The sequence below is a fragment of the Schistocerca cancellata genome, chromosome 2 (genome assembly GCF_023864275.1).
Source record: "Schistocerca cancellata isolate TAMUIC-IGC-003103 chromosome 2, iqSchCanc2.1, whole genome shotgun sequence".
Classification (NCBI taxonomy): domain Eukaryota; kingdom Metazoa; phylum Arthropoda; class Insecta; order Orthoptera; family Acrididae; genus Schistocerca; species Schistocerca cancellata.
Window position 1 is genome coordinate 875300809 of NC_064627.1, and position 72089 is coordinate 875372897.

The window sequence follows — 72089 nt, forward strand, 5'->3', positions numbered from 1 at the left end:
GCCAGGAAAAGTAAAGGAAAGTTGTCTGCTTGGAACGCACCTCCCTTAAAGACACCATTTTGGAGACTACGTACAGTGCTGCTACCTATCGAAACTTCATTACATTATAGAAGTGGGAATATTACACGATGTCCCACAACAGATTCTGCATTTATAACTTAAATTGAAGAAAACAAGTGTCGCATTAATTACTGAACGCCTCTCACACCGTTTTGTGGCGTTAGAGGAAGCCTTGGGACAGTGCTTCAGTTGACCAACTTGGCCAACTAGTAACAACATAACAGCACCACACTCCACGGTCCTGCCATGAGCAAACAAGAGCTCACAAAAGTCTACCATACAGTATGAGTCTCAAGCAAAGAAGTAATTAAGGTACAGTTTATGCACTTATCCTCGTCATTGTCATATCGAGTGCTTCAGCACTGACATGGACATTAAAGTGATTCCTCGCAGATAGCATTGAACAATGAATTTTATCTGGAGTTACCACAGAAAAGAAGTGTGTTACACGAAGTATCATTTCCTCCTAGTCTTCAGTGAATCCATGAAGAACGTTTTTTATCTTTCCCCATAGAGGCCCAAAGGTTTTGAGCCTGGCATCGACCTTCCTCGTAGTGATTTTTAAAGAAAGTCTCGAACTACTTTGTGGAATGAATGTAACATCAGTCATGTTTGTACTGTGTCCATGTAACATCACAAGCGGCTAGTACACAAAAATTCTGGTAATGCTGAGTATAGGTGACGTGGCAAGCGGCGGTAACCGACTCAGTGCGACTGCGAGAAGCGGTGGCCGACCGGATGCGGCCGGTGAGCGGGATGGATTTCCCAAGTGGTCGCGTAGCGTGGGGACAGCACGGCTAAGGTCTTATACGAGCGGAAAGATAGAGGTCACTGTGTGCTGGAATATGGAGACAAAATGTATTAATAATAAGAAAAGTACTTAACAGGCCTTAAAGACGTGCTATGAGAAAAATACAGGGTAACTCAAAAGTCAGTTAACATTTGAAAATGCGATAGACCATGTAATTCTGTAGATAGAGATGTAAAACTTGACACACGTGCATGGAAAGACTTGGGGGTCTTTCCATACCCACGACTGCCAAATTACGGATACTGAAAATTTCTGAGACTGTCGTGGAACCCCACTAGACCACGAGAGAGTCACGGTGTGGTGTGGATTTAGGTCACCAATCGTGATCGGACCTTGTTTCTTCGGGGAAATGCGGGTTGCCGCTTTTCAAACTGCCAGCGTTACGGGTGCAAGGTGCCCCGATATGTAACAGAATTGCATCATCCTTAGCCTGTAAAAGCGGTGCCTTGTTTGTTTTAAATACTTTTCTATGGGAATTGTGGAAAGATTTCTCAACAAAAAAATTTAGTGAATAGTCGATAGTTATTTCATTCGAACTCTCCTTCTCCTAATCAGGATAGAGCCAACTTTCACTACATCAAGTGGAATTTTGTTCATGACTCGCAGTGAAACATGACTTTTTCCTTATTCGGAAAGGAAGAATATGATTTCGTCATCAGCGGTTTCGTAATTGGCTGCAACGGGTCTGCGAGAACCATCTCCTCACCAACAAAGTAAAGCGTGAGACCCGCACGTCTTTACGGAGACCGACTAGGCAAGGCATTTATTTATTAGCTAATTTGCTGATCATACGGGTTAACTGAGGACTGCCAGCTGCTCTTATGTGGGAGGAGAGTTTCAATGATTTGATGAATGCAGATAGGCATTAGTATGTCATCTGGTATACAGCAAGAGAGCGTAAACGAGAACTTGCATAAATATAAAGAAAATAATGTCGTTACTTCCGCACTTACAGATACTATGGAACATAATTTTGCGGAAGGAAGGAAGACTGATTCAGCGGTCTACCCTCTCCACAATGGCGAAGAAAGAACTGTGGTGGGAAGAGGAATAAGGGTTCTGATCGTTGTGACTCAAAGGATAGGCAACCATTTTTACAATAGGGTGGAATCCCCATCATGTACTTGCCACTAACATACGCTGAACAGTTTAAGGGATTACCAGGACAAGAAACATTCAGTCATCTACCCTCTTCACCGAAAACCATGTAACTCACCTGAATGTCCCTCATAACAACGGTCGTTTAAGCGGAGAAAATAAAATCACTGCAAGACTAAGAGGTTGGTATGGAATTACCAGTATGCGAGACCAACCGCTCGCCACGTGGCTGCACAAAAGACCATGAGTCCTTTCGCGGAGTTGCAAATTAGAAACTTAAGTCCACACTCGTATCACAAGAAACTGAAGAAGATATGCTGAAGGAGATACGGCAGCTTCAAGGATCAGAATCTTTACCCTGATATGGCCCACAGCTGGCCTCGCGCTCGTAACGGACAAAGGTCAGACGCCAAGCCCTACAATACTCACGAATTATCGAATTTACGAAACAAAACTTATGAGAAAGGAAAAGTGCATTATAACCAAACAAGTTGACATTCACTGAGTACACACATGCTTACCAACATCAGTTACGCGGCCTTAGGCCTCCACCATCGGGCAAGAACAGGGCAAAACTGACCGAGGTTTCACATCACCAAAGGATATTTGGGAACAATGGGTCGCGAGAGATGGCGCGCTCCTTAACCGGCCAGTAACAGGCCATGGGATTGAAGCGCAACACGATGCCGTTATGGCTAGCCGCTCGAACACCGAAAAAGGACTCTGATTCTTCAGAAGATGGTCAGTGTTTCGTCAGGGAGGCTACTTTGCTGCGTTAAAAGGGAGTGAGAAGTTAATCTCCAGTGTTGGTACTACAATTGGTGAGACTGGGAAGGGGGACCACTTTGGCTACTACATAGCGTTCAGAGTGGTCCCACATCCTCCCTACAGCAATGATTAATGACCACTCCAGCGAGACTGCTAAATTGGGTTCACAAATAACAAAAAATATCCTGCCCACATCCTCTCTCACTCACCAGCGTAGTAATCTTATGGAAAATTGTCTAGCCATAGACATAACACAGCAGTTATAAAATGATAAAAAGAACTTTAAAACGAATAAAATACGAAAAGTTAATGATAATGAAATGCACGTTTCTCCCCTGGCTGATAAATTCCTGATATATGGAAGGTGTGACTTTCGTTCCACCACCCCCCTCTCCCTGTCCCCCCATGTTGCTACACATGCGAAAGATCTAGTGAGCTCAGACTTTGGTGAGGATCGCGTGCTGAGATGCCACTTACGTCATGACGTCGCAAGTATACCGCGATCGTCCGCCCTCATTAGGAATGTTGGAAGACCTCATGTGACGGCACTTTCTCTCCATAACTACCGATATGCTGTACTGTGTCGTTCACAATATTGTCCCTCGACTACTGGTAATATTGAGGAATGACGATTGACATGCTGAGCCGTTTATTAAAAAGAACATTGTCCTTGCTTAAAATAAATTGTTACGCTAGTTATGGCTTTTGTATCGTATGAAACGCCATCTGTTGGTCAATATGTGCGCTTTTCTTCGTTAAAAAAGACAGAGAGAGAAATGTCATTTCATGTATTTGTGTTAGTTTCTACTCCTCTATCTACATTATTCTAGGAAGTATTGAATTTTCAAATGTTATCAAGTTGCAGCGGGGCGGGGTCAGTCGCCTGCGTTTTTGTTAACGCTATCGTTCAGTCCACCTACTTCGATAGGATTCTAGCCGATGTCCCTTCACTCTGTGGTAGCAGATACGTGCTAGGCAGTGTAAAGCAGCGTTGATGAAACCATCACCTAATTACCTACCACACAGAGGCTGCGTTACTCTAGTTGAAAGTAAGTTCCTGAAAGTTCATCATTAAAAAATCGGGCGTTCGGGATCTTCAGTCTACTTGCAGGAAAACATTTAAAATTGGATTAACTCTGCTTTTTATTCATACTGAAACATATGAAAAGGCTATAAGTCCGTATTTAATATGGTTGATGTTATCATTCAAAATTTATTGTCTGTAGAACAAATATTCACTCGAAAAGCAGCCAGAATTTTAATAAGTTCGACCACACTAATTTTCACGTTCTACCAGTCACAAACCCACAACTATTCGCGATTTAAACATTCGGTCGTTTCAGTGGTCTTCTTCGAAAGAGGTGCTCGACAAAATATTCCGTACAGAGAACGAAGCACGCCACGCGGAGTTGTTACTGCGACCAGAAGGCTCACACGCTCATGTCTCTCAAACTATTTAATTAGAAACACCAAACTTTCATTAAAATGTTCGAAACTACAGTCGCTTCAGTCACGACATGTTCGCACCGACATTAGCTCACTATTTCCTCATCTTACAGAGTATTTTTAAGGAGCAATCTGATATCATGTTATCCGTAGACCGTCTAGCAAGTGACTCATCTCGAGGTACCTGTATGCCCAATCCTCTTTTCGCACGGGAACAGCTTAATTATGATTGGCTGTTGATCTATACGACCAATTAGAATCTTCCTTCCAGATCATTCTCGCGGCAAATCTTGCCTTATTCAGTCATTAATTTTATAGTAATAAATGTCAGCAGTACTTCAATTTCTTGTATTTCGTTTAATCAGAATAAACGAAGTGCGAAATATTCTTCAAATAGATAAATAAACTTATACCGCCTCTAACTTCCATTCCGGCTACCTTTATTCAAAAGCAAGCACACACCGACTTATGTCACCTGAACCGCGGTTGCCTCATAACTTTCCCACGGTTCCTTTCTACAAGGTTTTACGTAAAATGGAACATTAAATTTTTGCGTATGTCCCACATACACTCTCTCAATCATTCTCACGCACTCACACGGCAAAATATAATCAAATAATAATTTTGACCGGTTTTTGCGTTAGGTAATGCACAGTGACTAAAGTTTGAAAAAGGAAACTCTAATTAATTGATTTTTATGCACTGATAACTTTGGCACAGCTTAAAATGATAGTGAAAGGCAATCTATTATTGTTCCTAACTTGGTTTTAAAAAACAAACGTAGGTTTTAGGGGTTCTAGGTAATTCTCTTTAACTCCAAAACTATGATAAAATCAAATATTAAATTTTGACACTATCATTCCTTTGATAACAGAAGGCTGTGTACCAGTTTGAACAATATCAGATAATAACTGAAATGGATTATTTAGATTCGTAGAGTGTATAAATCTTCGTATCGACTGAATGTTACGCTATGCAGATCTTACGGCAGACAGCGTCAGCTGTGCTGTGAACAAAGAGAAAAAAAATCCATAGCCATCCTGCAGACACGGTACTACACGGTTGCGTGCCTTACTCCAACGAATGTCATCTCGTAATAACTTGCTGCGTTACAAAATCTTTGCTCACGTGGTACATACACAATATGAATCGTGACAATGAGAGGAGTACATTAAAAATTTAATCATCATTGTTAAGGTTATTGTTCTTTATTTATATAGTTTATAAAAATTGTAACAAATGAATCAAATTAGCAATACGTACTTCCGATACATCGTAAGAAAACTGATAATTTCAGCAATTATGACATTATGTTTGTTTTAGAATCAAACAAAAATATGAGTAATTATACATCATTTATTAAGATTTATGCAAATTGTACCATAATTACAATTTCTTCACATAAAAATTTTGTGTGTGGTCAGTATGAGTTTTACACCCCACTGTCCAGTAAGTCCTTTTTCTAACCAACGATAATTCGATGTATGAAAATTTGTTCATGTTCCTTAGTTTGAATCTCAATCGGTTACAGCGCTGTTTATGGCGACGTATTCGTTTATTTAATCTTTCACTGTGGTCTGAGTGCTACGTGACCTAAGGTATCTTTCGTGGGACTTAACCTCTAGTGGTCTCAGGCTCAACACTTAAAAGTATTTCTGGACGTAAATTACTTTCGTGTGTGTATGCTCTGAACTTTGAGGTATGTTGGGACAGATATTTTCGTTCAGCTTACAATGACTGTTTCTTTTGTGACCAACATAAAAATTAATCAAGAAACTGAGTGTGTTGTAAATGGAATATGCCAACAGAAAAGAACAACGGTTGAGTGATATTTAACAGACATTTTATTAGCCTTAATACATAACCTACATGTCCTTGAAGTGCTAATATGATAGCCTGTTGTGGGCAATGAAAGACCTCTCTGTAGTCAATAACATATATTTATGACAACTTTCGCGTAATGTGCTACGTTTTATCCACTGTCTTACCCTGTGACTTCCAATAGCTGCGGCAACATATATATGTAACATGCAAGCCGGTCGAAAATGGTGAATATCACCAAACATTTACTACAGCAGTGTAGTCGTATGATGAAAGATATTCTGAGCAGGCCATGCCCAAGTTTAAACAGTTCAAAGCTTTTATTAACTGTGATACCACACAACAAGTGTAGGGACAATTTTAAGCTAAACCACATGTAAGATGGACCTACATATTTCGTAATTTGTTGTTTGATGGAATATACAATTGTTATGATTACAAATCAAAATCATTGTCAAAAGAGTAACAATACTCACAATAATTTAAGGAACTTGAACAGGATCAATTCATTTGTAAAAAAATTTAACAATATATGCCATTAAGAACTGGGCTTGAAACCAGGAATATATAAACTACTGGCCATTAAAATTGCTACACCACGAAGATGACTTGCTGTTGTTGTTGTTGTGGTCTTCAGTCCTGACACTGGTTTGATGCAGCTCTGCATGCTACTCTATCCTGTGCAAGCTTCTTCCTGTAGTGAAACAGAAGTGGATAGTTCCTGTGAATTATTATGAGTGGAGGTTACATTCAACAACCGATCTAGGTTAATAATTGGCTCCTTTTACCGACCTCCCGAATCCCGAATCAGCAGCATTAGTGGCAGAACAACTGAGAGAAAATCTGGAATACATTCCACATAAATTTTCTCAGCATGTTATAGTCTTAGGTGGAGATTTCAATTTACGAGATATAGACTGGGACATTCAGATGTTTAGAGCGGTTGGTAGGGACACAGCATCGAGTGACATTATACTGAGTGCACTATCCCAAAATCACCTCGAGCAATTAAACAGGGAACCGACTCGTTGAGATAACGTCTTGGACCTACTGATAACGAACAGACCCGAACTTTTCGACTCTGTAAGCGCAGAACAGGGAATCAGTTATCATAAGGCCGTTGCAGCATCCCTGAATATGGAAGTAAATAGGAATATTAAAAAAGGGAGGAAGATTTATCTGTTTAGCAAGAGTAATAGAAGGCAGATTTCAGACTACCTAACAGATAAAAACTAAAATTTCTATTCCGACATGGACAATGTTGAGTGTTTATGGAAAAAGTTCAAGGCAATCGTAAAATGTGTTTTAGACAGATACGTGCCGAGTAAAACTGTGAGGGACGGTAAAAACCCACCGTGGTTCAACAACAAAGTTAGGAAACTACTGAGAAAGCAAAGAGAGCTTCACTGCAAGTTTAAACGAAGCCAAAACCTCTCAGACAAACAGAAGCTAAACGATGCCAAAGTTAGCGTAAGGAAGGCTATGCGTGAAGCGTTCAGTGAATTCGAAAGTAAAATTCTATGTACCGACTTGACAGAAAATCCTAGGTAGTTCTAGTCTTACGTTAAATCAGTAAGTGGCTCGAAACAGCATATCCAGACACTCAGGGATAATGATGGCATTGAAACAGAGGATGACACGTGTAAAGCTGAAATACTAAACACCTTTTTCCAAAGCTGTTTCACAAAGAAAGACCGCACTGCAGTTCCTTCTCTAAATCCTTCTACAAACAAAAAAATGACTGTCATCGAAATAAGTGTTCAAGGAATAGAAAAGCAACTGGAATCACTCAACAGAGTGAAGTCCACTGGACCTAACGGGATACCCATTCGATTCTACACAGAGTACACGGAAGAGCTTGCCCCCATCTAACAGCCGTGTACGGCAAGTCTCTAGAGGAACGGAAGGTTCCAAATGGTTGAAAAAGAGCACGGATAGTCCCAGTCTTCAAGAAAGGTCCTCGAGCAGAAGCGCAAAACTATAGACCTATATCTCTGACGTCGATCTGTTGTAGAATCTTAGAACATGTTTTTTGCTCGAGTATCATGTCGTTTCCGGAAACCCAGAATTTGCTCTGTAGGAATCAACATGGATTCCGGAAACAGAGATCGTGTGAGACCCAACTCGCTTTATTTGTTCATGAGACCCAGAAAATATTAGGTACAGGCTCCCAGGTAGATGCTATTTTCCTTGACTTCCGGAAGGCGTTCGATACGGTTCTGCATTGTCGCCTGATAAACAAAGTAAGAGCCTACGGAATATCAGACCAGCTGTGTTTTTAACAAACGGAACACAACATGTTGTTCTCAATGGAGAGACGTCTACAGACGTTAAGGTAACCTCCGGCGTGCCACAGGGGTGAGTTGTGGGACCATTGATTTTCACAATATATGTATTTTGACCTAGTAGATAGTGTCGGAAGTTCCATGCGGCTTTTAGCGGATGAGAAGTTGCAGCATGAGAAAATTGCAGCGAAATGCAGGAAGATCTGCAGCGGATAGGCACTTGGTGCAGGGAGTGGCAACTGACCCTTGACATAGACAAATGTAATGTATTGCGAATACATAGAAATAATGATCCTTTATTGTATGATTATATTATAGCGGAACAAACACTGGTAGCAGTTACTTCCGAAAAATATCTGGGAGAATGGGTGCGGAACGATTTGAAGTGGAATGATCATATAAAATTAATTGTTGGTAAGGAGGGTACCAGGTTGAGATTAATTGGGAGAGTCCTTAGAAAATGTAGTCCATCAACAAAGAAGGTGACTTACAAAACACTTGTTCGAACTATACTTGAGTATTGCTCATCAGTGCGGGATCCGTACCAGGTCGCCTTGACAGAGGAGATAGAAGAGATCCAACAAAAAGCAGCGCGTTTCGTCACAGGGTTATTTGGTAAGCATGATAGCGTTACGGAGATGTTTAGCAAACTCAAGTGGCAGACTCTGCAAGAAAGGCTCTCTGCATCGCAGTGTAGCTTGATGTCCAGGTTTCGAAGAGTGCGTTTCTGGATGAGGTGTCGAATATATTCTTCCCGAGGAAATCACGACTGTAAAATTAGAGAGATTCGAGCGCGCACAGAGGCTTTCCAGCAGTCGTTCTTCCCTCGAACCATACGCGACTGGAAGAGGAAAGGGAGGTAATGACAGTGGCACGTAAAGTGCACTCCGCCACACACCGATGGGTGGCTTGCGGAGTATAAATGTAGATGTAGATGTACCTACTTCAGCCCATATTCTTCTGAATCTGCTTAGTGTATTCATCTATTGGTCTCCCTCTACGATTTTTACCCTCCACGCACCCCTCCAGTACGAAATTGGTGATCCATTGATGCCTCAGATCTTGTCCTACCAACCGACCCCTTCTCCTAGTCAAGTTGTGCCACAAACTCCTCTTCTCCCCAATTCAATTCAATACCTCCTCATTAGTTATGTGATCTACCCATCTAATCTTCAGAATTCTTCTGTAGCACATTTCGAAAGCTTCTATTCTCTTCTTGTCTAAACTATTTAGCGTCCATGTTTCAGATCCATACATGGCTACACTCCATACAAATACTTTCAGAAACGACTTCCTGACATTTAAATCAATACTCGATGTTAACAAATTTCTCTTCTTCAGAAACGCTTTCCTTGCCATTGCCAGTCTACATTTTATATCCCCTCTACATCGACCACCATCATTTATTTTGCTCCACAAATATCTAAACGCCTTTACTACCTTAAGTGTCTCATTTCCTAATCTAAATCCTCAGCATCACCCGACTTAATTCAACTGCATTCCATTATCCTCGTTTTGCTTTTGTTGCTGTTCATCATATATCCACCTTTCAAGGCACTGTCCATTCCGTTCAATTGCTCTTCCAGGTCCTTTGCCGTCTCTGATAGAATTACAAGTCATGGGCGAACCTCAAAGTTTTTACTTCTTCACCATAGATTTCAATACCTACTCTGAATTTTTCTTTTGTTTTCTTTATTGCTTGCTCAATATACAGGTAGAATAACATCGAGGAGAGGCTACGACACGGTCTCACTCCCTTCCCAAACACTGCTTCCCTTTCTTGACCCTCGACTCTTATAACTGCCATGTGGTTTCTGTACGAATTGTAAATAGCCTTCCGCTCCTTGTATTTTACCACCGACACCTTCAGAATTTGAAAGAGAATATTCCAGTCAACATTGTCAAAACCTTTTTTAAGTTTACAAAAGCTAGAACCGTAGATTTGCCTTTCCTTAATCTATTTTCTAAGATAAGTCGTAAGGTCAGTATTGCCTTATGTGTTCCAACATTTCTATGGAATCCAAACCGATCTTTCCCAAGGTCGGCTTCTACCAGTTTTTCCAATCGTCTGTAAGGAATTCGTGTTAGCACTTTGCAGCTGTGACTTATGAAACTGATAGTTCGGTAATTTTCAAATCTGTCAACACCTGCTTTCTTTGGGATTGGAATTATTATTTCTTCTTGAAGTCAGACGGTATTTCGCCTGTCTCACACATCTTGGTCAACAGATGGTAGAGTTTTGTTAGGACTGGCTCTCCCAAGGCTGTCAGTAGTTCTAATGCAATGTTGACTACTCCCAGGGCCGTGTTTCGACTTAGGTCTTTCTGTGCTCTGTCAAACTCTTCACGCAGTATCATATCTCCCATTTCATCTTCATCTACATCCTCTTCCTTTTCCATAATATTGTCCTCAAGTACATCGCCCTTGTATAGACCCTCTGTATACTCCTTTCACCTTTCTGTTTTTTCTTCTTTGCTTAGAACAGGGTTTCCATCTGAGCTCTTGTTATTCATACAAGTGGTTCTCTTTTCTTCAGAGGTCTCTTTAATTTTCCTGTAGGCAGTATTTATCTTACCCCTCGTGAGATAAGCCTCTACATCCTTTCATTTGTCCTCTAGCCATCCCTGCTTAGCGATTTTGCACTTCCTGTCGATCTCATTTTTGAGAGGTTTGTATTCCTTTTTGCCTGCTTCACTTACTGCATTTAAGTATTTTCTCTTTTCATCAATTAAATTCAATATCTCTTCTGTTACCCAAGGATTTCTACTAGCCTTCGCCTTTTTACTTATTTGATCCTCTTGTAACTTCCACCTCACTTATCGACCTTCATGACAGTGAAAAATTACACCGCATGTACCTAATGGAAATTTGGAAAAAGCAATCGGCACCGAAGTTAATTTGTCGGTAAAGAGGGAGGAAAGAGTTACATCTAAATGAAAGGAAAAATGCAAATGAAACTGGTCGAAATTAATTTTGAAAAGGGGTAAAGTTAATAAAGAAAGTGTATGTGCGGCGGTTACGTTAACAATTAACTAGCGGTAATTAGATATTTGAGATTTGGGGGAAATTACGGTCGCCAGTCCTAAGGACAATTAATATAGTAACTGAAAACGAAAGGTTATTACACATATAATTAGCTCTAGAAGCGTGGCAACTGAAGGTTGACACGTGTAGTGTGAAAACTGAAAGTTTGTCAGAAGTAATAAATTTCGCTACACTCTGACTTAATTTTGCAAAAGAATTAATAAACCCGGAAAATCGAAAGTTAATTTAGTGACTGAAATTAATAATGAGCTTCGTTTCTAAAGCACATCGAAATTCAGTAAAATACAGTTAGTCTTGGACTACCTCAACAATCATTTCAAAAGCTACTTGAATCTAAGCAATTTAGAAATAAGGGATTTAACTTTGAACTTGAATTAAATGATTCTGAACAATTAACAATAGTAAAATTTAGTACGTACCAAGCTGAGCTGCAGTCACAGGTAACCTAAAATACGGTAACAAAACTCGCACTCTCAATTTGTGCCTGTGTAATGTAAATATTGTAGCCAGCTATGAATACCTTAACTGAACTTTGAAATTAAAGCAGTGAAATAGAATGTTGTTGGCGTTTGAATTTCAACGACACTCGGGTTCATTCCGGAAAAGGGAGGGACCCTGCTTGGTAATGCAATTGGGACAGTGAGCAACAAAGTTTCATGCTACGTTGCTGTAATTTTGTGATGCAACAATTTTAAAAGCTGAGGTCTGCCATACAGTTCTAAAACTTTACGTGCTTCCAGTCTTCCTTGTTGGTTGATTGAAGGTTTGAAGCCGTCGATCGAGCAGGTTACGACAGTCACTCATTGTCGACCGTCGCTGTTGCAGAAGCTGGATGTTGGCGCGCCTTCCTCCGAAACGGTCACCAGGCGAAACGCGCTCTTGATGTGCTCCAGCTAATGCTTCCCGTCCGCGACACCGTGTCAGAAACTATCATAGCAAGTCGAGCGCAATTACATGCCGCCAACCCCGAAAGCGCGGCAACTCGCGGGAGCGTCACAGAACACACCTGCTCCACTGCACTACCCCAGCCAGACTCCGCCTCTGCCCGCGCTCCACGCGACAGAGTTAACACTACCAAAGGTCCTGAACACTTTGGTTCTCCACACGACCTATCGATGTATTCGTTCGATAGCATAGTTTTCCCTAGGCCAGACCCAGTGTATAAATAGAAATAATATTCACAAAACAAACCAACATAAATGCATAAATAAATATATACAAACAGTAAAACAATTACAATATATAAAGACACAGAAATGTCATATATTCAGGTAATAAAATAAGGATAAAAATTTGCAGTGCAAAAGATGGAAATACGAGGATATGCACTCTGCTGCCTTCACTATTTCGATTCCTCAAAGCTTCCACTGTATTTCTTTCCCTATTCCTGTCAATTGTTCCCTTATGCTCTCCCTGAAACTCTGTACAACCTCTGGTTTAGTCAGTTTATCCAGGTCCCCTCTCCTTAAATGCCTTTTTGAAGTTTCTTCAGTTTTAATCTACAGTTCATAACCAATAGATTGTGGTCAGAGTCCACATCTGCCCCTGGAAATGTCTTACAATTTAAAATATTGTTCCTAAATCTCTGTTTTACCATTATATAATCTATCTGAAACCTTCTAGAATCTCCAGGGTTCTTCCATGTATATTACCTTCTTCCAAGTTTCTTCAACCAAGTGTTAGCTATGATTAGGTTATGCTCTGTGCAAAATTCTACCAGGAGGCTTCCTCTTTCATTTCTTAGCCTCAATCCATATTCACCTACTACGTTTCCTTCTCTTCCTTTTCCTAATGTCGAATTCCAGTCACCCATGACTATTAAATTTACGTCTCCCTTCACTATCTAAAAATTTTCTTTTATCTCATCATACGTTTCATCAATTTCTTCAGCATCTGCAGAGCTAGTTGGCATATAAACTTGTACTACTGTAGTAGGCGTGGGCTTAGTGTCTATCTTGGCCAAAATAATGGGTTCACTATGCTGTTTGTAGTATCTTACCCGCACTCCTATTTTTTTATTCATTATTAAACCTACTCCTGCATTACCCCTATTTGATTTTGTATTTATAATCCCGTAATCACCTGACCAAAAGTCTAGTTCCTCCTCCCACCGAACTTCACTAATTCGCACTATATCTAACTTTAACATATCCATTTCCCTTTTCAAATTTTCTAACCTACCTGCCCGATTAAGGAATCTGACATTCCACGCTCCGATCCGTAGGACGCCAGTTTTCTTTCTCCTGATAACGACGTCCTCTTGAGTAGTCCCCGCCCGGAGATCCGAATGGGGGACTATTTTACCTCCGTAATATTTTACCCAAGAGGACGCCATCAACATTTAATCATACAGGAAAGCTGCATGTCCTCCGGAAAAATTACGGCTGTAGTTTTCCCTTGCTTTCAGCCGTTCGCAGTACCACAACAGCATGGCCGTTTTGGTTAGTGTTACAGGGCCAGATCAGTCAATCTACATCTACATCTACATTTATACTCCGCAAGCCACCCAACGGTGTGTGGCGGAGGGCACTTTACGTGCCACTGTCATTATCTCCCTTTCCTGTTCCAGTCGCGTATGGTTCGCGGGAAGAACGACTGTCTGAAAGCCTCTGTGCGCGCTCTAATCTCTCTAATTTTACATTCGTGATCTCCTCGGGAGGTATAAGTAGGGGGAAGCAATATATTCGATACCTCATCCAGAAACGCACCCTCTCGAAACCTGGCGAGCAAGCTACACCGCGATGCAGAGCGCCTCTCTTGCAGAGTCTGCCACTTGAGTTTGTTAAACATCTCCGTAACGCTATCACGGTTACCAAATAACCCTGTGACGAAACGCGCCGCTCTTCTTTGGATCTTCTCTATCTCCTCCGTCAACCCGATCTGGTACGGATCCCACACTGATGAGCAATACTCAAGTATAGGTCGAACGAGTGTTTTGTAAGCCACCTCCTTTGTTGATGGACTACGTTTTCTAAGGACTCTCCCAATGAATCTCAACCTGGTACCCGCCTTACCAACAATTAATTTTATATGATCATTCCACTTCAAATCGTACCGCACGCATACTCCCAGATATTTTACAGAAGTAACTGCTACCAGTGTTTGTTCCGCTATCATAGAATCATACAATAAAGGATCCTTCTTTCTATGTATTCGCAATACATTACATTTGTCTATGTTAAGGGTCAGTTGCCACTCCCTGCACCAAGTGCCTATCCGCTGCAGATCTTCCTGCATTTCGCTACAATTTTCTAATGCTGCAACTTCTCTGTATACTACATCATCCAGACCGTTGCCGATGCAACTACTGAAAAGGCTGCTGCCCCTCTCCACTAACCACACGTACCACACGTTTTTCTGTCCTCTCAACAGATACCCCTCCGTTCTGGTTGCACATACTGTACGGCTATCTGTATCGTTGAGGCACGCAAGCCTCCCCACCAACGGCGAGGTCCATGGTTCATGGAGACGCGAAATTTCACCGACAAGGAGATGATGTTGTGATATGCAACAGGTTAGCTTTTCAGTGCATTTACACAAGTGGTGACACCTACAACGTGCTGACATGTGGAAAGTTTCCAACCGATTTCTTATACACAAACAGCAGTTGACCGGCGTTTCCTGCTGAAACGTTGCTGTGATGCCTCGTGTAAGGAGGAGAAATGCGTACCATCACGTTTCTGACTTTGATAAAGGTGGGATTGTAGCCTATCGCGTTTGCGGTTTATCGAATAGCGAAATTGCTGCTCGTGTTGGTCGAGATCCAATGTCTGTTTGCAGAATATGGAATCGGTGGGTTCAGGAGAGTAAGACGGAACGCCGTGCTGCATCCCAACGGCCTCGTATCACTAGCAGTCGAGAGGACAGGCATCTTATCCGCATGACTGTAACGGATCGTGCAGCCACGTCTAGATCCCTGAGTCAATAGATGGGGATGTTTGCAAGACAACAATCATTTGCACGAACAGATCGACGACGTTTGCCTCAGTTGGAATAGCAGTTCGGAGACCATGGTTGCGGTTATCCTTGACGCTGCATCACAGACAAGAGCGCCAGCAATGGTGTACTCAACGACCAACCTCGGTGCACGAATGGCAAAAGGTCATTCATTAGGATGAATCCAGCTTCTGTTTCCAACATAATGATGGTCGCATCCGTTTTCGCGACATCGCGGTAAACGCACATTGGAAGCGTGTAGTCGTCATCGTCATACTGGCGTATCAACCGGGGTGATGGTATGGGGTGCCATTAGTTACACGCTTCGGTCACCTCTTGTTCACATTGACGGCACTTCGAACAGTGGACGTTATATTTCAGATGTGTTACGACCCGTGGCTCTACCCTTCATTCTATTCCTGCGAAACCCTACATTCCAGCAGGATAATGCACGACCATATGGTGCAGGTCCTGTACGCGCCCTTCTGGATACAGAAAATGTTGAATTGCTGCCCTGGCGAGCACATTCTCCAGATCTCTCTCCAACTGAAAACTCCTGGTCAATGGTGGCCGAACAACTGGCTCGTCACAATACGCCAGTCACTATTCTAGATAAACTGTGGTATCGCGTTGAAACTGCATGGGCAGCTGTACCTGTACACGCCATCCAAGCTCTGGTTGAATCAATGCCCAGTCGTATGAAGGCCGTTATTACAGCCAGAGGTGTTTGTTCTGGGTACTGATTTCTCAGGATCTATGCTCCCAAGTTGCGTAAAAATGTAATCACATGTCAGTTATAGTATAATATATTTGTCCAATGAATACCCGTTTATCATCTGCATTTCTTCTTGGTGTAGCAATTTTAATGGCCAGTAGTGTATTCCTCAAATACAACTAAGGAGTCATAACAACAAGGTGTGGCTACAAGCTGTTTCTAAATTGAGTTTTACTAGTAAAATAAATGACAAATGACTGCCCTTTAAATGTACTAACAATCCACAAGCGTGGATAACACGTTAAACAAATGGATAATGCCCATTCAAAACACAGAAAGGACAACAAGTTACGCAAGAGATTGTGGCTGTCGGAGAACCCTTAATAATCTTTAAACCGTAATAAAATACCTTAAGCAATAAAGTACACAATGCCCCAAAATACAAGAAAAGCTGAGAACTCATACAATTTAAATGTGCCTCCCAGCTGGAACATACCTACAGAAAAATTGACAATGACCCTTAAATAAAGACACAATGTCCAAAAATACAGGATAAGTGGCAAATACAGCAGTCACCTATCACAGCCCGAAGGCAACAAGAAGGCAGGTTTTTATAATGAGTGGAGTTGGCTGATGACTGTGGATTAAAAGGAAAAACTCAACAGTTCATACCTATAAGTAAAGGGCTTAAGACTTAGCACACTCCAGAACTAGCAATATGGGTGCAAAGTTTAATCGAGTATTTCAGGAGCAGATATAGTGACAAGGGCCGCGCGGAGTGGCCGCGCGGTTTGAGGCGCCATGTCTCGGACTGTGCGACCCCTCCCGCCAGAAGCCCGAGTCCTCCCCTCGGGCATGGGTGTGTGTGTTTTGTTCCTAGCATAAGTTAGTTTAAGTTAGTACAAGTAGTGTGTATGTCTATGGACCGATGACCTCGGTAGCTTGGTCCCTTAGGAATTCACACACACTTTTTTAGTGCCAAGCTCCTTTCGGCTAGCGGAACACGCTTCAATGCTTATGTGCATGGTGAATTCACAATAGTGAACAGATCAAGATTTCAGGATTAACTGGCGACACTGCGCCGTGGCATGTATCAAACGATCAGATTTACTTAACTTGAGCCAACACGAGGCAGCTGGTAATGCCAGATTCCAGATTGCGGGCCAACCTAAAAGTCGAGCGACGACGGAAGTGTCGCCGCAGCAGGAGGAAAACACGTCTCTGCTCTGGGTGCAGGAAACAGGAACGCATCGCCGCTGCCAGAACTACCATGCCAACGCACATCAGAAGGACAGTAATCTTCCCTTATCTGCTCAAATAAGACTAGTGCAGACTCATCTATCAAAGGGGGCTTTGCCTTCGACGAGGACTATCTTAAATTTCAATTCCATCAACTCGGTTTGTAACAGAGAATGCTAGTACATTTGCATGGAATATGGCCTCGAGCAACAAATTATCATCAGTTACACTGCCCGATGACCACGCTCACAGTCACTCGGACGCACGAAAATATGACAAGTCCAATTACATATTGACACAAACGTGGCCTTACGATAACAAGCACAAATGAAAAACAAAACTTAGTACCACACAGGTGTGAACGAGTCGTGACTTCCAGGTTCCAAGCAGGGGTGTTATTGCCTCCAATCCACACAGGCGGTCATCGAGGTGACGTAAAATTTAAGCTTGCGGAGATGGCCGGGAACTTGCTGACCAGGTTGCACTCGGCGTCCGCTACCCTTATCGCAACTCGCCGCTATCAATCCCTAATCCAGCCGGCAAAGCTTGCCTCCGACCGATTTAGCCACTCGCGGCGTCTCGAGGCCCATACCTCAAAGCTACACATTCTTCTTCTAATGTTTTTCTTTCCCCTATTCCTGTCAATTGTTCCCTTATGCTCTCCCTGAAACTCTGTACATCCTCCGGTTTAGTCAGTTTATCCAGGTCCCCTCTCCTTAAATAGGGGACTATTTTACCCCCGGAATATTTTAACCAAGAGGACGCCATCATCATTTAACCATACTGTAAGGCTGCATGCCCTCGGGAAAAATTACGGCTGTAGTTTCCCCTTGCTTTCATCCGTTCGCACTACCAGCACAGCAAGGCCGTTTTGGTTAGTGTTGCAAGGCCAGATCAGTCAATCATCCAGACTGTTACCTCTGCAGCTGCTGAGAAGGCTGCTGCCCCTCTTCAGGAACCACACGTTTGTCTGTCCTCTCAACAGATACCCCTCCGTTCTGGTTGCACCTACGGTACGGCTATCTGTATCGCTGAGGCACGCAAGCCTCCCTACCAACGCCAAGGTCCATGGTTCATGTGGGGGGGGGGGGGGGGGAGGAATTCTATTTCATTGAAATTGAAGGTATGTGTTGCTCTAGTGGCGTAATAACACTTCCAATACCAGGTGAGCCAGAAAAACTCTGCTTCCTTACCAACGATTCCAGGTCTTGTTTTTAATACATATAATTTGAGATTACAATGTATGCTTTCAGATGACAGCATTTGGTGTGAATACAGAAGTGAAAAACAAGATTGGTAGCCTATTATTACGATTGTTTCAAATGGTTCAAATGGCTCTGAGTCCTATGGGACTTAACTTCTGACGCCATCAGTGCCCTAGAACTTAGGACTACTTAAACCTAACTAACCTAAGGACATCTCACATATCCATGCACGAGGCAGAAGTCGAACTTGTGACCGTAGCAGTCCCGCGGTTCCGGACTGCAGCGCCTAGAACCGCACGGCCATCGCGGCCAGCTATTATTACGATTCAAAGTGAGATTTAATGTACCAGTGACTATCTGATTCCACGAGATAATCATCACCAATGAAGCAGGCTGTAGGTGTAATAATATCCAAAGCGCAGAAAAAGAGACGCCTTTGATTATTCAGCCAGTATTACAACAACTTAACCATCTAATCATCACTGTTCATACTGTTTTAGAGAAAATGTCATAAGAATATTACAAATTAGTGATTCACACCGACTGCACACCAAGTAGGGAACACGAGGAATGATTAATGCAATACGTGTGAATGAAGTAGCAGTTGCGATTAGAGACGAATAGTCGGCAAGTAGCGATATCCTTTTATATGCCTGTGATGACAGATACACATAAATATTATGATGCTTTGAGGTATTCACTGATTTTTAGTAAGGGGCTGGTAAGTTTTATTTTCAAATATCGCAGTACAACCACATAAAGCATTCATCCCTACCAAAGAAAATAATCATTTATGGACTTTTATGCATGATAACAAGAACAATCATTTTAATGGGATAACACGATGCAAACAACTGGACAATAATTTTAATGTCGGTATGAACAATAAGATGAAAAGTGGATGACTGCTTTTCTAATCATTAAAGCAAACTGACTGAGATCAGCGAATTTTGTTAATCTTAAAGATTATATGCATTATATGCATAAGACGGTGATTATGCCCTATTTGTGAATAGTCCACGCTACCTGGATGAAAACTCACGGCGCATTCGCCTATGTGAGCACGTACGGTCGTCCTGATTTATTCATAACCGTCATATGTAACCCAACATGGCAAGAAGTAGTCGAAGAATTATTACCAGTGGAGGCTGCTATTGATAGATATGATACAGTTGCCAAATGTTTTTGGTCAACACTAGAAGCTACAATCATTATAACTAAGGGAAAATTATGTGGAGAAATTCTATTTTTATGTGTTCGGTTGAATGGCAAACGAGTGGCTTACCATTAGCACGTATTTTACTTTTTTAAATGACAAATCGAGGCTTGATAAAATTGATAACATCGTCAACGCAGAATTACCTGATTCAACCACTGATAAGCCACTAGAAAAAGCTGTTCTGAAAAATATTATACACCGTCGGTGGGGCTCTAACAGTCCTCAATGTACTTGCATGAAAGATGGACAATGCACGAAAATGTTCCAACCTAGGATTCACAAGGGGACCGTACAGAACGAAAACCGATATACTCTGTACCGATGAAGAGCGTCAGGTCGGACGGCAGTGATAAAGCTACGAAATGGCTGTTACGTTAATGTCGATGATAGATGGGTAATCCCCTTATTTGACAAGTTTTTCTACATTGTTTAATGAGCATATAAAAATGGAGACTTGCAGTTCAGTGGATGCTATAAAATATATCTGTAAATACATTGGCAAAGGCAGTAATCAAACTAGTTTCGTCTTCAGAAACAAATCCCATAGTTGAAGTAAACACACAACACTCGGCCGTTATGTCAGCAGCAACGAAGGTGAGATGAGTTTTCCGCTGCTCGAAAAAACATCCCACCGAATGGACCGACTGACACATCTGGGCCGGAACATTGTTAGGGCATTGGTAATTAGTGGTTCACCTAAAGGAGAAAGTGTTTTGATTCCACAAATCTCATTTACCCTGACGGATTTGCGTTTTCATTGCAAATCTCGCTAAAAACCATAAATGAGGTTCATGCGCACACTCAATGTCGCTCGTCTGCTTTTAGATAAAAATGTATGTTTCTTATGGACAGCTTTATGTGACGTGCTCAGGTGTATCCAACACACAAAGGCTATAGATGCTTGTGAAAGAAGACAAGTCTAAAAAAATTGTTTATTCAACTGAGTTGAGCTAGGATTCTGCAATAAATAGTTACAAAGAGAGACAAATTTTAGTATTTTTCACAATAACTTAACTAATATTCGACATGTGAAAATAAAATGGTTCAACTAGCTTTAAGCACTATGGGACTTAACATCTGAGGTAATCGGTCCCCTAGAACGTAGAACTACTTAAACCTAATAACCTAAGGACAATGTGGCAGAGGTAAGATACAGGGAGTGAAATGCTATTTACAATTTGTACAGAAACCAGATGGCAGTTACAAGAGGGGAACGGCATGAAAAGGAAGCAGTGGTTGGGAAGGGAGTGAGACAGTGTTGTAGTCTCTCCCCGATGTTGTTTAACCTGAATATTGAGCAAGCAGTGAAGGAAACAAAAGAAAAATTCGGAGTAGGTATTAAAATCACTGGAGAAGAAACTGTAATTCTGTCAGAGACAGCAAAGGATTTGGAACAGCAGTTGAACAGAATGGATAGTGTCTTGAAAGGAGGATATGAGATGAACATCAACAAAAGCAAAACAAGGATAATGGAATGTAGTCGAATTATGTCGGGTGATGCTGAGGAAATTAGATTAGCAAATGAGACACTTACAGTAGTAAAGGAGTTTTGCTATTTGGGGAGCAAATTAACTGATGGTGGTCTAAGTAGAGAGGATATAAAATGTAGACTGGCAATGGCAAGGAAAGTGTTTCTGAAGAAGAGAAATTTGTTAACATCGAGTATAGATTTAAGTGTCAGGAAGTCGTTTCTGAAAGTATTTGTGTGCTGTATATGGAAGTGAAACATGGACGATAAATAGTTTGGATAAGAAGAGAATAGAAGCTTTCGAAATGTGGTGCTACAGAAAAATGCTCAAGATTAGATGGGTGGATCACGTACCTAATGAGGAGGTATTGAATAGAATTGGGGAGAAGAGGATTTTGTGGCACAACTTGACCAGAAGAAGGGATCGGTTGGTAGGACATGTTCTGAGGCATCATGGGATCACCAATGTAGTACTGGAGGGGAGCGTGGAGGGTAAAAATCGTAGAGGGAGACCAAGAGAAGAATACACTAAGCAGATTCAGAAGGGTGTAAGTTGCAGTAGGTACTGGGGAATGATGGTGCTTGCACAGCATAGAGTAGCATGGAGGGCTGCATCAAACTAGTCTCAGACCACAACAACGACAACAGTGGCCTGTGAGTGGTTGATTCATTTAATTCTTCGTTAGCAACCTTATCAACTTTGTTAAGCCTCAGTTTGTCTTTTAACAAAGTAAAATACGTGCAAATGGTAAAACACACGTTTGCCATTCAATGGAACACATAAAACATAGAATTTCCACACGTAATTTTCCCTTAGTTATAAATGATTTTGACTTCTTTGCTTTTGATCCAAAACCTTTGGCAACTGTATCATGTCTATCAATAGCAGCCTGCCCTGGTAATAATTCTTCGACTACTTCTTGCCATGTTGGGTTACATATCACGGTTATGAATAAATCAGGATGACTGTGGGTGCCCACATAGGCGAATTTGCCGTGAGTATTCTCATCCAGATAGCGTAGACTATTCACATATAAATAGGGCGTAATCACCAACTTATGCATTTTATTAGGATTTACACTAACTTCATTTTCCACAGCATCCTTAAGATTAATATAATTCTCTGCTCTCACTCATGTTGCTTTAATGATATGAACAGCAGTCATCAACTTTCCGTCTTAACATTCGTACTGACATTAAAATGATTGGACAGTTGTTTGCATCTCGTTATCCTATCAGAATGATTGTTCCTGTTATCACATGCATAAAAGTCCATAAATGACTCTTTTTCGTTTGGTAGGGATAAATTCTTTATGTGGCTGAATTGAGATATTTGAAACTAAAACTTACCAGCCCCTTACTAAAAATCAGTGAGTACCGCAAAGCATCATAATATTTATGTATATCTGTCATCACAGATATACATAGCGATGTCGCTACTTGCGGACTATTCCTAATTAATCGAGACTGCTACTTCATTCACCAGTGTTGCATTAACCATCCCTCGTGTTCCGTACTTGGTGTGCAGTCGGTGTGGATCACTAATTTGTAGTATTCTTCTGCCATTTTCTCTAAAACAGTATGAACAGTGATGATTAGATGGTTAAGTTCATGCAACTTTCGCTGAATATTCAAAAGGGTCTCATCTTATGGGTCTTTGATATTATTATATCCACAGCCTGCTTCATTGATGATGATTATCTGGTGGAAGCAAAGAGTCTGTTATACATTAAATCTCATTTTGAATAGTAAAAATAGGATACGAATCTGGTTTTTCACTTCTGTTCTCACACCAAATGCAGTCGTATCAAAGCATGCATTGTATTCTCTAATTATATTTTAAAAAGTCCTTGAATCGTTACATTTGTACGGAAACAGAGTCTTTCTGGCTCACCTAAGACAGGAAGTGTGATTTTGCCACTAGAGCAACACATACCAGTCGCACCTTAATCCAATTTCAATGAAATCGAATGCGAACGTTTCTGATCCATTCTTCCCAAGATGATTCATCGATCACTAACATTTTTCGTAAATGGATCACGATGAAAAGCAGCATTCTCCATAAGATGAATAGTCGTTGATGAAAATTTTGAACTAATGGATCACAATGAAAATCATCCGCACTAGTAGCCACCCATCTTCCACATGAAAAGGCACGAAGACTCTCTGTTTGTCGTACAGCATTTAAATGACGCCGTCTGTGTGAGTCCCCAAGAGTCTCGAAGGCTTGAAGAGACGCCTGACCCTCAACTTCTATGGCGGGCTTGTAACTGCTCCACTGTCGCTCCATCTAAGGACCACCGATTCTCACATTACTCTGAGGTTTTTCGCATTCTAGTGCGAGTAACTATCGCAGCTAGAGCTCTGATTGTTATATACGCTAAAATAGGCTTACGAGTATGTGTTAGAGGCACACTGTAATAGTTTGAAATATGGTTCTCTACCTTAACGTCGGATTTTATTTTGTATCACCACAAAAATTCTCCAGCTATGCCAGTGGTGTAGCAACTCCAAAATCATAATGCTACCTTCTAAAGTAGCCTGCGATCTTACTCATGGTTCACGCTACCCCCATATCAAATTTAATCGTTAGAGACGTGAAAACGTAAAATACATAGTTACATTCGCATTTAATAATATTGGTATTAGGTTCGAACTATGGATTAAGCCCATTGAGCATTGTATTGATTACGCTGAATCACACCAAGCATTTTCAGAATCTGTAATCCCTGATTTAGTGAAACTCTGCTTTGATATAATAAAATTCATGACCCAGCCAAACAGTTTATAATGCGGTCTGACTTCGATAACGAAAAGGAAATTAAATAAATAGCTCACGCTTAAACAAATCGTACAACTTAATTATTAGCAGGAATAGTAAAAATAAATATTAAATGACTCATAGAACCTACCAAAATTACTTAAGTGTATTTCAGACTAAATTATTGTCGATCACTGTGCAATTGTGATCGAGATAGGTTTTTGTAATTGCAATAGTCAGATACGGAAGGCGAATAACTGCTGTACAGTTTGAAATATATGAAAATGCACGGCCTATTAAATACTACTGGACAAATCGATGTTACGCTCTTTGTAAATTAGGTTTTGGAACACGGATATATACACTACAGCTACAGAACTTCCTCATCCAGACACCGTCGTTAAGACCCACCTTCACAGTAGGACTTACACAAAGACGGGGGTGTTTACTACGATAAACTGGGAGAAACCGTTGACCAACTAAGACAATTCGCTTTCTTTGTGATGTAGTTTAGCGGATGAAAGGTGGCACCTTGCAACTCCTGAGCTCGAAATGGGGGTAGACAAAGCACACACAAAGAATATCTGTTAGTATTCACTTAATGACTTATGAAAGTGAAATTGTGAGATAGCATATGCAATAGGATCATATACTTGATCCAAAATCAAGCAAGTGGCGGAGACAACCCACTTGGTTCCCAAATACACGTACATATTAATCGAATATCAAAGCAGTCACAAAGACTTAAATATCTAAACACGACATCAAGGAACTCACAGAACAAGCTAACCTGAAGGAGAAAGTGACTAAACTGACTGTATAATGTTACGTAGCCAGCTTCAGGCTTTCACATAGATATGGACCGTTGCAAACACTAAGTGCATGAATAGTGAATGCATCACTAGTTAGCACACGACGTTAATGAAAAATTGCTGTGGATTATGAACGCTATTTAAATGAATGAATAGGAAACCTTGTACATAAGCAACCACATCGAATAACCGCAAATAAATAAAACGCACAGACCAATACCGCGACCGTGCTTTCGCATCCAGTCACAGTCAAATCACTGCCGTAACAAGTGTTCGCCAACGGGTGTGTATTTCAAAGCTACTTGCAAGAGTGATCTCTTTACCGACAGCACTCTGCTTGGACGACCGGTTGGAAGATCGTTACTGATAGCTTCTGTCGCACGTCTCAGACGTCTCAAAAAATCTCAGCTTCTAATATCGATACCGGTTATAGAAACTTCTTTACAAAATACCAGCAGAGATAAGTTAGTGAGTTATTAAGGAAAATTAGTGACTAATGGAAAGAAGCCTTTTAAACACAATTTTCCAAGTGACGTAATAAAATTGTTGGGACACTGCACACATGTTCAGGAGTAGTTGTGTTTCATCTCCGTCCAGCCATTGCCTAGTAGGATTCTTGTTCTTCGTCAGTTCAGGATACTGGAGAGTTCATTCCTCCAGCATTATCATCGTTATTTTGATGTGCTATCCTTTGTCCATTCAGAGGGTTAGTCGGTCGCTACGAGTCTTGATATCGCAGCAATGTCCTGCTCTTTACGTTGTATGCTCTCGAATCCTTAATGTGAAAGTGCTCCTCTACATCTATATCTACATCTACATGTATACTCTGCAAGTCACATTTAAGTGCCTCTCAGAGGATTCAGGGAACCACCTTCACAATATTTCTCTGTTATTGTAATGTCGTACAGCGCTCAAAAGAACAAACACATATACCGTTTGATGCGATCTCTGATTGCCTTATTTTATAATGGTGATCCTTTCTGCCTGTGTAGGTAGGAATCAATAGAATACACACATCAAAATAAGTTTTGCATCACTCCAGTTCCCAGAACCCCTGAAAAAAAATGAAATGAGCGTTTGACGTCATCGGCCGGGAGGTCCCTTACTGGGCAGGTTCGACCGCCTCGGTGGAAGTCTTATTACATTCGACGCCATATAAGGCAACATGAGAGCCGGATGGGGATGAAATGCTGATGAAGACAACACAATACCTATTCCCTGAGACTAGAAAATCCCCGACCCAGCCGGAAATCAAACCCGGGCCCCGTAGAACGGCAGTCCGTCACGCTTGCCATTCAGCTATCGGGGCGGAAGAACTCCTGAAGATTGACGTTGACTGTGGATACTGTATCACAGACACAATCCCTTTGACGTCACTAAACCCGTCCAAACATGTGAACAACCATGCATGAGCAGCGCCTATAGACGGAGGGGGTCCGACAACCGATCGGTTCCGGCCATTCCACCAGGAAGGAGGTAGGTACACATCTCACGTTGTCTGTAGTTCAACCACGCCAAGACGGTCAATACCGCTGTTCGATCGCGTCCGTATTGTTACTTTGTGCCAGGAAGGGCTCTCAACAAGGGAAGATTCCAGGCGTCTCGGAGTGAATAAACCGATGTTGTTCGGACATGGAGGACATACAGAGAGACAGTAACTGTTGATGACATGCCTCGCTCAAGCCGCCCAAGGGCTACTACTACAGTGGGTGATGCTACCTATGGATTATGGCTCGGACGAAACCATACAGCAGCGTCACCATTTTGAATAATCTTTTTCGTGCAGGAGCAGGACGTCCTGTTACAACTCAAACTGTGCGCATTAGGCAGCATGATGCTCCCGGCGTTCATGGCGAGGTCCATCTTCGCAACGAAGGGACCATGCAGCACGGTACACGTGGGCCCAACAACATGCCGAATGGGGCACTCAGAATTGGCATCAAGTTCTTTCTCCGATGAGTGTAGCATTTGCCTTCAACCAGACAATCGTCGGAGACGTGTTTGGAGGCAACCCAGTCAGGCTGAACGCCTTAGACACACTGTTCATCGAGTGCAGCAAGGAGGAGGTTCCCTCCTGTTTTGGGGTGGCGTTATGTGGGCCGACGTACGCCGTTGGTGGTCATTGAAGGCGACTGTGCGATACGTAAATGCCATCATCCGACCAACAGTGGAAGCATATCGGCAGCACATTAGCGAGGCGTTCGTCTTCATGGAAGACAATTCGTGCCCCCATCTTGCACAACTTGTGAATGATTTCCTCCAGGGTAATGACATCGCTCGACTAGAGCGGCCAGCATGTTCTCCATGAAACCTATAGAACATGCCTGGGATAGATTGAAAAGGGGTGTTTATGGACGAAGTGACGCATCCACCACTCTGAGGGATCTGCACCGAATCGTCGTTGAGAAATGGGACAATCTGGACCAACAGTGCCTTGATGAACTTGTGGATACTATGCCACGACGAATACAGGCATATATCAATGCAAGTGGACGTGATACTGGGCATTAGAGGTACCGGTGTGTACAGCAGTCTGGACCAACATCTCTGAAGGTCTCTCTGTGTGGTGGTACAAGATGTAATGTGTTGTTTCCATGAGCAATAAAAAGGACGGAATTTATGATTATGTTGATCTCTAATCCAGTTGTCTGTACAAGTTCTGGAACTCTTGGAATCAAGGTGATGCAAAACATTTCTGATGTTTGTATTTTCGCATTCGGAGGAGAAAGATGGTGACTCAAATTTCCTGAGAAGATTCCGTCGCAAAGGAAAAGCTTTGGTCTTAATGATGTCCACCCGAAATCCTGTATCATTTCAGTGACACTCTCTTCCCTGTTGCGCAATAGTACAAAACGTGGTGCCATTTTTTGAACTTTCTCAGTGTAATTCATCAATGCTATCTGGTAAGGATCCCACACTGTGCAGCAGTATTCTAAAAGAGGATCGACAAGCGTAGTCTCTTTAATAGATCTATTACATTCACCTGCCATTAAAACTCAGTCTTTAGTTACTCTCCCCCACAAGATTTTCTATATGTTTCACCCAATCTGTTAAACTTCGGTAACACCAAAAATCAGTCAGATCTAAATGCCTCACATACGACTAAATACCTAGGAATTACAATCACGAACAACTTACGTTCATGATTGTCATTTCTAGGTATTTAGTTGGATGTGCGGCATTAAGATTTGACTGATATTTCGTGTATCCAAAGTTTAACAGATTCCTTTTAGCACCCATGTGGATAACCTTACGCTTTTCTTTATTTAGGTTAAATTACGAATTCTGTATGAGGTTCCTAACAGCAGGCTTCATCTCCCATAAACTAGTTGTGTTTATGGAAAGTAAGTCGTGAAAGGAAATGACCGAGGATCGAATTCTGATCTGGCGCATAAGTTTAAATTGCCAATGAATTATGGTTACTGCTGCTATAAACTATCTCATGTTTTGGGAGACGGTGGAACTGACTTTTTCGATGACTTTCACATTATTAATATTTGATATCCAAATTGCATAGAGCGATATACAGATCGAATTAATTTGATTTGAAGATAGCGTATTGCTTCGTTTTTATCAAATGTTATCAGATGGTGATTGCCAATACGTGAACTACATGTGGATGTTTTATTTCTTAAGAATTACGTTTGGCTGTGCTGGCAATTTCACAGACAAACAGCAGATCAGGGCGGACCGAGGGGTTCCATTAAGTTAACACACGTTGTAAAAGGTGATGCCAAAGCCAAGTAGTACAGCATCCGCCGAAGGCTGTCTTGTTTACCGGGCAGAACGAGGGGACGTCTGACGGAAGCCGACACAATACAGACAGCGGGCAACGCCGTGACCGTCCGGAAGGCCGCAGAGGAGTCACGACCGCTGCTATTGCATCCCTAAAACATTTTACTGTGACGGGCGCGTTGTAGGGTACAGTAAAGGTCCCAGAGGGCGGAAAACAAAGAGCCATGGGCGGAGAATGCAGAGAAGACGGCGCCAGTCAGCCAATAGGCGAGCAATATACTCGTGGATGTTGTGCAGGCTGCGAGACAATTACGGACATTCATGGCTCTGTGTTCTTGTCAGAATACAGCAGGCGAGATGTGAGGATACTATAAATGTGAGACTGCAACTTTCTTGTCCCAAAAATACCTGTAGGTGGCCCCTCATGTACATAAAGCAGATAGGAGTCTTAGGAGCGTAGTAGAAAACAACATGCTGTAACACAATAACGCGCTCCTTTGAGTCGCCGATAGGAAAGATATAAAACAAATTTATTTCTTTAGCTCTCGGTCTGTGGACGTGAAAGTGCAGGAATTTCATTGCTCAGCGTTTCTGGAAAAATAAGTGGGAGGACGCTCCAGGAATATTGAAACTTCTCATTCAGTGACTGCTTGTGTGAGGCTAAGATTGACTTCTGAAGAAGGGGAAAATGTTACGAAATACGAGGGGAGGAACTAAGATGATTTAGTGCGCTACTAGTGAGAGAATCGCTTCGAACTCTGTTCGCAGATTCCGGTGTTAGAAGTAGTCATTTTACTTCGCAGCTCCTACTGGAGCGTGATAAAAAGTTTGCTTTAGGTAGTTTTTCAGGATTCGCAGGCATCGTACGACACAGTGGCCACTGACACCATCGGCTTCAGCTTGTATCCATCACAATCTACTTAGTTAACGTCAGAGCGTTAATGAGGAGGAGGTAGACGCCCTACTCACCGAGTGAGATGGAGCAGTGGTTAGCACACTGGACTCTCATTCGGGAAGACGACGGTTCAACCTCGCGTCCGACCATCCTGATTTAGGTGTTGCCTGATTTCCCTAAATCGTTTCAGGCGATGATTCCAGCCGGCCGCTGTGGCAGAGCGGTTCTAGGCGCTTCAGTCAGGAACCGTGCGACTGCCACGTTCACAGGTTCGAATCTTGCCTCGGACATGGATGTGTGTGACGTCCTTAGGCTAGTTAAGTTCAAGTAGTTCTAAGTTCTAGATGACTGATGACCTCAGTTGTTAAGTCCCATAATGCTCAAAGACATTTTTTGAGCAATGGCTCCTTTGAAAAGGCACGGCAGACTTCCTTCCCCATCCTTCCCTTATCCGATGGGACGGACGACCTCGCCGTTTGGTCCCCTACACCAAATCAACCAACCAGCGCCCTTCTGGCAGCGTACTTCCTTTTTCAGTCATCAGTCTTCTGACTAGTTTGATGCAGCCCACCACTAATTTTCTCCTCTGCAATCCTCTTTATCTCTGAGCAGCACTTGCAACATACGTCTTGAGTTATTTGCTGGAGCTCAAATTTTGGCACTCACTCTCGTCAGATCTCGGAAACCAATCAGTGTGCTAATAATGTAGTAGCCTGTCTATCGGTTCCTTGCTCTGAATCTCCTCCAACTTTTCTTACTTGTAACTGTTTCATATTCTTGTGATAATTTCTCAGTGAAAAGAATGTTATTAAACAAGTTCGTGTTATATTTCACTGTAACTACAGCACTCGTTTTGCGTGAGAACTTAAAATAAACAGTGGCACGTACGGAAACATTGATTTCATTACATGCGTTTCTCATGTGGTCACAGAGTTTAATTATAGTGTCTGTACTCCACCACTGTTTTGAGGTCTGTAAGCCCATTATTTAGCATTAAAAAATTCTTGAGTAACGAATTATAGTTCACAGATATCATTAGGAACTTAAATACAGATACAGGTAAATTACCTAAAGAAGTAGTAAAATTTTGGCCAACCCCTGCCAGGATCATGACATCACTATCACTTTGTGATGTACTCAGTAATATAAACTTGCGCCTTTTAATTTACAGGAATATATTTAATAAGTTTGGCCTAACATAATGCTTTTAGTGCAAAGAGGATGTCAGAGTATTTAATATTACAATTATATTAATTTATAATCACATTTCTAGAGCCGTAAATCCGCGTTAGTCATAGAACTTCTGCTGGTGTGAATTAAAGAATCCATATAGGTGATATTTCAGATTTCTCTCGTTTGTGTTAATTTTGCTCCACATTCTAACGCACTGTCTGCGTTGATGCAGCACCGAAACTATTTTGCATGATTTTAATAATATTCTACATACATGTGCGAGAGGTGTTTTGAATACGTGTTTGAACGAGGACTAGGAGTCAGACGAGGGCAGCTAGGGAGTAATTTAAGTTAACGGAAATTTCGTACATGGAGCGAGATCAAGATAGCGAATTATCAGGTATCTGAGACGAGCAGATGTTTCCCACGGAACGAACAGTTCAAAGTCCACCTGTGCTTCATACTCAAGACATGGAGAATTTCTCGTGAGAGGGTGCAATCGGATATGACAGCGAGAACGACAAACACGTCACCACGGTCACTTCACGGCACGAGGGTGCAGTTAAAAGTATCGGAGATTAGCGGGTAGAAGGGAGCAGCAGGGCAGTTTCACCATTGAAGATGCATTCTCAGTTAAGTTCCATAGTTCCAACTCCCAGTAGAAAAGCTAATCGAAGTAACTGAGAACTTATTTTATTGCAATGTTTACAAAATCTGGAGCAGAAGAATGAGGTATCAAATGAATATCTGAAGCAAAAATTTGAAAGATGTAAAAAGATTAGTAACGGAAGCAAAAGGTGAGGTTATGGAAACCAAGAAAGTAGTGCCATCAGCTAAATAAATGGCAAAGACGTAGAAAAACACAGAAAGTAAGGAATATGCAATTACAACACCTTCCAGTCCTGAAAAAGGAATTGGACAAAGCAAGCAAGAGGCGGAAAGAACAAGAAACATAAAAGGTAGAAATCTGAAGAAGATTGGACAGTACCGATGCTGATAATGTCATGGAATTAGACTAAGCAACAGTACTGATAGAAAAACGCAAGGAGAAGTCAGTCTCACGAGGAATACGGAAGAGACGTCAGGATCCTGGGAATTCAAATATAATTTCAACCAGGGAAAGTGAGAGAACTCAGTCATGGGTCCAGTCGAGTATAGCACAGGAAAGGAGAATTAGTAACGGGAGTGGTTTTCATGAGCAGATCGCACAACGTTCACGTTTGGAAACGCATGACAACCCACGAAATAACAGTGCTCCACTCATGAGGACGCATGCAGAGGACGTGAAAGAGTTTGCCGGAAGGGAAAGTAGAAGAAGAGAGTCAGCAACGTACGGGGGACCTGTAGCATGATACAGAGCTGGCAGAACGTATGCTCCGGAGGAGGAAACATTTGGTTTTAAGCACTTCCTTTCCGTACGGAGATTCAAAACGTGTTTGGACAACGGCAAATCCATTCACCCCAAGGTGCGCATATATTGCTATTTAGTTTATCATTAGCGCCATCATTGCCGTTGCAACACAAGCTAGACTTCTTGTGTAAACGTTCAGGAGCTCCGGCAGTCCGAATGAGTGAGATCGCACAAACGTGTAGTTCATATTGGGAATTTAAAGATGCTTTCCTTGGGATGAATTGGTCCGAGGGAGCTCAAGAGCTCATCAACAAGAAATTGCGATGAACTAGGACTTAGAATCGTCAGAACAGAAGTGTCCTTTCAACCACTTTGACTAACTTTTTCGCAAGGAACAGTACTTGGACACGCCATATAGCATAAGCCAAGTCATACGAGTTTGCAACATAAAATTGCCTATCAGGCATCAAAAAGTAGTGGGTAGTAGCTGTGACGAAGACATAGCAGCATTCGAAAGCATGTTACAGGATATAAAGTTTGCTTTCAATGACAATCGGGCAAAGGAAAACAGGAGGGAAGCGGAAAGCAATAGAAATAATTCTAATAATATTCGCGGACCGCCTCGATGGGAGAATAACAGAAGAAACAACAGGAACAGACCGCCAGACATGGGTGAGCAATTCAGATGTTCTCAAGAAACAGAGGCGCTGAAAAGTACACTATGTGATCAAAAGTGTCCGGACAACCTCAAAAACATATGTTTTTCATATTAGGTGCATTGTGCTGCCACCTAATGCCACCTACCACCACTTACTCAATATCGGCGACCTCAGTAGTCATTAGACATCGTGAGAGAGCAAAATGGGACGCTACACGTAACTCACGCACTTCGAACGTGGTTAGGTGATTGGATGTCACTTGTGTCATCCGTCTGTCTGTTCGTGAGATTTCCACACTCCTAAACATTCCTAGGTCCACTGTTTCCGATGTGATAGTGAAATTGAAACGTGAAGGGACACGACTGGATCATGATGCACAGCAAGTACTATTAAAGTTAGGCGGGAACTGAGAAAGCTTGGATTTCATGGTCGAGCGGCTGCTCATACGCCACAAATCACGCTGGTAAATGCCAAAAGACGCCTCCCTTGCTGAAAGGGGCGTAAACATTCGACGATTGAACAGTGGAAAATCGTTGTGTGGAGTGAAGAATCACGGTACACAATGTGGCGATACGATGGCAGGGTGTAGGTATGGCGAATGCCCGGTTAGTGTCATCTGCCAGCGTGTGTAATGCCAAAAGTAAAATTCTGTGGCGGTGGTGTTATGGTGTGGTCGTGTTTTTCATGGAGGGGGCTTGAACCACTTATTGTTTTGCGTTGCTCTATCACAGCACAGACCTACATTGATGTTTAGGTCACCTTTTTGCTTCCCACTGTTGAAGAGTAATTCGGGGATGGCGATTGCATCATTCAACACGATCGAGCACCTGTTCATTATGCACGGCCTGTGGTGCAGTGGTTACAAGGCAATAACATCCCTGTAATGGACTGGACTGGACAGAGTCCTGACCTGAATCCTATAGAACACCTTTGGGATGTTTTGAATCGCCGACTTCGTGCCAGGCCTCACCGACCATAATCGATACCTCTCCTCAGGTCAGCACTACGGGAAGAATGGGCTGCCACTCCCCAAGAAACCTTCCAGCACCTGATTGAGCGTATGCCTGTGAGAGTGTAAGCTGTCATCAAGGTTAAGGGTGCTCCAACACGATACTGAATTCCATCATTACTGAAGGAGGGCGCCACGAAGTCGTAAGTCGTTTTCAGCCAGGTGTCCGGATACTTCTGATCACATAGTGTATTTGAAACTGAACAGTTACCCATAATTTATAGCAACATGGCGGCAATCTAATGAAATGGTGCAGCAAGTGGAAACCACGGAGATTAGGCCACCAGATGCTCGCGGCAGAGTTCACTCAGCAAATCAGAATAAACAATGACAAATGTCAGCCGAGTGGAGCGGTCGCTCTGTTTGAGGCGCCATGTCGTGGATTGCGCATCCGCTCACGCCGGAGTTCCGAGTCCTCCCTCGGGCAAGTGTGTGTGTGTTGTTCTTAGCATACGTTAGTTTAAGTAGTGTGTAAGTCTAACGACTGATGACCTCAGCAGTTTGGTCCCTTTTGAATTCACACTACTTTGAACAGTTTGAACAAATGTTAGAAGCGGGATCAGTCACTAGAACACCCCTACAACATGTAACAGAGCAGAACGATGTTGTAGATTCTGTAAATATGTCACAGGTGGAGCAGCAAAGAACACACGAAAGTGATTGGGGAGATACACAATATGAGGACGACAGTACTAATGAAACGGAACGAGTTTCAAATAATGATGGAGATCAGAGATTAAGCATTTATACGTTAATCCATACTTTAGAGAAGGAGAAAAATGAGGGAAAACAGGACGGTGGAGACTGGGTGCCTATTCCAGTCAATGAATAAGACGTAGACGAAGAATCATATTTAGGACTTGGAAAGAAAATTTTGAGTTTGTTAAGAGGAATTCAGAAACTCTAGCTGGGCCAAAGGTCATGGAAAAACTATGTCAGAGCAGAAGAGGCTGGAAAGAAGTGAACTGAAATCATGGAGTTGAAACCACAGAAATATTAAGCGTGAAAAATGAATTCATAAACAAACTACGAAGGAAACGGGTGAGGCATGTGATTGAACAGAAGATTAAGGAAATAATGAAGGTACATCATGACATAGAGTATCAACACAAGCAAGAATTACATGGTATTTTACAAGGTAATTTCAAGATATTCTTGCCTAAGCCAGGCACAAGAAGAAATCTCTAATATAATTTCGAAGTCAATGACCATCAGAAGTTTTGCATAACACGGTATGCAATACCACTTCTACACAGAAAGAAGGTTTGTGAAGAACTGAACAAGATGCTGAATGAAGGAATAATCGACCAAGCAACAACACTTTGCAACAACCCATGGGATATTGTGGTAAAGAATCAATCCACCCAGTACTGGAGTCTCGGCTTATCAACACTACAACTATACCAGACATGTCAGAGAAGCTGTAGCCTTATTACAAAAGTTTTATCGAATTTTATTGTTTATGCCGATTGATTTATGAGAAAGTTTCTGGCAGATAGCGCTCCAATAGCCAAACAAGGTTGTTGTTATTTTATTACTGTTACATAATTAATTTCAAAATACGTGACAATCACGCCACTGCGCAAAGCATTCGACAGCAATGACTTAATCCAGGTGGGTCTTATGCAAAGGGTTATATCGCGGTACTGGAAAACCGACAACCACGAGATCGGACGAGAGTTTTGGTGGACTACCCTCCGAGAGGAACGACATATAAAATTTGTCAAAAATTTGACAAACAAGCTGTAATCCAACACCGGGCGGCAGCTATGAAGAGTAAGGAAAGAGGACACCACAAAGCAAGAGTCAGACTATTCCACTAATGACAGAAGGTGTTGATATATTCTCATCATTTCTCGAACAAACAAAAAGTGGTGTGTCACAAATGGTTTTCGGTCTATGAAGGACCCATGCGGATCCGCAGAATTGCGCACGAGAACGCTCTGGAACTGGAATCGACGAAAACAGAAAAATCAGTTGGTGCCTACCATATCAGCAATGTTTAGCCATTCACAGAATAAGAAGGAGTTTGTGTGCGGAAAAACCAAATGCAGAATTCAGATGCAAGCAGGAGGTGATCAGCCTTGAAAAACGGAGCAAAAGTTTATCTTACATTTTCTTTGATAAGTATCATTTAGCTCACGAGGAAAATACTTGGTTGGATTTAGGAGCCAAAGGACAGATTAGTAATTCATAGGTGTAGTGATTGTTAGGTCAGACTATTGTGAAATTTTCTTCTGTCATGGTTGTTATTTATGCAGTAATTACTATAGCCAATACCGCTAAAAATATGGTAGAGTGGTAGAAGGTGTCAAGCCGTTGTAAAAGAAGTAAACCTTTACTGCATGAGGCCAGTAACATGTTTTTATTTAAGGAACAGAAATGGTGCTTCCACGATGAATGTGAAGATCAGAAAAGAAAGCAGATGTCAATAAAGAGGAGGTAGTTGGCTATCTTTTCTGATATCTGTGATATTTACAGTAATTCTGTCTAAAGTTTCTCCCATGCCACTTACGAATAATTCAGAGATGAGGGTTTGTTTGTTTGTCTTTCTGTTTTCTCTGTTGCGTGTTTGCTTATGGCAAAATCGCCAACCATCTGAGAGAAGGACTATGTGAAGAGTAATAACGGAAATGTACGATACAAAAATTCAATCGACAGGTATTTAGATGGAGTAGATAAATTGATGTATATAGAAAAGCAAGATTGGGAGGAAGTCATTTGATCCAGCTTCTTGTCTAAAGGTGAGAGAAACTGTATTGGGTTAAAATTACGTTGGGGAATGCTAGCATATACGATTATACCAGCATGACAATGATGACGGTTTAAGGCATGTTAAATTACTGTAAACGCTAACATAGTATATTAGACCGTATACGTAAGTTATTACACACAACTAAAGGTCCTCTTCGTTACCTATTTCTATTATTACAAGTAGTAAATAAATAAGAATTTCATGAATCTTTTGGGTGATTTTACGCCACTTAGCCAAGGAATTCAGCTTTTTCTTTTTTTTTCTTAAAAAAAGCAGTGAAGGATAATAAGCTCTTATATACACAAGGAAGTTTCATAAATAATTTCCTGATGAATACTTTCAGTTAAGGTTAATCAAACTAACTGCTGATGTACTATGTATGCAGAAAGTGTTTTATTTTCTTTAAATTCTTCATTTCCAATCATAATAATTATACAAGAATAGCCCACCACCTTATTGATTAGTGGGTCCTAATATTCTGCTATGTTATTTATAATTGCAGCTACTACATATTAATTTGCAAGGCTACAGACAGTATTACTTGTGTTAATGGGCAGACTATTTCTAATGTTAACATTACTTTCTAATAACTACTGGTATTTATGTTAACTGCCTGCAGCGTTACATGTGCCAGTGTTAGTATAAACCTACTTGAGTGCCTGGCTCATCGATCTAAGCCCGATGAGCGTGCCCCTGGCACAAAGCAGGCAAGGAGTTTATTCTCGTTGCAGGTTCGTAGTCTACTATCCTATTCTATTCTACTAAACTACTAACTAATCTACGTCATATCCGGTGCAAGTGTCAAAGCTGTGAAATAGATCACCCCAGTCCCCCTAGCCCTGCACGCGGCGGATTCCAACTGTTTAGTCGACCTATCCACGAACAGGCGGTACGGGATCGGAGTGCTGGACGCGATTGGTGATTAGCAACTAGTCACGAAAATCCCTAAAGAATATTGTCAATATTCTCTGCCTCGTGATGTCTTGGTGTTGTGTGCTGTCCTTAGGTTAGTTAGGTTTAAGTAGTTCTAAGTTCTAGGGGACTTATGACCACAGCAGTTGAGTCCCATAGTGCTCAGAGCCATTCGAACCATTTGAATATTGTCAATACATTTCGTGATACCTCGTTGGCTAATGTATTCAGTGTTTGGAAGGTCTCTTCTTGTCTCAGTAGGTCGTAAGTATTGTTACTCGGCAGTTGTTGTCGTAGTGCGGCTCCTACATCATCGAAAAGGGGGCACTCGTAAACCACATGGACAGGAGTACCCTCCGATGCGCCACAGTCACACGCGGGCGTCACCCTCTTCCCAAACCGACATAGATATGTCGGATAGGGGCCATGACCAGTGAGGAAGTGGAACAATCCCCGAGTCGGCTCAAAACATTTCATTCCCATTCTCTCCCTTACATTTGGTAAGAACAGAAAAGTCCTTCTGCCAGTTTCGTTCATCTCCCATACCTCCTGCAATAGATCGTCACCCCTCCTCCTTATCTCACCCTTATCCCTAACAGGTGTTCCCACAATTTCTTCTATTTTAGTGATGTTGTCTTTCTTAGCCCAGTACCATGCGGCCCTGCTCTCTTATTTTGATGTCCAGAGGACAGAGCCCCATTACGACTAACAGGGCTCCCCCTGAGGATGTTCTATAAGCTCCCACAGATCTTATTAACATTTTCCTTTGTACCCTTCTCACTGTCATGGCGGGCACTACCCTCGTAAGCCTGTGTGCCCAGACTCTCGAGCCGTAACCCACTATTGACATTAATATGCTGTTATGATATAATTTTATCAGATGAGGGGAAGGTGAAATCTTTTGTGTCCAATGGAAATGTGGTTATTTAATACTTGTAAAGCTATCTGTGTTACATTATCAATGTGCCTTCCGAAGTTCCACCTTTCGTCGACGATGATTCCCAAGTAACGTGTCTCCCTTCGAAGAACCGGTGTGTCCTCGATTCTCACGGTTGGATTTCTAACCAGCTGTCCTTTTAGTGAGAGGTAAGTTGATTTAGTGGGTGATATGGTCATCTTAGTATTATAGCACCACAGTTGTAGTTTTTCCATAGCCCTCTCCATCTTTGGTTCTATATCCTCGCGACTTCGGTCGCCGACCAATAGGAGGAGGTCATCAGCGTAGGCTATCACCTCTAGCACCTTTTCGCTCTGTTGCATGCTGTCCAGAAGTGGCTTCATGTGGATGTTCCAGAAAAGGGGACCCAACACGGAGCCTTGGGGGCATCCCTTCGTAATAGTTTTTCCGACTTTTCCGCTAGGGGATGATAGCCGAAAGTGTTTGTAAGTATTTAATGTTTAAATAAAAGTAATATGTGGATGGCCCAGCAGACGACACAGGAATGGTGAGCGGGTCTCACTTATGCTCGCGAAACAGGAGGAAAATCATAGTAGAATGGCCAGCAACTACAAAACCCAAAGTACGGTCTGACTGACCCACTTCCTGCAGCACAACACAACAGAGGCAGGAAGCGTACATCGCAAGGAGTCAGAGGCGTCTCTTTGTCTGGCGTAGAGGAACGTGTCGTCCCTAGACCGCCTCCCTCATGGCCAGCCAACAGAGGGGACTGCGACTTAGTCACCTAGGCAGACGCTGACGGAAGGGTAGGAGGTACGAAATTAGCAGACGCCACAGTTTGGAAGTTAACAAAAGTGACTCTACAAACGGCAGAAGAAGTCAAACAAAGACACGAAAATGGAGCTCAACTTAATTACAGTATTCCTTAGGAAGTTACCTATGAAATTGTCATATATATATATATATATATATATATATATACTTTGGCCAATGTCCTTCAATATTTGTTTTTTTTATCTTAATCAATGTTAACCCTAACTTTTGTGCCATACCATGCACTGCGGTGTCAAGCAGCATTCGCAGTTAACCCATTCCAATACCACATGCAATAGTTATTTCCCTGTGCCAAATGCTTATGAATTCTTCCTCGTATAACTACGCTCTTTAATAGTACATGCAGGATGCAAGAACCCATAGTGCTTCTGGATAAATGGGCTAAAAACAACGCCAGCCAGGCCAAGAATCCCAGAGTGGAGTCCTACATTCCAGACGGAAGATGTGTCTATACACTAATGCAGCGTCATACTGAGTGTCTGACTCTTCAGTAATGAGCTTAGATTGTGTCCATGCCAGCCGTCACTAACGGATGAATTGCGATGGAGAGCGACAGCAATAGTGAAGGATTTCTCCTCGTCATGAAACAGGGGCAATGTCACGCCTTCTAGCGAAGCAACTTGGCTTTCGCGCCACACACAAGAGATGGAATGAATCAGTGAACCCAAAATAAGTGTATTAACCTTGTGTCTCCAAAAGTACGGAAAAAGGCGTTGTCCTGTGTGTCATGTGCCATCTCAAATTCAGTGTGGGAAAAGAGTTTTGTGAATTAAATTTATTTTATTTTCGTGAAGGTTCTTTCTTCTTCAGCAAGACTGTTCTGAAACACCCGGTAAAGTTAATCTTTATGTTCATATCATTTATTTGTTTTAATGCTACGTATTTTACGTCTATATCATTTATTTGTTTTGACGCTATGTAATTCAATTGTTTGTCAATATTTCGGAATATCATTTACTTGCAAAAGTATCATTGTGTGACATTGTAATTTTATGTATATAAGAATTGTTGTAAAAGCGAGAATCTCAAAATACTACTTTTGGACATCTTTATACACTACTAGAGTATTTATGATACACTTCTCGTGTTTACTTTTACAAAAAAAGATTGTTTCAATGCTGTAATTTAAAATGTGCTCTTTTTTGTAATTGATTACTTATCTCATTTGTTCAAATTTAATTTCAAGTAAACGTCTTGGAATGGAAATGATAAATGTATGTGAGTGGAAATCACGTCAAATTTTGGTTACTTTGTAAACAAACGTTAAGAGGACACCACCATATTGCTAGAGAAGTGCGTGTGTGTGTGTTTGAAGTTTACGGGCGCTAAACAGCGTGGTCATCAGCGCCCAAACGCATAAAAACAGGAACACATGCAGTGAAGGGACTAAGACAAACAGCGAACAAGGAGAACGGCTGAAACACACAGACCTGACGCAGTTCCAAATCCTCACACACAGAGGCAAAACGAGAGGAGAAGGGACACACTAAAAAGGAAAGGAAACACAAGGAAAAGAGAACAGAAACCGAAGGGAAACAAGGAGGTAATCGTGACTGGCTGACCTCTTACCTAAAACCTGGGTGAGCCAGTCACCCAGCAGCACATTAAAACCCTCTCCCTAAAATCCGAGGCAACAAATTGGTCAGGACACAAAACCGTAAGACCTTAACTACAGTCGTTGCGTCATCTTGTAAAATAGAGGGCAAATCCGGTGGCAAGGAAACCACCGCCCTCTGGTCAGAGAACAAAAAACAGTCAAGTAAAATGTGGCGGACAGTAATCTGGATGCCACAAGAACTGCAGATTGGGGGGTCCTCCCGCCGGAGTAAAAAACCATGCGTTAAGGGACTGTGCCCGATGCGGAGGCGAGTGAGGAGAACCTCATCCCGCCTGCATGACTAGTAGGACGTACGCCATGGCCGCGTGGTAGCCTTGACCAGACGCAGCTTATTGTCACCGACTGCCATCCACTCCTCTTCCCACTGACGCATAACACGAAAACGCAGGAGGGAGGTAACAGCATGGAGGGGGACGGCACATTCAACAACGTGAGGGAGGGAACATGCATCTTTGGCAGCCACATCCGCCAGTTCGTTTCCCCTAATACCCACGTGCCCCGGCACCCAGCAGAAGGACACCTCCTTCCCCTACCGTTGCAGGTGGAGGAGGGCATCATGGATGTTCTGGACGACCGTATCCGCTGGGTACAAGTGTTGCATGGTCTGAAGGGCACTCAGGGAGTCAGAACAGATGAGGAACTTAAGACAGGGAACACACCTCATCTGCTCCAATGCCCGCAAGATCGCAAACAATTCGGCATCAAAGATGGTAAACGCCGCAGGAAGCCGTAACTTGACGACTCGATCAGGGAAAACAACAGCACAACCAACAGAGTCCCCCTGTTTAGAGCCATCCGTAAATACTGGTACATGGTCGGGATGCTGGTTTAAAATATCATAAAATAAGGAGATAAAAACAAACGCAGGAGTGCAACTCCTCCGGTACTCCGACAAGTCTGAAAGGACGCTGGGCCTCTGGAGCAACCAGGGAGGCAGGCGAGTAAAACCTTGTCGTTGGGTGGCCACACGCTCCACACCAAGGGACTCAAGCAAATGCTTAGCACGAATCCCAAATGGTCTCGTTGCCCTGGGACGACTGGAAAAGAGACGTTCCATAGGCGGTCGGGTAACGGTAGGGTACGCAGGGGAGGTAGGAGAGGCAAGGAATTGACACACCCGTCGCACCATGAGGAGTTTCCGCCGGATGGCGAGTGGCGGTTCCCCTGCCTCAGCACACAGGCTGGGGATGGGACTGGTACGGAAGGCACCAGTGGCCAGTCTGATACTCTCATGGTGTACTGTATCAAGAATCTTCAGATATGAAGGCCTTGCTGACCCATAGACGGTGCAACCATAGTCAAGACGCGATCGGACGAAGGCCCTATAGAACTGCAGCAGACGCGCCCAATCTGCTCCCCATGAACGATGGCTCCGACACTTCAAAATATTCAGTGCCTTCAGGGCCCGCACCTTGAGGTCTTTAAGGTGAGGCAACCACGACAACCTGGTATCAAAAGTGAGGCCCAGGAACCGCACAGTGTCGCTAAAAGGAAGAATGGTGTCCCTCAGACGCAATTCAGGGGAGATAAAAAGACGTCGAGAACGATTAAAATGAACACACACACATTTGTCTGCAGAAAAGGTAAAACCTGTCTTCGCAGTCCATGCCTCTAATCGCTGTATCGTAAGCTGCAAATGCCGACTAGCAGTGACAAGATTGGAGGAAGAACAGAAAACAGCAAAATCGTCCACAAACAAGGAGCATTGGACAGGACTCCGGATAGTGGACGTGATACTGTTAATGGCGACGGCAAAGAGGGTGACACTTAAAACGCTTCCCTGAGGAACACCATTCTCCTGCACATACAAATCAGATAGCACATTACCAACCCTATAACGAAAGAGGCGGTGGGAAAGAAAGGACCGAATGAAGATGGGGAGACGGCCACGAAAGCCCCACTCATGGAGTTGATTGAGGATATGGCGGCGCCACGTAGTGTCATACGCCTTATGAATGTCAAAGAAGACACCAAGACAATGCTGGTTACGTAGGAAGGCCTGCTGGATGGCCGCCTCAAGCAGGGTCAAGTTGTCGATAGTGGAACGACATCGCCGAAAGCCACACTAAGAGGGGCTAAGGAGCTGCCTGGTCTCGAGCAGCCAAACCAGGCGACGGGTGACCATGCGTTCCAACGTCTTCCCAACACAGCTCGTCAAAGCAATACTTCGATAACTGCTGGGATGCGTTCGGTCCTTCCCCGGTTTGAGGAGAGGAATCAAAACCGCCTCCCTCCACGAGTCAGGGTATGTGCCAGAGAACCATATCATATTAAAACAACTCAGGAGAACTTCCTTGGATGGCAGCAACAAGTGCTGCAGCATGCTGTACCGGATTTGATCATGACCAGGCGCAGTATCATGAGCCACAGACAGCGCCGAATCCAGTTCCCACATTGTGAAGGGGCAGTTGTAGGGTTCAGAATTTGGAGACCGGAAGTCCAAGTGACCCCTCTCGATGGCAGTGCGGTAGCGGCAGAAAACTGGATCACAGTTAACAGTAGCGGTAGATTCCGCAAAATGCATGGCCAGTGTCTGGGCAATGTCTCTCGGCGCCGTGAGGAGACTTCCCTGATGCAGCAATGCCGTGACAGGGAGCTGGCCGAGTTTCCCGGAAATCCTCCTGATGGCTTCCCATACTTTCGTAGAATTAGTGGAACGGGAGATGGAGTTAAAGAACGATTGCCATGACCGTCGTTTGCTCTCTTTAATCACTCGCCGCGCTTTGGCCCTTGCCACCCGAAAGGCCGCAAGATTGTCAGCTGAGGGACGGCACTTGAAGCGGCGCAGAGCTGCACGGCGGGCTCGGATGGCTGAGCGGCACTCAGTGGTCCACCAAGGGACGGGACGCCTCTTGGGATGACCGGACGACCGTGGGATTGACAATTCAGCAGCATGGGAGATCACGGCTGTAACATGGTCTACCCATTCGTGGACGCTGGCACGGTGTTCCAAAACAGCCAGTTGGCTGAAAAGTGTCCAGTCAGCTCTGCAGAGGTGCCACCGGGGCGGCACTGGTAATGCCATAGCCTCAGGCAGGAGGCGAATCCAAAGGGGGAAGTGGTCACTAGAATGGAGGTCTGCAGCAATCTCCCACAGAGCAGAATCCACGAGTGCTGGAGAGCAAAAGGAAAGGTCAATAGCTGATGACGACCCAGAAGCAGTACAGAGATGAGTGGGAGCACCAGAGTTGAGGATGCACAGTTCTTCAGACATCATGAGGTTTTCCAGAATGCGACCCCTGGGGCAAGTAGTCGAAGAGCCCCATAAGACATTATGAGCATTGAAGTCCCCCAGAAGAAGAAATGGGCGGGGGAGTTGGCTAATAAGGTCTGTGAGAGGCTCAGAGTCTATCGCATCCCGAGGTGGTAAGTAAAGTGAACAGACTGTGAGCCTCCGACCCACAAGAAGGTCAACTGCAACTGCTTGCAAGTCTGTAACGAGAGGGAGCTCACATGAGGGGTGCATGTCACGGACAAAAACCGCAACACCACCCTTTGCCCTTTCCCCCGTCAGATCATCTTTCCGATATACGGAATAGCCCCGTAAAGAATGAGCATCAGCGGCCTGAAAATGTGTCTCTTGGAGACATAAGCACAAATGGCAATCTCGAACAAGGAGTTGTAATTCGGCCACATGCGTCCTGAACCCATTCAGGTTCCACTGTAATATGGGAGCCAATGATCAGGGTGGCTGAACTTTCACCCTGCCTCTGTGTTTTGGAGGAGAGCCCGTACTGGCCGGAGATTCATTCCTGGGGCGAGAAGCTCGCCCCCGGTCGACATCAATGTCCATCAGCTCCGATGACGACACACGCGAGATGTCAGACAGTACGATGGCCTCGTCATCGGACCGACCCTGACCAGTCTCCTCAGGTGGCAAAACCTTCACCATCGGCGTCTTTGTCTTGGGGGGCTTAGAAGGCAGAGCCTTGGCAGCAGGTGGAGCTGTACCCGCCTGGGCAGAAGGCGCCATATGGGAAGAGGCAGGAAGTACCCCAATGTCAGCAACCACGGTCTTGTCCGACGTTGCGGGGAGAGCCGCAGGTTTCAAAACAACCGCAGCAGCACAAGTGCACTGGCAAGCGCAGGTGTTAGTGCTAACACTAGCAACCTCCACTTGCGTAGCAACATTGGCCATTTGTACCGGTTTTTTCAGAGCGGAAGCGAAAGGTGTCGTAAACACAGGAGGTTGCAGGGCCTTAAAGAGCTTCCTGGCCTCACCATAGGGGATGCGATCTCCTGGATCTTCCGTTCGTCGAGATAGGTGGGGCAGACCCGGCTCCAGACAGGGTGACTCCCAGAGCAATTCACGCACTTCACAGGCGATGAACAATCGGCTCCTTCATGGGCAGGCTGACCACATTTACCACAAGTGACTATCCCATTGCACCCCAACGTAGTATGCCCAAAGCGCTGACATTTAAAACAGCGCATTGGGTTGGGGAAATATGGCCTTACTGGCAAACGTAAGAACCCCGCGTTAACATGCTCTGGGAGTCGTGGGCAACTGAACGTGAGAATAAACGAGTCGGATTTGACTAGGTTCCCATCGGCTCATTTCATAATATGCTGCACGTCAACAATACCTTCATCAGCCCATTCAGATCTTAACTCGTCTGTGGGGATATCCACCAATTCCCTACATGTCACAACACCCTTACTGTAGTTCAGAGTGGAGTGGAGCTCGGTCTCGATAGCGTACTCACCGAGACAGGTTGCTTTCCGAAGAGAAGTGACTTGACGGGAACTAGATGTCTCAACTAACAGAGTCCCATTGCGCAGTCGCTTCACAGATTTAAGTGTTCCTGCAATTCCCTCAAGACCCTTGTGGATGTAAAAGGGAGAAACCCTCTCAAAGCTACCCTCCTTCCGTTTAATAATCAAAAACACATTCTGATTATCAGCATGTGCTCTGTTACGACAGTCTGATAAATCTCGATCAACAATAGGCGCTGGAGGACTCGCAGCACGAAGACGCTTCTTCGATGGGGTGTGTTTTCCTACAAGTGGCCCACCCAAGCCACTGGTAGGGGGAAATATAGAGGTCGAAGGGTCCATTGCGATCCCACGAGCAGCTAGGGAACTAAAGGTCCGCTCAGACAGAGCCCCGCGTGCCTGAGTAAGCCTTATACAACTGGGGTGTGGCAGGTGCCCCAGAGGTTGCCAGCTTGCGACTGTTCCACCTCAACAGCCATGCATCTCATAGGCGCGGAGCACACTGGAAGATTGAGGGGTTTTTATAGAGGTTGTCCTTCCTCGCAATCCAGGCGGTCAAGCCAAGATTACCATTCCCCGCAGCACACAACATTCCATCGCCGCGCCATACGGTGGTCGCTGAAGCATGTCCGGGGGTTACGGTGACAGGAGACTGGCGGCGCTGACCAGTCCCCAGTTCAGGACCCCGGGGTCGCCAAGCCCGTACCCAGCAAATGAATGCTGAGCCCCTGGGGGGACCATATTGCTAGAGAAGACTGAACATATGATATTGCAACTAAATACCCTCTTTCACGAATTAAGGTCACTGTGTTTTTCATTGAAAGAGTTGGTACGAGCTTATTACATGATTGTTTAAATTCTTTAGTTGTTGCCATCTTAAATCTGAACTATATATGGCTTTGGAACTTGATGGGTGACAATTACTGAATCAAAAGAAGAAAAAAAAGTAAACCAGTTACAAAGTAGGCTACGGTGAACACACTCTTTATTCAACATGTAAACGTCACTACAAATATTAGGATTTAGGTTATGGCATGTTCGATACGCCTGCCATCATTGGGGATGTTGTGCCACATACGAATAGCGAAACTCTGCACGACCCGCTGAAGTGTCGGAACATCAGTGCTGTCCATGACCTCCGGAATGGCTGTTTTCAGCTCAACAATGGTTTTGGGATTTTTGCTGTACAGCTTGCCTTTAATATAGCCCCACAAACAGGAGTAGCATGTGCTCAGATTGTGGAATAAGGCGGCCAATCGAGGCCCATACCAGTGGCCTCAGGACACTCTAGAGCCAGAACGCGGTCCCCAAAGTGCCCCCGCAGGACATCACTCTCCTGCTTCGATGAGGTCGATCTCCGTCTTGCATGAATCACATCTTACCGAAATCATGGTGACTTTGGATAAGGGGGATGAAATCATCCTCCAAGACCTCCACGTACCGCTCGGTAGTCACCGAGCCATCAAGGAACATCGCATCGATTATTCCGTGACTGGACATTGCACACCACACAGTCAACCGTCAAGGATGAAGAGATTTCTCGATCGCGAATTGCGGATTCTCAGTCCCCCAAAAGCGCCAGTTTTTCTTATCGAAGAAACCCACTCAAATGAAAGTGGGCTTCGTCGCTAAAGCAAACAACAATGCGCATACTAGTTCCCATCATGCCCCGCGGCCAACCGTGCAGTTCGAACGTCCTAACGTAAACCGTTCAGACGTCATGACGATTTTATTTAATATAACTCAGTACCTGTCATCCTGTACATAGGTGCCTTCTGAGCATCGAACAGAAAGTAAGTTTGAATTTTGGTGGTTTCCATAAGTATGAGTGCGATAGTAAACACTATGCTTTCACTTGTAGGTCGGCAATGCATCCCTTCCCAACAGCAGTAGTCAATTTTGTTTCCACGTACCCAACTGAAAGGGATACTCAAAATCTCCTGCTGTCTGTAACACACTGAAGTCTGTCACAGACATCGCCAAATTTCTATCGTAAATTGGATGTAGTGAAAGATGGCGAAAACGATGGTTGCGTCGACTTCCACATTATCGATATTTGACATGAAAATTATATAGAGCGATAATTAATTTGAATTCAACATATCATGTCCCGTTATTTTTATTGAAGATTATCCAGAGGTGACTGCCAATACACGAAGTACTTCTAAGCGTTTTATTTCTTGAGAATTTCTTTTGGCTGTGAAGACATTTTCGCAGACAGACAGCAGATCAAAACGACCCAAAGGGAGGGTGAAGGGTCGCCCGTCGCGAGCCGACACAATGCGGACAGCAGGTAACGCCCTAGTCACGGAATTCTGTACTAGCTCACCGCTTCTCCAACGTTCCTGAAATGTTTCCCTGTGTGAGGGCGATGTAAAGTACAGTAAAGATCCCGGAGAGCGGAAAACAATGAAAGTTGGGTGGAGAATTCAGAGAACACGTAGCCAGTCTGCCGAGAGGAGAGCACTATACCAGTGGACACTACGCAGGCTCTGCGAAAGATACAGGTACTTATGTCTGTATGGTCAAGGCGGGACACAGTAGGAGAGACGTGAAGATTCTATAAATGTCAGACTGCAACTTTCTTGTCCTAAAAATACCTTTACGTGTCCCCCTCATATACATGTAAAGCAGATAGTAGTCTTAGGAGTGTCATAGGAGACAACATGTTGTAACACAGTAACGTGCTCCTTTGAGGCACCGACAAGGCAGTGGAATAACAAATTACTTTCCTTAGCTCAATGCCTCTGGGCACGAAATTGCGAGAATTGCATTGGTCAGCCTGGTCTGCTGATAAGTGGGAGGAAGCTCCAACAGAACTGACACCTGTCATTGGACAGCTGCTCGTGACGGACTAGGATAGGGTCTGGAAGAAGCAGTAAATATTACCAGGGAAGACAGGAGGAGCTGAGTTGTCTTTGTCCGCTAGTAGTGAGAAAATCACTTCGAACTCTGCAAGCTGAATTCGGTGTGAGATGTAATCATTTCAATTTGCAGCTCCAGCTGGGGCGTGATGTAAATTTGCTTTAGGTAGTTTTCTGGGATACACAGGCATCATCCGACGCAGTGGCCACCAACAGCGGCTAGAAAAAACCACGATGATGCTTTTTTTATTTGGAAAAAGAAAAACGAAAAGAAAAAACGGTGTGTGTATGTAGCAATGTACCCAGTAAACAGTAAACGTTATGCGTTAATGAGTAGGAGGAAGAAGGCTTTCTGGAATGCATAGTTTTACGACCTCAAATTTTGGCAATCACTGTGGCCTGATCGATCAGTGTACTAAAAGTATAGTAACCTACCTATCGCTTACTTGCCTTGAATCAGCTCCAACCTGAGTGTGTTCGTAACTGTTTCACGTTCTTATGGTAATTTGTCAGTGAATAAGATGTTGTTAAACATCTTCGTGTCATACTTCGATGCAACCACTGTACTCGTTCTGTATGAGAATTTACACGGAAGCGCCAAAAAGCTGGTATAGGCATACATATTCAAATACACAGATTTGAAAACAGGCAGAATACAACGCTGAGGTCGGTAACGCCTATATAAGACAACAAGTGTCTGGCGCAGCTATTAGATCGGTTACTGCTCCTAAAATGGTAGGTTACCAAGATCTGAGTGTGTATGAACGTGATGCTACAATCGGGACACGAGCGGTCGTCAACACCGTCCCCGAGGTAGCGATGAAGTGGGGATTTTCCAGTACGACCATTTCATGAGGGTCACGTGAACATCAGGAATCCGGTAAAACATCGAATCTGCGGCATCGCTGCGGCCGGAAAAAGATCCCACAAGAACTGGTCCAAAAACAACTGAAGAGAACCATTCGACGTGACAGAAGTGCAACGCTTCTACAAATTTCTGCAGATTTCAATGCTGAGCCACCAACAAGTATCAGCCTGCGAACCAACCAAAGAAACATCATCGACAGGCGTTTTCGGAACCAAAGGCCCACTCGTGTACCCTTGATGACTGTACGACACACAGCTTTACGCCTCGTCTGGGCCCGTCATTGCGCTGTTGACGACTGGAAACATGTTTCCGGATCGGACGAGTCTCGTTTCAAACTGTATCGAGCGGATGGACGTGCACGGGTATGGAAACATCCTCGTAAATCCATGGACCCTGCATGTCAGCAAGGGCCTGTTCAAGCTGGTGGAGGCTCAGTAATGGTGTGGGGCGTGTGCAGTTCGAGTCATATGGAACCCCCGATATGTCAGGATACGACTCTGACAGGTGTGAGCATCCTGTCTCATCACCTGCATCCATTCATGCCTATTGTGCATTCCGACAGACTTGGGCAATTCCAGCAGGACAGTACGACACCCCACCGCTACAGAGAGGCTCCAGAAACACACTTCTGAGTTTAAATACTTCAAATGGTTCAAATGGCTCTGAGCACTATGGGACTTAACTGATGAGGTCATCAGTCCACTAGACTTAGAACTACATAAACCTAACTAACCTAAGGACGTCACACAAATCCATGTTCGAGGCAGGATTCGAACCTGCGACCGTAGCGGTCGCGAGGTTTCAGACTGTAGCGCCTAGAACCGCTCGGCCACATCGGCCGGCTTAAATACTTCCACCGGCTATCAAACTCCCCAGACATTATTGAGCATATCTGAGATGCCTTGAAACCTGCTGTTCAGAAGAGATCTCCACCCCCTCGTACTGTTACGGATTTATGGACTGTTCTGCAGGATTCATGGTGTCAGTTCCCTCCAGCACTACTTCAGGCATTAGTCGAGTCCATGCCATATCGTGTTGCGGGATTTCTGCTTGCTCGCGGGGGCACTACACGTTATTAAACAGGTGTACCAGTTTCTTTGGCTCTTCACTGTATAATAAACAATAGAACTTACGGTGACTCTGACTTTCGTTACATTCGTAACTAACTTGGTCATAAAATTAAATTACGCTCTACCATCCCCCTTTTGAAGCCTGTGGACCCGTAATTTAGTGTTAAAAAAATTCCTGAGTAGCGAATGATGGTTTACAGTCTTCTTTTTTCATCGACATCTTGGTACAGGTTAATTACCTAATGTCGTACGCGCTAAAGTAGTGCAATTTTAGCACTGAAAATCCAGGAGAGATTTTAAGAGGACAGTGTTTCAAATACACTGTCTGAGAAGAAAAAGTGAAGCACCTAAAAACAAGGGCAATGTAACTTGGTGCAATTACACATCATCGGCCAGTGTGTAAGTGATTAGAGCAGCAATCCTCTGTGACGGCAGGTCGGCCATCGGAGTGTATTAGGACTGTTAGCAGTCCTGTTATAGTATATGGTGGACTTGAACACCGTCAAATGTTTAGTGATCACTGTAAACGATGCGGCGTTGCCTCGTAATCTCGTGACACAGTGTTATCAGCCGCTGACAGAGTGTAAAGGAGCCCCACTGAGGATCTCCCTTTGGACAGCTGCCCGAATCGTGCAATACCCATATTTGTGAGCACTGGGGCGTCGTAGAAGTCCAATGTTGACCTTCGTGGGGGCAGACAAATTAATCGTCAAAGTTCTGGTCGACCATGTCCGTCCAAGGCAAGGGAGCATCGCCGTATTGTGCATCAACACCGTCGTAACCACTTCACAGCTGTACATGCCATCTGAGAACGAGTAATCTACACTGTAAATTCCTGTCTCATCCTTCACACTGTCGGAGACTAGCAGCTGCTAGACTTCGGAATTACTGTCCCAAGCGTAGGCTACCGTTAACACCGCAACATAAACGGCTGCATTTCTAATGGTGTCGTGACCTGGGAGCATGGACAATTGATGAACGTCGTTGCATTGTAATCAACAATGACTCGCGATCGTGCGCAACCCGAGGTGACCTTTGTCAGGCAGTATGGCGGTGACATGGAGAGAGGTCTCATTCTTCTAACGTTTTGGAGATGTACAGCTGTGTTACTCGCGCCGTCGTAATATAGGAAGCTATTGGCTCTGACTTCAGGTCATAGTTGGTAGTGAGTGAAGGAACTGAGACGGACGTCCTAAGTACTCATGTATTATCTCTCATGAAGCAGTATCGTGGTGCCGTTGTTCAACATGACAACGCTCGTCCACGCAGGATACGAATCGCTATGAAGTGCCTGCATGAATTTGAGGTATTCCCGTAGCCAGTAAGATTCCTAGATCTGTTCCCCATTGAATATGAATGGGTCCCGTTCCAAGTTAACTCCATCCCTGTACCATTATCAAGAATATTAAAGACCGGTTGTAACAGTTGTGAGGTGGCCTAGCAACGCTCTTCTCAACTGAATCTGTTCATGCAAAAGGCCGAGATGGGGTGCAGTGTTGTACTGAGAAATGGGCTCATACTGTCTAGTTTATTTGTAAATTTGAATCGTTAGTCATAGCTAAAATAGCGCTTCTTCTTCCAACCCTTGATGAATCACGTTATACCCTCATACGCTTCTGCGTGTTTCTCATTTTTTGTCAGGCTAGTCAACGAGACGGATTAACACAATACCAGAGCAAATAGCAATACAAATAATAACACTAATCTATTAATAATTATAATAATGACAAAAATACCAAGAAAAACAGTTTACTTAATTTCTTCCGATTTTTTGTTTCACCTTTTCACATACTGCCGCGCACCATCAGGTAAACGGTCTGAGCACGGAATAAGCGTGGTAGTAGTCAAGATCCAGGGGTCCGACAAAAATATCGAAACGCCGCGAGAAGCGCGTGCTTGAACATAAGTGCAGAGACTGGCCAAAATTGCAGGTTCCGCAGTTGTACTTGAACGGCACCTGTGTATGGCCATCAATTGTTGAATAAGAAGTTGCGAGTGCGTTGTGTTGGAGCTAAGTGAATTCGCAAGTGGGCATACCGTCAGTGCTTGTATGATGGACGCTTCCGTAAGCAATGTAGCGAAGGACTTGAACCGAATGTCTGTAACGCGCACAGGAAAAGCGGAAAAACTACACAGCAGCAAAAGTCACTGTAGGAATGAATGTCGGACTCACGATCCCTCTCAGGAAGGGTACTCCTTGAACAGGGAATTGCAGGGCGAACTGGAATTCCAAAACCATGCAAATTCCCGTAACAAGAAAACGTGGCGTCGAAGCCATAAAATCTGGACTTTGGAACAATGGAAGGAAGTCAGTTGTTCAGATGAGTCTTTTTTCACATTGCTTAAAGTTTACGTCCCAAGAGTCAAACTTGGTGTGAGTTCGGTAATGAGTGTGCCATCTGTATAGGGGTATTCCATGGGTCCCATGGTTACTCTACGAGGTTGCTTTGCTGCCTAGAACTATGTGACCTTATTGGATGATTAGGTCCTTACCAGTGTTTCTTTCCCACTGTTGATGCTGTCTTCCAAGACGACAAGGCCTCATTACACGCAGCTCGCAGCAGCTGGAATTGGTTTTGCCAGCACGAGCGGTAAATGCCGCAATTCTCCTGGCCACGAGGTCACAGTGTTATTGACGCTTTGTGGATTAGTTGAAGAAGGGTTGTAACGCGGGAAATGCATATTCTCCTATTTCCATCTATTGTACTAAAATATATATATATATATATATATATATATATATATATATATATATGTGCATTTATGTCGATGTATAATTGGTTTGTTTTGTAAATATTATTTGTATTTTTATGCTGGGTCTTGCCTAGGGAAAACTATTCTATCGAACGATTACATCGATAGGTCGTGGGAGAACCCAAGTGTTTAATATCTTTGGTAGTATTAACTCTGCCGCATGGAGCGCGGGCAGAGTGAGTCTGGCTGGAGTAGTGCAGTGGAGCAGGAGTCTTGTGTGACGCTCCCGCGAATTGCCGCGCTTTCGGGGTTTGGCAGCATGTAATTGCGCTCGAATTGCTATGATAGTTTCTGACACGGTGTCGCGGACGGGAAGCATTAGCTGGCGCACATCAAGAGCCCGTTTCGCCTGGTGACCGTGTCGAGAAGAAGGCGCGCTAACATCCAGCTTCTGCAACAGCGACGGCCGACAATGAGTGGCTGTCGTAACCTGCTCGACCGACGACTGCAAACCTTCAATCAACCAACAAGGAAGACTGGAAGCACGTAAAGTTTTAGAACTGTATGGCAGACCTCAGCTTTTAAAATTGTTGCATCTCAAAATTACAGCTACTTAGCATGAAGCTTTGTTGCTCATTGTCCCAATCGCATTACCAAGAAGGGTCGTAATATCATTCCATTTCACTGCTTTAATTTCAAAGCTCAGTTAATGTATTCATAGCTGGCTACAGTATTTAGATTACGCAAGCACAAATTAAGAGTGCGAGTTTTGTTACCATATTTTAGCTTACCTGGGACTGCAGCTCGGCTTGGTACGTACTAAATGTTAGTATTGTTAATTGTACAGAATCATTTAATTCAAGTCCAAAGTTAAATCTCTTATTTCTGAACTGCGTAGATTCAAGTAGCTTTTGAAATGATTGTTGAGGTAGCCCAAGACTAACCTTATTTTACTGAATTTCGTAATGCTTCAGAAACAAATCTCACTATTAATTTCAGTCACTATATTAACTCCCAATTTTTCAGTTTTATTAATTCTTTTGCTAAATTAAGTCAGAGTGTAGCGAAATTTATTACTTCTGACAAACTTTCAGTTGTCACACAATACGTGTCAACTTTCAGTTGCCACGCTTCTAGTGCTAATTATATGTGCAATAACCTTTCTTTTTCAGTTACAATAGTAATTGTCCATAGGACTGGCGACTGTAATTTTCCCAAATCTCAAATATCTAATTACTGCTAGTTAATTGTTAACGTAACGGCTGCATATTTACTTACTTTATTAACTTTACCCCTTTTCAAAATTAATTTCCACCAGTTTCATTTGCATTTTTCCTTTCATTCAGATGTAACCCTTTCCTCCCTCTTTACCAACAGATTAGCTTCGGTGATGATTGCTTTTCCCAAATTTCCATTAGGTACACGCGGTTTAATTTTTCACTGTCATTAAGTTCGATAAGTGAGGGAGAGGTTACACGTGGCGACCTGGTGACAGGACCGTCTTCAGATTTGAGATTGTTCTGGACACGAATTTTGCGTTGTGCGAATCTCGTAACAATGTACTGGTTACGAACAGGCCGTTACGTCTCCGAGAATAAGTAATGGGAATAATCCTAATTTTATATGAGATTTGGCATTTATATTGAATATTATTAAAGTGAGTGAAGGCAACAATTACCAAAATTTGGTAGACTTGGATACGGAACAATCGGTCAAACAGTGGGAAACGCGCACCGCGGTACCCATTGTTCAGGGGCAGGTGGCTAGCATGAAAGACGCGAGCGCCGAAACGCAACAAAGAGCAGAAATGGAATTCTAAACTTTAGAAAATGTTCCGAATCGGAAGTGAAAATTAAATCTGAACTCCTTGATGACGAATACGGGGGAGACAACTAAAGAGGAAGCCGCTACGGAAGTAATACTGGTAGCTTCCGGGAATTTAACTGATTTATTGAATGTTTTGATTAACGAAATCAAGAGTCAATCGGCAGAAATTAAAGCTCAGGCTGCCAAGCAAGGATCTCAGTCTGCCAAGCAAGAAGCTCAGTGTGGAAAATTGAACGGAAGCTAGACAATCAGAACAAAGCTATTAATGTTGTTAACAACAATGTTGGAGTTGTTAACACAAAAGTTGATAAAATCAAAGAAGATATTGTTGTATTAATACTGAAATCGGTAATCTTAAACGGGAAATGATGGGCGTTCAGGCGGAAATTGCGAGCATAAATATTCGTTTTAATTCCGAAATTAGCAGAATCGAGAAAAGTGTAGGAGAAGCAGTCGCTCCGATCATCGAGAATAAGGTGACGGAACAAATTCAATTATTGAAAAAAGATGATCAACAGAAGGTGGAAACTTTAAAGGCTTTAGTGTCCGAAGTAGATATTAAAGTGAGGAAGCAGGCTAATACCTGCGAAGAGAAAAAGAGGGAAGTGGAAACGCTTGCGACAACCACTTGCCAAGTAATTACGAGAGTGTCGGAATTAGAAAAGAAACTTGACGAAAAACAGAGCTATGTGCCAATCTGTGCACATAGCTCGGAATTGTTGGCGAAAGAGGAGCGGTTCGACCCCTTGAAAAAAGGCGGTATACACGCGACGGATTTCATTAAAAATTGTGAAAGAGTTTTACCCAGATCATGGACTAATGAGAGAAAAATTAACGCGGTTATTGACGTGTTTGCTGGTGATGCCAAGCGTTGGGGCCTAAACCTCAGCATTACGAACCTGACTTTTGACGATTTTAAAAATTTGTTTCTGGCTGAATATTGGTCAGAGCAAAAACTACAAAGTGTCTGGCGCGAATTTGTCGTATCGAGGACTTTCGATGCGAATTCGCGTGGCTCGATGAAGGAGTTCTGTGAGGGCTGGATCCGCAAGTTGGAATATTTGCGTGATCGCTGCACGGAATCCGAAATAGTGTGGGAACTCTACAAGAAGCTTCCAGATGATACAAAACGCTACGTAGGAAGCAATTACAGGACAATCAGTGATTTCCTGGAAAGAGTTGAGGACGAGAACAATTGGCGCAATAATCGCAACAGTGGTAGAGGCCGTGGTAAGAACAACGGGTACCACAGCAACCACAACAACGATAACTATGGGAATAATGCATACCGCAATCTTGGCATCAATAACAATAGTGGTTGGCCGTAATGACAATCGGTACAATGTAAATAATAACAGGAACGACGGAAACCAGTATGATACTAGCGTGATACGGGCTTCGCAGAATAGTAATAACGCCAGAGGGTGTGATCAGCCGCCTCAGCAGCATCTGGGGAGCATATCTGCTGGGACGAGATAGGGAAACCATTAGCCGCGCCGGTGAGGGGCCGAACGGGCGTGGAGAAATTTTGGAGGCCCAATAACAGGAGAAAACCCAGGTGTCGTCGTTATGAAAATTCCGTATGGAACGGCGGGAGAGTGTGCCAGTGTTAAGAGAAAGGAGTGCGCCCACAAGTAGTAGATCAGCTGTAGACACGGAGTAGAAAATACATTCACTGTCAGTGAGAACAATGTAAGTAGTGTTCCGGATATAGATTATAAGGTGGCAGTTGTAACACCCACAGCGGTACTGGAGATGGAGTTTAAGAATGACTCGCAATTGTTGAGAGAAGACCAGATGTCGGATAACACGTCCGTCATCGAGCGAGGGGATGCAGAGAGGGATGAGGTCTGGTTAAGGCAGTTCGGTCGCTTATACGACGAACTAAGAGATTATAGGGGCATGTGTGGGAAAAGTGTTTATGGGGAGCGCGTGCAGGATTTGCCGCATCTCGTCCCGCAGGAAGATAGTGTTTGTGAAGTGATAGAAAGATCTGGCCCTAACCGGCAGGCTTTACCAGAAATAGTTGATGTTAATGGGGAGCATGAGCAAGATTCGTCGTGTTTCGTCCCGCAGGAGCTAGATGTTGAAGTAGTAACGGAAAGTTCTGGCCCTAACCGGCAGACCTTACCGAAAGTTGTAGTGGTAGATGCAGCCGACCCATCCGACGCAAACCTCCAGTTTACACATTTCGAGAGTATTAGGGAGAAAGATTACGAAAATTTTAGTGATAGCCGGACACGATTGGTAGAAAAGCACGTAGATTACAGCGTGTATGAGGTTAGAGCTGACGTTATACGGTCAGACGGTAGCAGTGTGGGTTGCGCAGATCCAGAGGAAGTAATTGCAGATACTACTGGGCACATTCCTTCAGGTAGATTGGCAGATGAGGTCAATCTGACCAAAGAGGTGTCAACGAAAGCGACAATTATTGAATTGATAGTAAAGCAACACTCACTAGTTGACGAGTTACAGGAAAAGGTTTCGGCATTGGAGGCGAAGTTACAGACTAAGCCTCAAAACAAACGTGTTGAAATTAAAACTGTATGTGTACAGAGGCTGAAAAAGCCGCCAGATAAGCCGGATTTAGGATCATAGCCAGCTGGTTTTTTCTGGAATGACCTGGATATAGACGAGGATTTACTGTGGGAAAATAAAGAAACAGTCGAGGACAAGTGTAGACGGATAGTAGTGTCTGTTAATATGCACGGCCTACAACTAAACGTGTTGATTGACACCGGTGCAGAATTGAGTGCTGTATCTGGGAAAATATTTGAGTTACTGAAAGACAGACCTGGCATCGTAGTTATGCCAGTAACAGGAGTGAAAATTATCGGTGCTATTGGGAAGGCCAGTAAACCGGTCACAAAACAGATTTTTGTCAACTTCGAGATATGTGGGGCACGATTTGAACAAGAGTTTGTCGTCGTGCCAGACTTAACTACGGAAGTAATTATCGGGTTAGATTGGCTATTAAAGTACCGTGCAGTGATTAATTGCGAAAGAAAAACTTTGACATGTACGTCACAAGATAAAACAATAGTAATTAGTTTTGACAAGGCAGGAGACGGTGTGCATAGGCAATACCAGCCTATACACATTGTTAACTGGCCGGATGCTATTGACGTAGGTATGAATTTGAACTACTGTAATGTGAGGAATCTCGGCATTGACAATAGTGTGGAAAGTGAATTGGAAAGTATTGTAGACGGTGTGTCAAACGTAACACACGAACAAAGACGAGGCCAGTATGAAGTAATAATGGGGAATAAGAGTGTGTTTCCAGACAAACCGAGTATTGGTGTGAAAAAAGATCGTTTGGCAGAAATAATGAAGCTAAAAATCGATGGTCGCATACGTCGTCATGACGCTAAAGCGCGTTTTGCTAAGTTTGCAATCGGAGACATAGTACTTGTAAAAGCTCATGAGGAATCGAGCGAGATAGACAATGAAATCTCTAAATTTAAATTTGTTTATAATGGACCATATACCTCACACAAATGCATATAGCTCAGAGTATCCAAGCTCTGGAAAATTATTAGCTATACGGAGCATTGTAGAATTGAAACTGTACCAACCTAGGATTGATTAATAGCACAGAATGGGTAATTTGTAAAGTATGTAAATATAGAGTGTAAGATTTAAGGATTTGATAGATTGCCATGCTTTTGCCTGACCAAGAGCACATTAAAGAAGTTGTAATTAACAAGTAATTAATGTTGACTAAATGATTTAATTGGAATTGATTAATAATCAATTGAAAAATTCAAGCTGCTAGTTTAAGTTTTCAGCTGAGTCACGGTAGATTAAGGAGTGTAAATATGATTTTGAACTAGCTGTAAGACTTCATAAATATGTGATTTACTAGTCATTGCCGATGTACTTAGACGCTGTTTTAAGTTTCAGGCTAGTACATGCGTGTGATGATGGACAGTGTTGAGTTATCCACTGTGATAGTGTTAATGGACTCCTTGAGATTACTCGGGAGTGGGTTTTTTCGAAAGAATTCAGTGAAACGGAGGTTCTGGAAATGCCATTACAAGGGCGAGTGAGATCAAGCGTGCCGCACAGGCGGGTGCAACAATACTGGCGAGGCGGAGCCGCTGTCGGCTCTTGTGCCGCTGTCGGCTCTTGTACTGCTGTCGGCATTCTTTGTACTTGCAGGTACGGAAGGTGGAGTTGTTTTTCTTCCAGGACAGCTGATGTGAAAGAATACTGCTGTCAATATTTATGTTTTTGTCGATCTGCTGTATATTATTTTCTTGTTTAGCATTAAGTGGACTCTCATGACAAGAATATTAATTATCAAAAGATTATATAAAAATGTGCATTCTATGTAATTAAATATTAATTTGCGTGTTTTGAACTACCTGTTTTAATGACCATGTACTCTGGTTAATTTTGTAAATAGTATTCCATTTCTTGCTGATTTTAGAATTACTAAACCATTTTCTATGTTTTCTATGAATTTTAATATATTGTCAACCTGTTTTCTTTTGTGTAAGATGACATGAGTGGAATAAAGTTAGGAGTGACTCCACTCAATTATTATGGTCTAAAAATTGGTTTATGGTTAATCAGCCTAATGCTAAATTTTCTTGATGTTTTGAGCATATGCATTTCCGCTGTTTGTTTCCTTTTTGGGACATTTTCTGAGTCTTCTTAGGTTACACGAACATCCTCAGACAACGTGGGGCACATGTAACGTCAGAAATGCGTATTCTCCTATTTCCATCTTTTGTACTATTATTTCTTTCCGTATTTTGTTACCTCAAGATATGACATTTCTGTGTCTTTATATATTGTAACTGTTTTACTATTTGTACATATATATATATATATATATATATATATATATATATATATATATATATATATATATATATACACTCCTGGAAATGGAAAACAGAACACATTGACACCAGTGTGTCAGACCCACCATACTTGCTCCGGACACTGCGAGAGGGCTGTACAAGCAATGATCACACGCACGGCACAGCGGACACACCAGGAACCGTCGAATGGCGCTAGCTGCGCAGCATTTGTGCACCGCCGCCGTCAGTGTCAGCCAGTTTGCCGTGGCATACAGAGCTCCATCGCAGTCTTTAACACTGATAGCATGCCGCGACAGCGTGGACGTGAACCGTATGTGCAGTTGACGGACTTTGAGCGAGGGCGTATAGTGGGCATGCGGGAGGCCGGGTGGACATACCGCCGAATTGCTCAACACGTGGGGCGTGAGGTCTCCACAGTACATCGATTTGTCGCCAGTGGTCGGCGGAAGGTGCACGTGCCCGTCGACCTGGGACCGGACCGCAGCGACGCACGGATGCATGCCAAGACCGTAGGATCCTACGCAGTGCCGTAGGGGACCGCACCGCCACTTCCCAGCAAATTAGGGACACTGTTGCTCCTGGGGTATCGGCGAGGACCATTCGCAACCGTATCCATGAAGCTGGGCTACGGTCCCGCACACCGTTAGGCCGTCTTCCGCTCACGCCCCAACATCGTGCAGCCCGCCTCCAGTGGTGTCGCGACAGGCGTGAATGGAAGGACGAATGGAGACGTGTCGATGAGAGTCGCTTCTGCCTTGGTGCCAATGACGGTCGTATGCGTGTTTGGTGCCGTGCAGGTGAGCGCCACAATCAGGACTACATACGACCGGGGCACACAGGGCCAACACCCGGCATCATGGTGTGGGGAGCGATATCCTACACTGGCCGTACACCACTGGTGATCGTCGAGGGGACACTGAATAGTGCACGGTACATCCAAACCGTCATCGAACCCATCGTTCTACCATTCCTACACCGGCAAGGGAACTTGCTGTTCCAACAGGACAATGCACGTATCCCGTGCCACCCAACGTGCTCTAGAAGTTGTAAGTTAACTACCCTGGCCAGCAAGATCTCCGGATCTGTCCCCCATTGAGCATGTTTGGGACTGGATGAAGCGTCGTCTCACGCGGTCTGCACGTCCAGCACGAACGCTGGTCCAACTGAGGCGCCAGGTGGAAATGGCATGGCAAGCCGTTCCACAGGACTACATCCAGCATCTCTACGATCGTCTCCATGGGAGAATAGCAGCCTGCATTGCTGCGAAAGGTGGGTATACACTGTACTAGTGCCGACATTGTGCATGCTCTGTTGCCTGTGTCTATGTGCCTGTGGTTCTGTCAGTGTGATCATGTGATGTATCTGACCCCAGGAATGTGTCAATAAAGTTTTCCCTTCCTGGGACAATGAATTCACGGTGTTCTTATTTCAATTTCCAGGAGTGTATATATATATATATATATATATATATATATATATATATATATATATATATGTGTGTGTGTGTGTGTGTGTGTGTGTGTGTGTGTGTGTATGTGTGCATTTATGTCGATGTATAATTGGTTTGTTTTGTAAATATTATTTGTATTTTTACGCTGGGTCTTGCCTAGGGAAAACTATGCTATCGAACGATTACTTCGATAGGTCGTGTGGAGAACCCAAGTGTTTAAGATCTTTGGTAGTATTAACTATGCTGTATGGGGGGCGGGCAGAGTGAGTCTGGCCGGAGTAGTGCAGTGGAGCAGGGGTCTTGTGTGACACTCCCGCGAGTTGCCGCGCTTTCGGGGTTTGGCAGCATGTAATTGCGCTCGAATTGCTATAATAGTTTCTGATACGGTGTCGCGGACGGGAAGCATTAGCTGGCGCACATCAAGAGCCCGTTTCGCCTGGTGATCGTGTCGAGAAGAAGGCGCGCCAACATCCAGCTTCTGCAACACAATGAGTGACTGTCGTAACTTGCTCGACCGACGACTGCAAACCTTCAATCAACCAACAAGGAAGACTGGAAGCACGTAAAGTTTTAGAACTGTATGACAGACCTCAGCTTTTAAAATTTTTGCATCACAAAATTACACCTACTTAGCATGAAGCTTTGTTGCTCATTGTCCCAATCGCATTACCAAGAAGTGTCGTAATATCATTCCATTTCACTGCACAAGTACAAATTACGAGTGCGAGTTTTGTTACGATTTTTTAGCTTAGCTGTGACTACAGCTCAGCTTGGTACGTACTAAATGTTAGTATTGTTAATTGTACAGAATCATTTAATTCAAGTTCAAAGTTAAATCTCTTATTTCTAAACTGCGTAGATTCAAGTAGCTTTTGAAATGATTGTTGAGGTAGCCCAAGACTAACCTTATTTTACTGAATTTCGTAATGCTTCAGAAACAAATCTCACTATTAATTTCAGTCACTAAATTAACTTTCAATTTTCCGGTTTTATTAATTCTTTTGCTAAATTAAGTCAGAGTGTAGCGAAATTTATTACTTCTGACAAACTTTCAGTTGTCACACAATACGTGTCAATTTTCAGTTGCAACGCTCCTAGTGCTAATTATATGTGCAATAACCTTTCTTTTTCAGTTACAATAGTAATTGTCCATAGGACTGGCGACTGTAATTTTCCCAAATCTCAAATATCTAATTACCGCTAGTTAATTGTTAACGTAACGGCTGCATATTTACTTACTTTATTAACTTTACCCCTTTTCAAAATTAATTTCCACCAGTTTCATTTGCATTTTTCCTTTCATTCAGATGTAACCCTTTCCTCCCTCTTTACCAACAGATTAGCTTCGGTGACGATTGCTTTCCCCAAATTTCCATTAGGTACACGCGTTTTAATTTTTCACTGTCATTAAGGTCGATAAGTGAGGGGGAGGTTACAGGTTGCGTGATCGCTGTCCACCTCCAGAAACATCACCTGAACTAGCCTTTATTTTGTAAGAAAAATGGCGCATTGTTCCCTTGAAAAGCGTACAGGAACTGTAGTAATCCACTCAGAGCCGACTATAAGTTGTTTTGAACACCAAATTGATTCCAACAGCATTAGGCATGGTAGAGTGTTGTGTTTTTGGTGTTCTGATATTTTCGTGCAACGTGCACGTGCAACGTGCAATATGTGACAGGTAAAATACCTCCAGGATGTAATAATTAGAATTCTTAAAAAATACATTTTCTGACGGATGTGAATGCCATCGAATTATGGGCATGATAAGTCATGCTTGCAAGAAACTGACACAAACTATTTACAGAAAACTGACAGAAACCGACCGTTGGGAAGATTACTTTGGTTTTCCAGAGAAAAGATCGAGGCAGTACTGGTATGTTGAAGAAAGGGAAACCTCCGTTTTCTGATCTAAGGAATGCGTAGAGCGTTGTTGTTGTTGTGGTCCGCAGTGCTGAGACTCGTTTGATGCAACTCCCCATGCTACTCTATGCTTCTTCATCTCACAGTACTTACTGCAACCTACGTCCTTCTGAATCTGCTTAGTGTATTCATCTCTTGGTCTCCCTCTACGATTTTTACCCTCCATACTGCCCTCCAATGCTAAATTTGTGATCCCTTGATGCCTCAGCACATGTCCTACCAACCGGTCCCTTCTTCTTGTCAAGTTGTGCCACAAACTCCTCTTCTCCCCAATTCTATTCAATACCTCCTCATTAGTTATGTGATCTACCCATCTAATCTTCAGCATTCTTCTGTAGCACATTTCGAAAGCTTCTATTCTCTTCTTGTCCAAACTATTTATCGTCCATCTTTCACTTCCATACTTGGCTACACTCCATACAAATACTTTCAGAAACGACTTCCTGACACTTAAATCTATACTCGATGTTAACAAATTTCTCTTCTTCAGAAACGCTTTCCTTGACATTGCCAGTCTACATTTTATATCCTCTCTACTTCGACCATTATCAGTTACTTTTCTCCGCAAGTAGCAAAACTCCTTTACTACTTTAAGCGCCTCATTTACTAATCTAATTTCCTTAGCATCACCCGACTTAATTCGACTAAATTCCATTATCCTCGTTTTGCTTTTGTTGATGTTCATCTTATATCCTCCTTTAAAGACATTGTCCATTCCATTCAACTGCTCTTCCAAGTCCTTTGCTGTCTCTGACAGAATTACAATGTCATCGGCGAACCTCAAAGTAGAGGGTATTGGGATAAAATGCAGGGAGAGAAAGGGTATTTCTAACGTGTACGAAACTAGAAAGCAGTTATAAGACTCACAGAACATGAAAGGGAAGCGTTAGTTGAGATGGAAGTGAGACAGTTTTGAGCCTAGTCAACTGATGCTGTTCAGTCTGAACATTGGGCAACCAGTAAAGGAAACGAAAGTGAAATTGGGAGAGGGAGGTAAAGTTATATCAGAGATGACAACGAATTTGTAAGAACAGTTCAAGGGAATGCATAGTGACTTGTAAAGATGTCATAAGACGAACATCAACAAAAGTAAAACAAAGGTAGTGGCATATGGTCAATTAAATCTCGTGACAGTGAAAAAATTAGATCAGAAAATGAGACTCTAAATGTAATAGTTGAGTTGTAGTGTCTTTTCCAGAGTGAATCAACTACAAATTGGGACATTGTGTGTGTGCTCTGGTTGATGATGAATATCATAAATATTCGTCGTCGTAATGAACTAATATTATGGTGAGGGATATTTTTCATATTGTCACTTACGGCACATCTCGTATCTACAGTTATTTCTTGAACGAAAGTGAACGAAATCTAGGGATAAGATGGTGGACCATCTTGCAGACGAAACTTCACATGAATCAAATGATAGTGATCAAGAAGATGATTGTGGTTCCAGTAATCAATAACTGCTTTTCTCACATGACAGTCAAAAAGTTAAGGTACTTTTTATATTTAAAACTGCACAGAATAGGTTAAAAGAACTATAAAATGTTTTCTTTTGCTGTACAGTTCTACAATTTTGTGAGTGTTTGGTCTTTCATTCTTTTCTTTTTGTATGGTTACACGAAAGTACTACCACCTCGTGGCTGGACTTCATAGGTGCAATGGATGAAGTTGTACTTTCTTCTTCATCCCCACGTGAGAAGGCTATTGGGCTCTAGGCCCTCGAAGTTGTTGGGTTACTTTAATACAATTCATTTAATATTGCATACTGTTTCAGTTGACTTTACATTTCAATCATAAAACATTACATTACTTTTTCTCATTTTTTGTTTACAAACCTACGCTGCTTTGTTATGTCATTGGAGTGCCTCAGCGATGGCGCGGGGAACACTGATGCGATGCAACCTCTCAGGGGTGACAGGCCCCACACAGTCAAGGTGTATCATAGCGAGCCTTGAAACGTCCCCTTAGAACAATTCATACGTGACTGTGCTTAAACTGACACACAATATTTTTTAGCGCAACGCAATCTGACTTTCAGAAATCCCTACAAAGGAATGGCCCTGACTAACATTAACCTGTACCTTTCACAAATCACTTACCTCACCAAAAATCTTCGTTACTCGAACTACTGCAATACAGAGAGCGCCACTACTGCCAGCTAAATAAAAGATTCAAACTACGAAAGTCACTAACTACTGATAGGGATAGTTAGCAAATGAAAGATTTTAATAGAGAACAAACAATGTATTTACCTTAATAGTCATAATATATATAGCAGTTCATAATATCCAGTATAACAAATTTCAAAACTCCGCCGTCTCTCTCCCCACATCCACCACTGCTGGCGGCTCACCTCCAACTGCGTAACGCTACGCGCTGTTCACATCCAGCTGCCGCTGCCCAACACTACAATGGCAGACAACAATGCAAACTAGCCACACACTGCACACAGCACAGCCAGTGATTTTCATACAGAGCGCTACGTAACGTTGCCAATATGAAAACATAAACAGCCGACTTACATAGCAAAACTCCGCCATCTCTCTCCTCACATCCACCACTGCTGGCGGCTCACCTCCAACTGCGCAACGCGACGCGCTGTTCACATCTAGCTGCCGCTGCCCAACACTACAATGGCAGACAACAATGCAAACTAGCCACAGACTGCACACAGCACAGCCAGTGATTTTCATACAGAGCGCTACGTAACGTTGCCAATATGAAAACATAAACAGCCGACTTACATAGCAAAACTCCGCCATCTCTCTCCTCACATCCACCACTGCTGGCGGCTCACCTCCAACTGCGCAACGCTACGCGCTGTTCACATCTAGCTGCCGCTGCCCAACACTACAATGGCAGACAACAATGCAAACTAGCCACAGACTGCACACAGCACAGCCAGTGATTTTCATACAGAGCGCTACGTAACGTTGCCAATAAGAAAACATAAACAGCCGACTTACATAGCAAAACTCCAGCATCTCTCTCCCCACATCCACCACTGCTGGCGGCTCACCTCCAACTGCGCAACGCTACGCGCTGTTCACATTCAGCTGCCGCTGCCCAACACTACAATGGCAGACAACAATGCAAACTAGCCACAGACTGCACATAGCACAGCCAGTGATTTTCATACCGAGCGCTACGTAACGTTGCCAATAAGAAAACATAAACAGCCGACTTACATAGCAAAACTCCGCCATCTCTCTCCTCACATCCACCACTGCTGGCGGCTCACCTCCAACTGCGCAACGCTACGCGCTGTTCACATCTAGCTGCCGCTGCCCAACACTACAATGGCAGACAACAATGCAAACTAGCCACAGACTGCACACAGCACAGCCAGTGATTTTCATACAGAGCGCTACGTAACGTTGCCAATAAGAAAACATAAACAGCCGACTTACAGCCTCAGTGCTTCAATCGCAGCGAGCGGTTTTTCTGTGGATCATATGATTACCTACCTGACTGCCTCAATTTGCAGTTTGTGATTCTTGCCCATCTAGGTTCGCACAGGATTAATCATAAGCATCGATTTTGTGGGCTTTGTGGAGGTCTGAGATTGCCGCTGCAGATGGTCAACCACAGGGAACATCGGTGTAAGACTGACGGCAGTATCATAGCTTCGTAGAGGCAATGTTTGGTCCTGAGGTTCAGATATTGACTACAAAGCAACGGGTGTAATTGGTGAAACAAGTGCAGGTGCTGTTGCGTTTTCCCAGAACACGGTCGTTGCATAGGTGCGTTTTTCCTGAACGTGGTCATTGCTTAGGATTTCCGGTCCCATATCACTCCCAGGTATTTCACCAATTTTGTCCAAGGTAGTTCGATGTTGTGCAGCGTGAGTCAGTCTCTGGGCTCGAGCAGACAGCTAGTAATCAATATGGCCTTCGTCTTGTTCGCATTTAGGGTGATGCCGTTTTCTGCTGTCTATAATGAAGTATAAGCTGACACTGAAGCACCGTATCGCTGCATAGACGCTGTGGCTGCTGACAAGGATCCCTGCATCGTCCGCGAATTTTGTAAAGACGGCTTGCGGAAGTAGCAAAAGGTCATTAAGGTACAAGAAAAATAGCATGGGGGACAAAACACAGTCTTGAGGGATTTCCTCCGGCAGTTGCTGAATGATGGACTGCTGACCATCAATTCGTACAAAGCGGTGCCTATGTCCAACATTACTGTCAATAATCTCTGTCTAGTAGTCCTGAATGGTAGGGACATTATGCAGTTCGATGAGCAGCTTATTTTTCAAAACTCGATCATATGTCTTTTCATCATCGAGAAAGGCCGCCGCTGAGTATTCCCCGTGGTTCATACTATACACTATATATTCCGTAACGAGGAGCTACTGGAGTTCGGTCGGCAGGCGTGACTTGAAGGTAAACTAGCCTGGGTGAAGTCGTTGGACTATGATCCGTTCCAGTACTTTGGAGAGTGGTCGAAGAAGGCTGACGGTTCTGCAGTTGGCGTCGGTACTTCCCTGGCTTTGGTAGTTGTACTACGCGAGGAATCCTCGCGTCAGGAGCGGAACTACTGCAGTAGGGGGCAAATGTTAAAATTTCGGGTTTATCGATGCCAGTAGTTTGCGTGGCAACTTCTTCAGTTGTCCGTTCGTTATACAGTCCGGTCTGGAGACTCAATGGGTTGATGAACTGTCGAACAATCGTGTGGACCAGTACCGCAGTCACTAGCAGTGGCTCCGTCTGTTGTCCCATCCGTCAGATGTCTTCTGCCTGGTGTATTCTCATGCCATCCTCTTCTAGGGCGTTCTCATGCACTAAGACTTTCGGTGACGTGGCTGAAAGTTCTACCTTGGGTCCCAGAAGTAGCACTATCGGAGGACTTGGGTTTCAGATGGTTCGGACCAGGCTCCATTCCTCGCTGGTGTGTAAGGTGAGAACAGTCATCTTCCCACATTTCTTGACGGAATTCAACGGCTCGGTAATGTGATTCCTGAGAGAGAAGCTTAAGTTCCCGGTGGTATTCATGTTTACGGTACCACTGCCATCTTTTTCACTCCCTTTTTTAAGGTTCTTCAAGCCCTGGAGCAGTGGTGAAAACTCCCCACTGCAGAGTGCGCGTCACTCAGGTGTGACCACAACCTGACGTGAGGCACTTCGCGTCGTTCCGTTCACTGCAGAGACGACCTCCTCCATGAGGTCTGTTGCCAATACATTTGTTGTGGGCGAACGTTGTTAACTAAGGAACGTCTGGTACTGGAGCCAGTTCGTGGTCAGTTGTGCTGGAGGGCGCAGATGTTCCAGCGCCTCTGACTATACCGACCACCGGAGTATGGTCGGACGTCAGATCGTTGATGGTTTAAAGGTGCAAATCGTGTCTTAGATTTTTCACGATGTCCAACAAGTCAGATACGCGTGCTGGATTGTTTGGTAAGTGAGTTGGGACGTCCGGCCTGAATGTGATGTCTTCCAGTTGTTCCTCCAAGCTGTACGCCCGGCTCCCTCGTGGACTGGTATGGCGATGAGCTCCCCGCAGGGCACAATTCTCTCGGGTCGAACAAATAGGAGCAGAAGTTCATCTTCGACAAACGGCCTCTGAGGGATAAGATACGCCACAATCAAAAGTACAGTAATGTTGCCAAAACCGGTGGAGAGGTTAACTGTGCCTGCTTGCAGAGATGTAAATTGTGGCAGTGTGACAGGAACGTGTGTGATCGATTGCTTGATTATATATGCGCGTGCCACCCTCCCGGCCATTTGTCCACAATGTTGCGCCACAGTAGGGTGGGGCGGAAGTCTGTTTCTGTCAAAAAGAGAATGTCGATCTTAAAACTCGTTAGGAAATCCTTTAAGTTCCATCTTCTTACTGGAGACGCCATCAGTCTATGGTCTTATGCGAAAGAAACTAACTGCGTGTGGATGTGCTGTGTTGCCATCTAGGCAGTAAACATTGAACTATGTCGTGAAATATTCCAAACCATTGAAAGAGACTCTTAGGAACGTAATTGGTTCAATGCAAAGCATGAGATGTACGAAAGATAGTCGTTTTTGAACGCACAAATGTTGTCAAATATTGAAAACTTTGCATGTTATTTTGGATTCATAAAAAATACACGAGGAGACCACATAGGCTTGGAAGAAAAATTTTATCTTTTGATGAATCCAGTGAAAATACAGGACCCAGGCGATCATCATAGGCCGCACCACCCACTACTTCCGTCTCCATGATTTCTACCTCACCATTTATGGCCGTCATATCATCCTCACTCCTACCCTCAAATACCTTGGCCTCACCCTCGACCGCCACCTCACCTGGATTCCCAATCTCCTTACCATCCAACACAAAGCTCACAACAAACTCCGCCTCCTGAAACTCCTGTCCGGCCAGACATGGGGTCTGCATCATTCCACCATACTTCACATGTACAAATCCTTGGTCCGCACCATCCTCTGTCATGCCAGAGTGGCTTGGATATCTGCCCTTTCCAAGTTCTATAAATTCCTCCAAATCCTCGAACGCCATGCCCTCCAGCTCGCCTTCCGCATCTGCCTTCCGTCCCCCACGTATGTCCTTTATGACCTCATTCCCTTCCTCCACCTTCTCCTTTTCCTTGAACACGTCCACACACTATATATTGTCTGCCACATTGATCTCCCTCACCCACTGGTGTCTCCCTTCCTCCCCACCCCCAGCCCGTGGCCACACCTTTACCGTTGTGTCCCACCCTCTCTCTGTCTCCACACCACTGCCTCCTTTCCCAACACAATTTCCACCATCTACCCCTCCCGGATGATGAGCTTCGCCCTGACATCTACCCTTCCTACCAACCCTAACCCCATCTTCCTCCTGTCTCCTCCTCAGGGCTCCCTCTCCTCCCTCTACCTTCTCCTGAGTGGCTGCCACTCCCCCTCCCTTTCTTGTGCTGCCCTTCAGTGTCTCTGCATTCCCTCCTGCCTTGTCTTGCCTCTTCATCTCCTGCCCCACCAGTCTCCTGCCTCTTGGTGTACCCACTGACGCCCCTACTCCTTTCATCCCGCCCCCTCCCCTACTGAACCTTGCTCTCCCCACCTTTTCATTCTCTCCGGCTTCTCCCTCGGCAGGTCCCACCTGGCAGTTTTACTCTTCATCGTTTGTGCTCCAAGTTGGTTTAAAGTGTGTTGTTCTGGAATGTTTTTAATACTGTGGCCGAATTTTAATCTGTCCGTGTGTCTTCAGTGTCTGCTTTGTGTTTTCAGAACCGCCAAATGTGTTTTTTAACTTTATGTCGACATTTTTAACTGTCCCCCCATGAACGTCTCCATGCCAGTGTATTTATACCTCCATTATCTCCCCTTACTCTGTCTTATGTCCCCCTTTTTTATCGCCTTATATGTAACATTTTATTCTTGTTTTAGTTGTCATGTCACTCAGCTGAAGAGCGGTGTATTGTGCTGCTGACAACCCTCCCCTGCCCATATGGGGCCGGGGAATGAAATCACAATAAAGACAAGGAAAAAAAAACTACAGGATGGCAATTATTGAACTATATGAAGTAAAATCGTCATTACTTCTGAACGGTTTGCATTAGGAATTTAAAACTGCACGGTTGGCCACGGGGTATGATGGGAATTAGTCTGCGCCATATGGTTTCGTTTAGCAACAAAGCTAACATTCACTTGGACGGTTTCGTCAATAAGCAAAACTGGCACATTTGGGGAACTGGGAAACCGCATTTCGCGATCGAGAAGTCTCTTCACCGTTAACGGGTGACTGTGGTGAGCAAAGCCGGCCGGTGTGGCCGTGTGGTTCTAAGCGCGTCAGTTTGGAACCGCGTGACCGCTCCTGTCGCAGGTTCGAATCCTGTCTCGGGCATGGATGTGTGTGATGTCCTTAGGTTAGTTAGGTTTAAGTAGTTCTAAGTTCTAGGGGACTGATGACCTCAGTAGTTAAGTCCCATAGTGCTCAGAGCCATTTTAACCATTTTTGTGGTGTGCAATGTCCAGTCACAGAATAATTCGTGCGATACTCTTTGATTGCACGGTGACTACCGAACGATACGTGAATTTTTGGAAGATGATTTCATTCCCATTATCCAAAATGAGTCTGATTTCAACAAAATGTGGTTCAAGCACGAGGAACCTCGAGCCCATAGAAGCTGAAGAATGTTTGATGTTTTGGAGGAGCACTTTAGGAACCGCATTCTGACATGGGCCCCGATTGAACCCCATATTCTCCGGATCTGAACACATGCGACTCCTTTTTGTAGGGCTATATTAAAGACAAGGTGGACGGAAATAACACCAAAACCACTGCTGAGCTGAGAACAGCAATTTAGGAGATCATCGATAGCTTCGATGTTCCTATATTTCAGCGGGTCATGCATAATTTCGCTATTCGTCTACGCCACATCATCACCAATGATGGCAGGCATATCGAACATGTCATTACCTAAATTCGAATATCTGTAGTCACGTTTACATTTTGAATAAAGTGTGTGAACGCTGTAGTTTGTAACTAAATCACGTTTCTTTATACGGTTCAGTAAATGTCACCCTGTAGTAAGATGAAGCCCAAATATACAGTCAATACATGCAGTGCCAAGGAACAGAGTCAGATGTGATGGAAACATGACGTTACGATTTCTTCAAATTACACAGTTCAAACCAGTTTTAACCAATTGGGAAAAATTTATAAGAGCTATCTGCAGCTAGGATGAACTTGAATGAATATAAGATGCATGAGAATAAGCAAAGAGAAGCTCGATGAAATACAATTTAAGCAAACTCACAATGACGATGTGGAATACTGCAAAGCGAGCTCCTCTAAACGACTTAAGGATACGCCAGCTGAACTTCACAACATAGCCCTGCACCTCAAGTATCGCAAGGGACGACCACTAACGAGTGCAAAGAAGAAAGACCTTGGGTCAATACAGTGCTTCACACACGCTATTGACCACGATTTGCACACCGACAGCTGGAAATTCCAATGAAAATTTCTTGTAGAGCATGAATGAAATTCCCCAAAATTCGATTTAAATTATGCAAGGCCGTGTCTCTTAATGGCATAATACATTTTGCTTAGAAGAATGTAACAAGACTTTATATAGGTAGTGTACGCGATGAGACAGTCAGGTTGATCAACTTTTATTACTTTTCCTTGTAATGACTATAATTTTTTCATCCTAGTAATATGCGTGCTTTTTTAAAGCCAGTAAAAGAACATTGCATTTATGTTAGATTTAGGGTGAACGTTATTTACTACCTTTAATATTTCAACTGCCTTTTTTCCATTGTTTTGAAGTTCAAAGCGGAATACCGCGAAAGTTTCAGTTCGTTGTATAAATCTTCAGTTGCGCTATTTAGGCAGTA